At 38.0% G+C, this 72,089-nt stretch overlaps 1 protein-coding gene across 3 annotated transcripts; it reads left to right on the forward strand.

Annotated features, from left to right (window-relative positions):
- Positions 1 to 1,417: 1,417 nt before the first annotated feature.
- Positions 1,418 to 46,746, forward strand: satb2 (SATB homeobox 2). 3 transcript variants are annotated; one of them, XM_060876067.1, is made up of 14 exons: positions 1,423 to 1,506; positions 10,439 to 10,668; positions 19,221 to 19,439; positions 22,148 to 22,330; positions 29,404 to 29,530; positions 31,154 to 31,277; positions 31,623 to 31,725; positions 32,568 to 32,618; positions 32,746 to 33,317; positions 33,746 to 33,958; positions 34,536 to 34,622; positions 35,452 to 35,604; positions 37,105 to 37,299; positions 41,916 to 46,746. In XM_060876067.1, the coding sequence occupies exons 3-14, from the start codon at positions 19,265 to 19,267 to the stop codon at positions 42,534 to 42,536; spliced, it is 2,604 nt and encodes an 867-aa protein (XP_060732050.1). In that variant the 5' UTR covers positions 1,423 to 1,506; positions 10,439 to 10,668; positions 19,221 to 19,264; the 3' UTR covers positions 42,537 to 46,746. The 3 variants fall into 3 exon arrangements, with proteins under 3 accessions (XP_060732051.1, XP_060732050.1, XP_060732049.1); XM_060876068.1 differs by lacking the exon at positions 10,439 to 10,668 and having other exon boundaries at positions 1,418 to 1,506; XM_060876066.1 differs by lacking the exon at positions 1,423 to 1,506 and having other exon boundaries at positions 9,972 to 10,668.
- The last annotated feature ends 25,343 nt before the right edge of the window (positions 46,747 to 72,089 follow it).

The following is a 72,089-nucleotide window of genomic DNA, read 5'->3' on the forward strand; positions in this document are numbered from 1 at the left end:
TGCAGTGAGCAATAACTCACCCTGATGTCCACAATGGCCTCCTGCAGTAGTAGCGAGTGCTTTGGCACATTCCCCTCTCTCAGAGAGGATAACATTTCAGCACTTTATATTAGCGACCCAGGGTCCCGTCAACACCTTTAAGAGGGTCACGCCTCCCTCTTCAGTGTAGGCTGAGGGAGGTTGAGTGGGCCATGCTGTGTTAACCTAACCAAGGGCAAGAAAGCAATAACAAACACAGGATCACAGGACTACCGTGACCTCTGACTCTTACAATCTCTTTTAAGGACAATCAAAACTCCTCAAACATTACTATCGTATATAATCACTTCAAAGCCCACCACCACCACCCCCGCATAGACAAATTTCTTTTCATGCATTGAAAAGGAAATGGCAAAGCTGTTGACTCACAATAATTTATTAAATGTATATATTAGAAAATCTGTTGTTAAGCATTCATTGGTTTTCATATGTCAAATTCAGTGGGTTACTTTTCAATTGATACATAAATGGTTAATTATTATCTCTATAAATTATCTGAGTGAACAGTTAAAACTATTACTAGTATTAATAATAATAATAATAATAATAATATTAATAATATTAATAATAATAATAATTGCTACTATTATTATTGTTGTTGTTGTTGTTGTTGTTTATATTGATACTATTTGTACAAGTTAAAATATGCTATGATATGCTGTGCAGTTGTATTCTGAGGTAATTTTATGATTCATGTTTATGTTGCTGAAACATGTCATCATACATAGAAACAACTTAAAATGAAGTCTGTAGTGGCATCCCGGTGAAGCAGACATATCAAATTCTTCCATCTTGTGCTATGACTGGGGGTTTCTTTAGACCAGAGCTCTCAGACATGATTGGAGTTTTAATAAGGACATAATAGACCTGGCTCCAGCTCCCCCTCCTTTCTCTGTCTCTCTGGCCACAGAAATCTAGTCCACTGCTCTGGAAAACTTCACAGTGCCAACAGAGATTTAGAATGTAAAGGCTAGGCTCAGTAATGTTTAATAGTAGATGCAGCTCACTGATTGTGACCTTCCCTACTTAAACAAATACGGCCTCCTCCTTCTCCGTCTCCTCTTTGGATTCCACAGCCACTCCCCCAACAGCCTCCTTTCATCAACCTCAAACCTCAGGTTCATGGACTACCTCACAATATGCCTTAATCAATTTCATCATTAATTTGCATGCAGCAGTGGGTAATCAGGTGCTTTCGCTGGTGTCTGTCTGCTTTGCGACAAGCAAACCTGAGGCATTTACAATGTTGTGACTGTCTTTTTGCGGTGACTGGCAGTAAATGATTGACACTAACAGTCATGGGAAGTTCCGCATTCAGATCTTCAAAGTTGTACACCCATTTTGTTTACCCACAAGGCCATTCTCCTGTCAGTCATGCATTCAGTGAAACGCATGCAAGTCAAGGAAGCCAGCTGGGAAGACAAATCCAATGCATTCTTAACAACCCCTCCATTCTGATGTAACGTGGTAAGTAATAAGCACATAGCCCTTGTTTGGATGTTTTTGAAAATAAACTGGGTGGCTAAAAGTAAAGGTAAAACTAAAGATTTTCAAAAATTTCATATTTACAATTTGAAGTTTATTTGTCTGAACAAAGCAAAATTAGAAGCATCTTTGTTCTAAAAGTTTTATGTCTCTAAGATGTCTACAGTGTCCAAGATTTTTTGACACACTTTTCTAGTGCCTTCAGCCTAGATTTTGCACCAGTGCACATGATGTTTGGGTTCGTGGCCTGTATTGAAAACGTTGTCATTTAATTGCTCACGTGTCTCAGCAATGTGCTTAGTTTTCTGTGCGTTTTCCTGCATGAGAAAGCAGAATACATTTTTTTCCTTGCTGTCCAGGACTGAAGCAATGGACTCTGACCCTTCTGAATTTACTGACTCCATCTATAGCATTAGCATCACTAGCTTTAAACATTTCCTTTCAACCTCTAACCTCACTAACTACCCTCATTAGCTGATAAGGACCTTTACATTCTCACTTGGTCTAGTGCATCTGTCTGTGTCAACGTTGATCCTTTGTCTAGACATGTGAGTTTTCAGCAGTTTTCAGACAGATGAAGACCTTACTGAGAAAAGATAGGAGTACAAAGTGCTAGGAGAAAACTGATTAAACAATAAGTAAGCAGGTGATTTGAGACCTGGATCATGGTCCTATCAGTTCAACATTTTTAAGATGATATTAGAATAAATGAACTTCGGCTAACAAGGCAAGGAAAATGCTATACAAGTGACTGAGTGCATGCATTTAGAACAAAGGGTTCTTCTGAAATGATTTGTTGTTTAACTACTAGTTGAATCATTGAATCATGAATCATTCATATTACTGTAATACTGGATATATATCAAATGTGTGGATATATGTGAATATATGTGATAACACACATGTACTACATGTCTAAATTATAGCCAAGATCTCAGGCAGAGACAAGGAAGTAAACCTGACATTTGCTTCTTGATCACCTTGTGATTTGCATGGTAATATCCAGTAGAGGTAGAGTAGGAGTGGAAAAGAACTTGCAAAATGCTATGAACCCTGTTTGTATAATTATTTATAAACATCGAGGTTACCAGAATAGTGCACACATTATATATTTAACGTGAGCCTAGTCTATTTTATCCACCGATTATGTTAGACGGTGAAACATACAGTAGATGAAAAATAAAGATGAATTCGTTTGCAAATGGATCAGAAACCACTCAAAACAGTAACATATTATAGGCAAATTAAACACTTCTTTTGGGTCCATTTTTCCCTGAATAGCATAATTTACACAATTCATTGGGGAATAATTAAAACAGTTTGGGTCCCTCAAAACACGAGCCAGTTTTGTTTCTAGTCTGTTCTCGTTTGCTATATCTTAGCAGAGGTGTAGGGCATAAGGTAGAACGGCTAACTCATACGTACATTAATGAAGTATTTACAGATAATTTCAGCTGTCAAACACTTGTGGCCGATGACACAGTGCAGAGTATTGGAGCCCCGACCCTCTCTGCTTGTCGCGTTTAGCTCAAGCGGATTTAATTTCAACTCAAAGTCACTTGGAGCGCAGGAAAGTGCAGAGCTTTAGGGTTTTAGAATTCGGTTTTCGTTATGCTTTAATTTGCTCTCACTGATGCTGGAAAAAACGTGAGAAACCCAACCATACTCTTAGTTAAGGTTGAACAGTCTGCGAAGCTGAATTAAATATCTAAATAATTTATTGTTAGGTTTTGTAGACACTCGTTTGCTGATGTCTTCATGGCATAATTTAATTGTGCAAATATGTGCACAATATGTATGAATGATCTAACGATAAGAAATGTAAGTAATAATGAAATTAATAAAATTGCATTAAATAATGCATAATTACAGCGGATTCCTCTGATTTTAATCCACTATGTCTTTAGTTAAGTATTGCCATTACTGCCAAGCTTATAGGATATTCATCGATCTTCTGGTATATTTTGTCTGCTCTATACAATTAATGCATATATTAGTATTTTCCGTATGAGGGCAATTTCTTTTAGAATAATTGTAATGCGATAATAATAATAATAATAATAATAATAATTATTATTATTATTATTATTATTATTATTATTATTATTATAATAACAACAACAACAACAACACTTATTGTTGTTGTTGTTGTTGTTGTTATTATTATTATTATTATTATTATTATTATTATTATTATTATTATTATTATAAGTTGTTAAGTTGTTATCACTATTGTTACTGTCGATGCAGTTTACGGGTCGGGGTTGACCGATTAGTGCGAGTCTAAAGCGTTTGGATGGTGTGAGCCGTGACCTCTTAAAGGAGGTAATTTGTTGAGGTTGGAGGTTCTTCTGCGCCGCTGCCTCTCATATTAATCTCATTTAAAACATAAATGGACCCTAACTATTGAGAAAACATTATTTGGGAAAATATCATTTTAGCCGGTCATTTGTCTAGCCGTCTAATATGTGTACAGACAAGAGCAGGGAGAAACGGAGCACAGACATATAAGATCTGTCTCTAATACTCAAGACATCGGAGGCTATGACTAAGGCCTTATGTGAGTTTATTTAATAAACTGGCCAAAGGCGTAAAAATACATAGAGTGAAAAAGAGTAGAAAACTCGAAGCATTCTTTAAAATTCAGTAAACCATATATAAAACATAAAACAGTATGTCGCATAATAACGATCTAAAGAAAACAAAAGCGACAATAATATATCCTAACTGATTTAAAGACGTTGTTTTCTAGATATCATTTAGATCAGGGTGCTAGGTACAGAGTCTGTATTTAAAGCGCCTCATTTCAGTGGAGGAGGTTACGAGCTCAATCGCTGCCGCTTCTGCTGTCGTTAATCGCTTTCGGTGCTAATTAAAAGTGAGGTAAAGCACGACTCTCTGACACCTCCACTCTCCTTGCTAACCCAGAAAAGATTAACACATTTAACCTCCTCTTCGCCTCCGTTTGTCCACTCTAACTGAGATGTGTACTTTTATCATCTAAATAGGAGAATTATTATTATTATTATTATTATTATTATTATTATTATTATTATTATTATTATTATTATTATCAATGTTTTTCCCTTTATTTCCAAACAATTAGTTTGTTTTCTTTGTTTTCTTTCTCTTTCTTTCAAAACTTTCTACACTTTTTTTCCCATTTTTTTTTTCGTTTTGTAATGATTATGTAAAGTATATTTGTTAGGCGAAACATATGTTATCCTTCTTTTCAAGTTTCGATTTATGTTTGACGGCCATTTCTGCAATCTATACCAATATGTTTAGGAGGGAAAAAAACTATGTAAATAATAAGCATTTAGGATTAATACGATTATTAAAATGGATAATTAAAATACAGTTCAATGTGTGTCCGTGTCCGTGTGTGTGTGTATGTGTGTGTGTGTGTGTGTGTGTCTTTGTGCTGGCAGTCAAAGTTTAGTTCCTACACCGAACACTAGATTGTGCTGTTTTCCGACTTTCCTCTGTCCTAATCAGACTTGGGTATAGCATCACTCACATTTTTCATGTATTTTAATCGGTTGTAATCTGACATGATAACGTCATTATGTGACTGTATAGATTTGTATAGTATAAGTATTATTCAGTAGGCCTACAGGTTGGGAGACTTTATAAATCAGTTTAATTTGATTTAAATAAGGGCATCTGTGTATTTATTTCTTATAGGCGTAGAAATAGAGTCGACATTGCTGTTAACTAAGCTTTTTTCTCAAATGATGTACCTGATGCTCAAAACTGTAGACGTTTTAGGTTTTTCAATGTAGAAGAATATTGTATGTAACATGATTTTTGTGGGTTCCAAAGGCTACAAAAAATGTGTTTTCATTATAATAGTTAGAAAGTTAAAAAAGAAAAAAGTTATTTTTTGTAATTACGGGAAATAGCATTAAATGCACATGATTGTACAAACGTGGCGAAACCATCATGATGTTCTGCTACAAGCTCCTCCCCTGCTGTGGGGTGCATGCTAGTGCATCGTTACACACGTTCAACCGTAAATGTAGTTCTTCATCTGGGTCACCAGCACACAAGGCAAATATGTAGGCTACTTATGACTTTACACGATTATCAGAAACTGAGCCTTGGGTAGTCTATTAAATTTGAGACAGAGCTGGTACTGAAGCCATGTGATTAAAAACATGACTATTGATATAGCAGAAGTGGGACATGGAGTGAAATAGACAGGAAGGTCTCCAGAAAAATGTGTGATGAAGATAATAACATACTTGCATTAAACTTAGGAATCTGTCTGTTTGAGATTAAGATCTCAAATGTAAGAAACTATGATTTAAATAAGGTAAAGGTACTTCTTCCGCTTTTTTATCTTCTTCTTCTTCTTCTTCTTCTTCTTCTTCTTATTATTATTATTATTATTATTATTATTATTATTATTATTATTATTATTATTAAGCCACACTAAAAAAAAGATGTAGCTGCATGGTTCAAGCATTTAAGTTATTTTTATACAGTAAATGTAATTTATATCTTACATATGTAAAATATTTTTACATCGGTAATATTATATTATAGGCCTAACAAACAAAAGCTCTGCTGGATTGTGCTTGGATTAGTTTTATTAACAAATGCACCACAGTCTTTAAAACACAGCCAGTCAAGTATTCCTCAGTGGTTCTGTTTAGAGTTGTGGATTCCTCTCTTCCTCACAGAGTTGTACTTGGAAAGCCTTTCTGAGTTTTTTTGGGTTCACAGAAATTTTCATCAGAGCTTTCTCCAGAGGGACAAAATGTAACCTAAGCATGTACAAGACAGTTTTTGTGTTTGAATATATTTAATTTCAATAATCCATAATTATATATGAAGAGCATCAAACAGTAATGAATTACAAATGATATTCGTTAAAAAAGGGAAGAAAAACATGTATATAGCAACAGTCTCAATTCATAGAGCATCGCTGCCATACAGAGATGTATTGACTCCTCTAACACACACAACCAAAATCAGCACATTTATTACTATCCGTATAAAAATCACTCATTAATAATGAAACTTCAAGTTAGAATGAGGTTTCGTGATGACCTTCGGGACTGGACTCTGACACTTCTTCTATAAAGCATGTAGAGTCAAAATACTGACTATAAAATATGTATTTAAAAATCATCGGTGTTGGCATCGAGAATAAGTAATACAATTTTGGAGTGCATAAAAGTAAAAGGTCTTAAATGTAATACATACGTCTTCACAGACCAGCTAGTATATCAGATAAAAGCAAAGAAAGGAAAGGCAACACTTTCAACGATTAGTCACTGCAAAAAGCGTTACGGGTTGTAATAATATACTGGGCTGATGACAGAATACATTTGAAAAGTAAAAACTTGAGTTTAGCGTGCAGATTTTACCAATAGATTACAAAAAATATATATACTTAGGTTTATTTAATATAAATCTTTCCAGCGACTTTTATAGCCCATGTATGTATGTATGTATGTATGTATGTATGTATGTATGTATGTATGTATGTATGTATGTATGTATGTATGTATGTGTGAATGTATTTGCGCATTTTCAAAAAATGCCTTAGATTATGAGATTGGAAAAAACAGATGTGGTCGTGGAGCAGCATATCGGTGTCATCCAGCTGTTTCATCCAGCTTGGGCCTATTTCACCAGGCTTATGTTCAAGTGTTCATTCTGAGACAGTGGATTTTTGCCCCGCTGTGCTTTAACCACCAGACAATTACTGTCAACAACAACATCAACAAAAAAAAATGACTACTACTACTACTACTACTACTACTACTAATAATAATAATAATAATAATAATAATAATAATAATAATAATAATAATATTTAATCATGTTAATTACACCGATTAACTTTCTCCCGTCAAAAGAGTTTGCTGTTTTGTAAGCAGTCAAATGATCCACAACTTAGACTGTCGAAGGCGTGATATTTTAATGTGATTTTAATTGATATTAAACCCCACTCAATCAGGTAAAACGCCCAAACAACGAAACGCATCTTGCAGAAAATCTATTTATAAATCCTTTTCTAAAACACAAATAACTTAATTACCTTTCTTTTTCTGATATCCTGCTATCTTTTCTGAATTATATGCTCCTTTTCTGATCAATATTACTTACGACCGGATCCACGTTTTATGTCAAATGTTTGTTACCGTTATTGGGAAATATTCCATATTTTAATATAACAATAAAAAATAAAAAATAAGCATTAAAGGTTTGATGCGATATTAAAGCTGCCGTTAAAGGACAGGTTTTTTGAAAACCAGCCAGGTGACACATAGGCATTACTGACAGCGAACTGGATAGAAATTCCATCATATGACTTGTAATATAATATAATATAATATAATATAATATAATATAATATAATATAATATATAAAAAAGTCGCAATTAAATGTAGTAATCGAACGGATGAGTAACCAATTATTAATTAGTAATTCCCTAATTGACTACTACTACTACTACTACTACTACTACTACTACTACTACTACTAATAATAATAATAATAATAATAATAATAATAATAAAATAATAATAATAATAATAATAATAATAAAAATAAAAATAATAATAATAATAATAACAACAACAATAATAATCATTATTATTGTTGTTGTTATTATTATTATTATTATGACAGTCGTTTTTGTGTATTATTATTATTATTATTATTATTATTGTTGTTGTTGTTGTTATTGGTGGTGGTAGTGGAGGTGATTGTGTTGTCGTTGTTCTTCTTTTTTTAACGAAAAATTAATTTTATATACCTTATACGTAATCAAAACCATTTATTTTGTTAGATTCCAGCATGAAGAAGCTATTTTAGCAAAGTATTTCAGAAATCGGCTTTTAATTTTGGTTCAGGTTAACAGCTTGACGATCCGTTTCTAATGCATTAGCATGTTTACGAAAGCTTGAACTGGAATGAACAAGAAAGCTCATTTGTGAAGTTTTTTTTAAGAGACAGAAACCACAGCATGTTGATTTACTGGCTTTGGCATGCATAGATGTGAACTGTGTCAACAGTTCAGTGTTTGATCCTCAGGTTTTATCTTAGAATCATGGTACAGTTTTACGTTGCAAATTTACATACGCTGGACCACCTAAAACATCGCGCTGGGGATTATTTTGTATCTGATAAAGGAGGGGAAAGTCATTTCACACATTTTTGCTGTAGAAATTTCTGCTGTATACGCGCACACTCGCACCCCAACTAACATCGTCCCTCATTTGTGCAAATTCTCCGTCAATAATAGACAGGCATCTAAACTGGAGAGAACCGAGGCGCTTATTATCCTGACATCACTTTGTGCTGGTAAATACTCTGTAGTCTTCATATGGTGGACATATTATTATCGCCTTTTAATAACCTATAATCATCGGATAGCCAATAGTGTGGGATGATGCTGAAGAATCAGACATATTACAGTCCGCTTATTCCACCTCTCAGCACATTCACAGTTGTGTAGCTCAGTGAAATGATCGCGAGCATCTGGAGTCACTTTTAAAGAAGGTAAGGTCTATTTTGCGTGACCGTGGTGGATTGTGTGAATTGATCAGAGAGGCTCTTATTGTATGCTTGGATGCTAAACGGGGTTCGATCTAATTTATTTTGAGCTGGAAATGCTTTGGGTCTCATTTTCAGACAGGTGTGAAGCTATAAGAAATATTTTGAGATGTTTAAAACGTTTTGGATTTAATGGCGATATTTTATTTCAGGTTTCTGCATGATGTTGTTTCAGCCAACTTTCGTCTACGTCCTGATTGCCATATTAACAACAGGACATTATGGTAGACAGAAGAGATGATATTTTAGTAAATTGTTTATAACAATTTAATGGGCTTAACCTGGGCAAAAAGATATGGAGAGAGAGAGAGAGAGAGAGAGAGAGAGAGAGAGAGAGAGAGAGAGAGAGAGAGAGAGAGAGAGAGAGAGAGAGAGAGAATGTTCGACTCTCATTCGAATCCTTTCCAAATGCAAACGAGATTTTTTTTAACCTTACCAGTGTCCTGGGGGAAAATGACGGGTATTATGGTTTTCTATTAACTGGGATGTGAATACGGGGCGACAGAGCGCAACACAAGCAGTTGATCATCCTCTGATTTAAGTCATATTAACAGTCGATTGCATAAGGCCAATTACTTCTTAACCTGCGGGGGGAAAGTATTACTAATGTTTGCACTCAATAACCAGATAACATATTAATCTAAGATAGTGAAAGGCTGTTCAAGTGTTCAGGTCCAGTTATTGTGTGAAGATGAAAAAAAGCAAGCGAAGACCACATAAAATGATCACAGTGTAACTCTATGGAGTTTTATTGCCAAGAGGGCATGTATGGGATTAATAAACTGGATCTGACCCCCTCCCTCTCTCTCTCTCTCTCTCTCTCTCTCTCTCACACACACACACACACACACACACACACACCACACACACACACACACACACACACAGAGTCCCTCCTGCGCTCTGTCAGTCAGCGCTCCGCTGGCACGGGAGAGATTGAAAGTGACACACACTCACACGCGGCCGACCTCGATCTTTTATGTCGAAGAAGAGACTTCTGCTGTTATTTGTCGCCTTTGAGTAGCAACCACCTAATCTTCTTCCTTTCTTTTCGTTTTCGCGCACACTAGAAGGACAGTCGGATTGTCGCGCGCGCGGTCTGTCTCCTCGCACCGCGCTCACGAACTAGTCGCTCGAGCTCGCGGCTGACAAAAACAGACCGCACTTCCGTTAAGGGGAACTTGTGCCGCTTTGCTGCTCGGATCTCTCTCTCTCTCTCTCTCTCTCTCTCTCTCTCTCTCTCTCTCACACACACACACACACACACACACACACACACACACGCACACACCCTCTCTCTCACTCTCTCTCTCTCTTTAAACTGTGCTCTGTCTCCAGTCATCCCTACCGCCTCCTTGCTTTAGACGCTGGCTTCCAGTCCCGCGCTCACACACAGCCTAAGTGTCAAACCGCCGATATCACCGAGCCGATTTCAGCCGACCGATATTTGCACCAAGCCGATTCCCGCCAGCCGCGAACAGCAAGCAGCTCAGCCCTGGATTCACTACTTTTACTCAATGGACAGAGCCCTCTCAACGGCCAGCCCCGATACCAACACGCCGTGAGCAGTAAGTACAGCTCCATACTTATACGCTTTTCTTCATTTCTTCCAGGATGTAGCCACGTGCTCGTTTTCCCTGTTATCAACATCCACAATATCTGAAATGTTAAATTTTAAACTAACTCTGGTTTTGTTGCTGTTGTTGTTGTTGCTGCTGCTGCAGTAGCTTATGCTGTTGAATTAACACATACAATATAGACTCTGATAAAGTTTATTATATCCATCTGATCTGCACTGGATAAGTGTTAATTTACCATTTTAGATTTTGCGCTATAGACTTATATTAACTTTGTGGAAGTTCATTGCGGTGTCCACTTTTAGTTATATAGTAAATGATAGGCATGTATTAGGTTAATTGCATTGTCAGTACGGCAATACTGTACAACTTTATCCAAATGAAAACTAATATAAGATAATTTTAAATGATGACGAGAACGCAGATTTTGTATGCTAGCACATGCATGCAGCTCCTATAGCACCTTTGGACTCAGACAGTTACTGATGTTAATTTTCTAATATTAGTGACCATTAACACACAAGGCGTTACCGGATCTTATAAGCGTTCCAGTTACATTATAATTTAACATCTGTTAACTTAAAATATTAAGGGGAATTTAGGTTTGTAATGTAAAAGCTGATGGATGTCTACAGTACAAGCTTAAGTTTAATGTTCCCTCATGTTCTATCACCCAAACTAATGTGGGCTTTTTACAGTAAAAATCAAAACACCCCCAGATTGCCCGGAGTATTCAAATCTATTAAAATATCAATTATATTTAGATTTTCTTTTTAATGTATAATTAATCTGATAGATGAAGGTGCAATTCCTGGTTAGATAAACAAATAGAAAAAAAGGGAAAATAAAAGCGAAATATAGACTGGATAATTAAGCATTTATTTCTATTATATTTTTATTTAAACGTATTCATTATATAATTTGTATATTAATGATTAGACTTATAACAAAACTACTACTACTACTACTACTACTAATAATAATAATAATAATAATAATAATAATAATAATCTAAGCCAATAATAATGAATTGCAGTGCAGTTTTAGCAGACTCCCTACAAAATTCTATTACTCTATTACTACTACTACTACTATTAATAATAGTAATAATAATAATAATAATAATAATAATAATAATAATAATAATAATAGTACTACTACTACTACTACTACTACTACTACTAATAATAATAATAATAATAATAATAATAATAATAATAATAATAACTATGTGCGCTATTAATGTTATTAAAAGCTCATTTAAATTTCATAGACATTCGTGGTTCCCATTCATTTGCAGCTTATTTGAATTATCAATTTGTATGATATAACAGAATAGTGTCCTTTAGGTTTTCTATTCGGAAAGCGCTTGAGTTACAGGTTATTAAATCTGTACACAAGTGTGTAACATATGAGTTGAAGTCGGGAGCACGTCGCGCTTTAGAACCGTCGGGTGTTATGGGTTAGTTATTCAATTAGACTATGTTCAACAATATTAGTCGCACGAATCACAAAAATGAAAGCTAATGTTTATCATCTCACCTTTTTTTTTATTTTGAAAAGAGACAAATGTCCAATAGAAATAAAAAACATTTTGGCTTTCAGCGCTTACAGCCACCACTGACCTTCTGCCCCTTAGACAATAACCGCACAGCGCACAGCCAAACTACATACCATCCAAACCAATCTCTCTCTCTCTCTCTCTCTCTCTCTCTCTCTCTCTCTCTCTCTCTCTCTCTCTCTCTCTCTCTCTCGCTTCCTCTGTGTGTGTGTGTGTGTGTGTGTGTGTGTGTGTGTGTGACAGACAGCCGGACAAACATACACAGAGAGAAAGTTAGTGGGTGTCTGTACATTTTATCCATACATATATATATATCAGAAAGAGACGACTTAAATGATCGTATATGTTTTTTTTAATCCTGCTTCTTTTTCTTATTTTTCTTTTTTCTTATTATTTTACTATTTTAATCTAAGAGAGTATACAATAATCACAATCTAACTTAATTTCTGCTCTTTTTTTGTATACTCCATCATAGTTCGTATTGTATTTTATATGAGCGTTCTGAAACTTATTAAATGAAAATAATTAATGTATCTACAAACCCAGTAGTATTTTTTTTTTACAGCTCTTTTCTACAGCTTATTATTTTTGGTCACGTTCACAATCAAATTTATTTCAGTACATGCAAAACGAGAAAAATTAATGTCACTTTGTTTTATGTTATGAAAATAATATAGTGCTTGTTAATTTATTATTCATATGATTCTCCAATAAGACTTTATGTTAGACATATTTATCTTAAGCTTATATCTGTACTTATTTATACACAGATTTTATTATTGGTAAAATGTACAAACTTTCACAGAGACACAGAGATCCATTTGAAAGATCACTTTCTCTTGAAGTCGGAAGAAGTGGTAAACGAAATAGCCTTAAACCAAAACAAAAAGTCACTGAAAACCTTATGAAAACTCTATCTATACTCCCAGAGTCGAACGGAATACTTCTAAAATGCCAAAATGCAATAGACAGTTTGACTCTTATTAGTGCCACAAACTCTGGAGTAAACACGCAAATGAAAAAAGCAGAAGCATATGGCCAGTGCGCAGGATTCAGTATCGGATTGCATGTGAATTTCGTCTCTCCATTCAGGCCTTGGTTTGTGCATACAATAAATGTTTATGAAATATGAATTATATTTTAGAAGGCACTTATGCGTTTCCCATGCTTGTGAAAGAGAGGGATGTTTAGTATAGAGTTGCCCTGAAGCAGCTGTGGCGTTAAGGATTTTATCGTTGTCCATTTTAAAGTGGCACTGGTGCGTCCAATATTCATTTGTATAAACCTTTCTCTTTGACTTTTTTCCTTTGCTGAATGGGGGGTATGTCCCAGGAGTTCCTCTGCTTGGCTTGTCTGACATGCAGACAGCTTTTTATAATTCTTTACTATGCACTACGTCTGAACTAGTGTGTCAGAATAGTTCGTCCACACAGTGAGGATTTTTTGTCATACTATTTGGCAGAATACTGTACTGTTTATTTACTATGACTTCACTTATCAGTTGTAACTCTGTCTGTGTGTGTGTGTGTGTGTGTGTGTGTGTGTGGTCACCTAAGAGATTATTCAGGTGGTTAGCAACAGATTTGCAAAATCTTTTGTTATTTGAATAGCATACTGTACCTAACGCCAACTATATATAACCTGGTGCACTAGCGGTCCAGTAGGGAGCCAATTGTTATGCAGGTTACGGCGCAAGACCCGAGAGTCCCACTATTGCATATCGATTTTTATTTCAAGACCACAAGGGTTACTGCATTACTGTCCAGGCTATTCACTTATTGCAAATTTTCTCTCACTTCATTTTAATTTTAGATCAACACTAGAAACTCCCTTCATTGATTTGGTTTCACTTATTTCCTGCATGTTGTTTTATAAGCTTTTATGTTTTATTTGATATCTCAGACAAGTGGTTCATATCATTCTCATCTTTCATTACTTTATTATTTATGCTATTATTTAGACTGACAAAAAAAAATAGTAACTCCACTTCCCAAGCCTTAAATGTGAAGGTAAGCTGGTGTTAAGTATAAACAGGTTAATTCTTATTTCAGTGATACACTTAATCTTTCTTAGTTTTGTGGATTTTCCTGAGGTTGTTGGCCAACTCCTGTTTATATAGCACCAGCATTTAGCCAGGTCCACACTATTGATGCTGCATTCTACATTCTATGAGAAATATCTAAGCATGAGTATTTTACAGCCCTGCTCCATGTACTTGTCTGCCTTGTCTACCATATGTGACAACTGTGAGACTTACTGCTGTGAGGCAGTGTGTGGTCCCTGGAAGTGTCAGAGCAGCAAGCCTGTTCTGTGGTTAGTGTATAGGTGTGTGGGTGTCACATATGTTTTTGCCTATATTTGCCTGTGTGTGTACACACGCTTGCAATTGATGAGGGAGAATAATAAAGTCCTACCTCCAACTCTTTTTCTTTTACTACCAAATGAGATGTTTATGAGCAAGCCGAATGAGGTCTAGCGAAGGTCTGTTGTACTCCCACCATTGCTTAGCCACCGAATTCTGCTTCCTCACCACATGACACACTTAAACATGTCACCAAATCTAGGCTTTCAAGTTTCTCTATTTTACCTTAAGGTGTTTATTTATTTCTCTTTGTCATACTGATCGGATCAGAAGCACATATTAATTGTCACCGACAAAAGAAACAAAACAAAAAACTTATACATACATCCCTATTTTTATGTGCACATATTACTCTATATGTTCTGTTTTCAATTAGTTTTAGTCTCCACATTGCTTGCCTTGTAATGTGTAAACCATGTTTAATTATCTCTGCTGGTTATGCTGTGATCTGCTATTAAATGCATAGCTGATAAGTTGTTATCTGTGTTTCCCCTCCTTCCTAACACACACAAACAGAAGAGACTCTGTAGGGGCCTTCATACTCGTCCCTCTGACCCTCCACTCATCCTTTATCAGTACTCCAACTGGGCCCATATTTTAATAACCCTGCAATAAATGACTATCACTCAGCTATTCTCTGGCCAGTAAGGTTAACGCCTTAGCACATTGTCACCACATAGATATGAGCTAATAGTACAACACGGACGAACCTGGATCTACTTTCATTTATTAGGTTCATTATTAAGAACCAGAGAAGAAATGGGTTTATCAATACTCTCATGTCACTTGTTTATTTTAGTAGTTGAGAAATCATAATGGGTATTCACTAGTGTTGCTTGCTTTAAATATGTTCAATTTTCATCATTTTTATCATGCTTTTAAGTACTGTTTACCTCAGACACAGATGCCATCTCCCCCTTGTTTACACAGACAGTATTTATGTACAATGAGTTCAATAATGTGTTGTTTTAAATATCCTGCATTTTCTGTGTGTGTCAGAGGCCATTCTCTGTGGCAGAGGAAGTGAAAAAGAATAGAGTACAGCAAGAGCATGTGAGAGAAGGAGCCATAAAAAGACAGTGAGAGGTGTAAGCAACCAAACTCTGCGGTGTGTTCACTGAAGTTTGGAAATCATGGTCAATCAGGACATGAGCCCTGTTTCACTTATTAAACATGCCAGAGGCTTGTAGCTTGGATTGAGTCTGAAGTGGATATTCAAACTGTAAGTTAGTGTGATCTGTTGTATTTAAACAAGCAGCATTGATTTCATTTTTCACCTTCCACACACATTTGAACACTAATCAAAAAAGATCACATTACTCAGAAATTCTCCCTCCTTTAGATATGAGCTTATTCTGGTTTTAACATATTGAGAGAATCTTTTTATCTGTCTATGAATTTAACAATCTACAAGGTTGTCTTGATGCTCAATATATTTGCTGATTTCAAAAAGTTATGTGCTTTTAGCATGGCCAGCAAATTTGCATAATTATTATATTACAATGACAATAGCACAAATTTACCATGTTTTGTTTTGTTTTGTTTTTTGTTCAATTGAGGTGCAATTTTAATCTAATATATGGCAGACACAAACCAGAATACACATGTATATCTTTTTTACTTACATTTAAACCATATGATTTTAATTTTATACAATCCAATCTGATTTAAAGAACGGCTTATGATACCTTTTTTTTCAATATTAAAGAAAACATTGCGGCACTAAACAGTAAATTCAAATGGACTTATTCTCTAGTATAATGTTGGATCCACCTTATCTCCTCTGTCAAATATTTGTAGGCTCAGGAAGAGGGAGTTGGAGGACAAGTAAAGCATGATAGCAAGAGAGAGAGAGAGAGAGAGAGAGAGAGAGAGAAATAGGCACACAGATGGAAACTGAGATGCAGACTATTTCTTGATTGTGATCGTTGGTAGCGTCATTAGACTCAAGCATGTCAGGACCTGTGCTGTACTGCAAAGGTACATAAAAATCAACGGGATCAGCACCTCAAATCAGCTGAAAGACACTAGATGAAAGACACTGAGACACCAAGGAGGGCAATGGGCAGAAGGATTTTGAGATGTCTAGAGTGATGTGATGATAAGAAGAAGATGAAAAAAAGAGATATGAGATATTCAGAAGGGGACCTTTTATCAAAATAAATCTTCCATGCAACATGTGCTGCACAACGCCCCGATTCTTCGCACCAATGCCTTGTTGTCATACATAGTACTGCTTTTTTATTTCCTCTCATAGATTAACTAAAGCCTGTTAAATATTTCAGGCTTTGTTTATTAAGTGTTTATTAAGGGTTTTATGGCCCCTGTGGGATCCGTAGTCTAATAAGTATGGAGGCAAACATGCATAGGTGCACTGTTTATTAGGAGCAGATCTATGACTTTCCTTAATGTTAGTGAAGGTTTTCCTTTAACACTAAATTGAGGCCAGTTTTGTAACACTTAAACTGGGTGACAGATTTTAGTAATATGAGTGGATCTGCAATAGGTTTCAGAGTAACTTGTGGATATTAATAGGATGTCTTCATATTGACAAAAAGTGATTGGCACATAGTATAGTATTTCCAGTGTAGAACCAACTACAGTGCTGATTTAAGAAGTACAGTGTTCTTTGCTGTCCAGCTGGACTATAAACACCGCCGCTGTTAATTCAACAGCTTGACTCTTGCTTATACTTAAGACAGTTTCGTCTGTTTCGTTTGGTTTGCGTTTGACACATTTTCATCTGTTCCCCATTTAATTCTTTTATTTCTCCCATTTTAGGTTCTTGCAATGGAAATGGTGTGTAGTTCTTCTAATGTGGCTACAGTCCTTAGTCCACTTTAATTGCTTTGCTTTTTTTTTTCTCTTTCTTTTTTTTGTTAAGAACAGCAGTGTTAGATTAAATAACTAATTCCTCAAATGTTGTTTAATGTGTTTATATAAATCCATGTGTTAAACAAAAAATATGTATATATAAATAGACTCTAAATATATATAAATGTGCCATTTCAGACAAGTTTGTGAAAGTCCTGTAAAATCCATTAGTCTTTCAGCAGTCACTAGAATCATTTATTTCCATTCAAACAGCATTGGCGCATTGTGTTCCTCCTTTTTTCTGCACTCATTAAACCACATTGAATTTAGCCCCTTGCTTTGTAGCCATAGTTGTCGTTTTAATCACTCTGAGGTTAATGGTTTTAATTTATTATTCATTTTGAACATTTATTCCCAGCTCGTAATCCTACTACGATTTCATTTGCACTGCATTCGTGGGTTTTGTTCTTGTTTAGGCTGCAAGAACAAGGAAGTGATGAGGAGGAGGAACAGAGCAGGCGGCCACACACACAAATTAAAGCACAGAAACAAAACAAAATCACTTGTCCTGGCATGTTTAAACTTTACTGTTAAAGTACATATAAGTAACTGCTTTTAAAATATAGCTATTTCGAATAGGCTCCTACATACAGTAAGTGAATAACACAAGTCTCTTCTGTCAAAATGATTTCACTAGTAGAAATAGGACCAGACTGAAGTTAATAATCTTGCAAAATTGTATTTTCCACCAGCCATATCTGTTCATTTTTGTAAATAATACACACAGGACTGTCACTGGTGTCGGTGGTCATTTGTTACACATTATGGTATCATGCAACTATATTTCTGTAAATAATTTCCCCTCTTTTCTGCAACATTTTGGACTTTTCTTAGAAATTCACTTTTCTACCTGCTTCATATGAGCTCATATTTGACCGTAGCCTTTGCTCTGTAGAGGGAGTGAAATATAAATGTGCTCCTCCTCCTCCACTTGGCTAGTAGTGAGTGAGTACTCATTCTTTCACATTTGGCAGGTGAGCTGCCCTGCCTGGCATTCATCCTGATGGACATTACCAATATTAAAGGTTTGGCTCAAAAACAAAACCCTTTGGAAGCTAGCCCAATGGAGCACACATGTGTGCATGAATATGTAATCACTAGAATTTGTAATCTGTAAGAATATTATTGATAGAAAGTAATAGAAACCAAAAGATCAAACCACACAAAGGAAAAATATAATTCTCTTGTTGAATTTTATTAAATTATAAATAGTTCTTGCGGAGCCATAGAAAAACATTTCCATTACCAGAAACACACTCACAGAGTGTAGTTTACATTCCCTGTAGATACTGGTGCAGAACTAGATGCATAGATGTGTATTACTTGATTGCAGTGATAAGCTCCTATAGAGAAGCCTTATGGTTTTATTGGACATAGCTATCAGCTTTAGCTCAGCCACCTGGATGTTATTCCTTATAAACCCACCCAAGGATAAATTCTGGTTCCTGAAGATTTTGCAGAGTTTGCGTTAGCAGACTATGTTACGATGTATGTAAATCTTTGCTGAGGTCAGTTGCTCAGACGTTTAACAATTTGACACCTAAAATTAATAATAAGCAGCCGGACTTGCCTCAGCACCAATTCAAGTGACTTCACTTGTTTGATGTCACTTTCATATGCTTTGATGAATACATGAAAGTCTGAAAATACACTTAGCTTGGATACCTTCAGCGCACTGTATATTATATGTATCTTTCTGATTTTCTCTCCATCCATCTATTTGTCTATCTCTTTCCCTTGCATCAGGTCCATACTCCCTGGCTGGTGTTCCCCCTGCAGTGTGGAGGGGGATGGAGCGTGGAGGAGGAGAGAGCCCACGTCCGCGGGAGAGCCCAGAGCGCCGCACTGCTACCAGCCCCGATCTGAGTGGCCCCCCTCCGGGGAAGATAAGCCGTCTAGAGTTGAATGGCAGTCCTACCGGGCCACGCAGTCGCCACAATGGAGCTCCGCAGAGACCTCTTGGAGGTATGACTCCAAAAGTTTAGACAGTAAAGTTTCACATTTCCCCATTTGCCACCTGTGGTATAAATAAGCTAGGTATAAATATGTGTGTGCATAGTGCACTGTGATGGACTGGCATCTTATCCATGAACTCACATCCAATGTTCCTGGGATTGGCTCCGGATCCTCTACAGCCATATCCAGGATAAAAAAAATTCTACAAAGATTATTGGTATTCAGTTATTTCAAGGGGTATTTTAGATTCAGTTATTTAAGACACCATTATTTATCTAGTATAACTTTACAGTTTTAAAATAGATGAAATATTCAGACATGTGAATGCCTTGAACAGAAGTATATAATGCTAAACCTGCCTCAACTAAATTCTATTCGAGTCTGTTGCATCTTATATCTCCCTGTGTTGTTTCTTCTACAGTCAGTCTGAGCTTTTTATTAGGCTAGATTAAAAGGCTAACCCGCTGCCTACAATATGAATCAATTCCATCCTATACATTATGTGGCCTGCGGAGTGTCATGGGGACAATATAACACCAAGTATACTTAATAAAGTAACACTGCCAGGGCCTGATTTATTTACCAAGATCATTCATTGATCATAATTTCTCAGATACAGGCATGCACACAGACACATGCAGACACATATGCACCGCATGGCCACAGAAAAAAACACTGGGTATCATGGAAGAATTAGCAGAATATATTTCATAGTATTTTTTCACACAAAAAGACAGTTACACATTGCCAAGTCATATCTGTGCATATCTGTTTAATTCAGTCATTTTTTAAATTGAATGCACTTGATATTTATTGAGTCAACCGGCAATCAATATCAATTAGCTAGTTGGCTTGACAGTAAGTATGGTAACCATAAAAAGTGGCATGAGTCTACACAAGGTGTGTGCATGTTTGTGAATCTGTGCATTTATAAAGAAAAACATAATACTGTTGAGGGTAAAAAAAAAAAGGTGTGTGTGTGTGTATATGTGTGTGTGTGTGTGTGTCTGTGTGTCTGTGTGTGTGTGTGTGTGTGTGTGTGTGTGTGTGTGTGTGTGTGTGAGTGTGTGTGTGTGTGTGTGTGTGTGTGTGTGTGTGTGTGTGTGTGTGTGTGTGTGTGTGTGTGTGTGTGTGTGTGTTTTAAAGAAGTGTGGGAGCTCAAACATGTAGAAAGCCTATCCACTGTCTCTGAGCTGAAAGCTGGGGTTGATTGTTAATCCTAATGAGGGTTTTGTCTTTGAACATAGGAAACTTGTGTGTTTTGGTGTTTTGTGTAAACCACAATAGAGCAGTAAGGAGAAGGCCACACACACACACACACACACACACACACACACACACACAGAGTATACAATGTATATACAGTAAATCAAAGGTGGGGTTCATTTCTTCACCTGAATATTTATCACAGTACTGTACCACTAATTAGAATCAGAGGATATATATTAATTCATATATCTACACACAGACATAACAATTGAACTGAATATTGTCACAGGATCTATTCCTGCACACATACTGCACATGGATGCTCACACAGAATTAAGATCAATGTAAAGCTGATAGGTGAAACCTTGGGTGCTAAACAGAGACAGTCGATAGTGTGTGTGTGAGAGAGAGAGAGGTGGGGGAGAAAGAGAGAGAGAGAGGGAGAGTGAGAGAGAGAGAGAGAGAGAGAGAGAGAGAGAGAGAGAGAGAGAGAGCACGCCTGGGAGCTGGTGTGTGTTGACAGTTATATTTCCCTGTTGGGGGAAATTCACTTACTTGATTTGGCTCAGGCCCATAGTGTAACTCACTCCATAAGAGCATTTGTGATTGTGAATTGGGAGCTGGTTTGATTAATGGGGAGGAAATAGAAATATAGGCGCTGATTGATTAAAACAAGAGGCTTGGATAGGAGCTATATATACAGTATATATAATATTATACATAAACATATACAGTATAATCTAAATGCGTTATTACTATACAAAGGAACATAACACCAGAGGTCTTTTCAGTCAGTTTCTAAATACAGTGAAAAATTTATCAAAGTGATAGAAAATGAATCAAAGCTGTAACTTTGAACTCATGTTGATTTGTTTCATTGTAAAGAGAAAATAGTCTTTATACATTAAGCACCACAGCAAACCACACCACTCCAAGCCGCTATATATTTTTGTAGTGTTTGTGTGTGAAACAGAATGACAGAGAAGGGGGGCATCTGTGTATTTCACCCAAGTTGGCTGTTATTATTAGCGGTCTGGTTTGCCTGACGCTTTCAAACCCTCATTTCTTTAATAAATTTAAGCCACCAGAAGTCTGTAGAACAAAGCACAGCAGGGAAAATGCTTTAAATGGGACCAGGTTTTTCAGGGAGGAAAAAAGTTTATATTCACCCAAGTCATCTTGTCATCCACAAGAAAGAATGAAGTTTGCATATCTGTTGCAATGTCTAACTAATTAAATGAACAGCATAACCTTTTACAATTATCCCTGTAACCTAAAGTGTTATCAGTTTAGCTTGTAAAACACAGAGCACAGTGACAGACCAATGCTTGATAATTTGTCCGGGAATGGTTTGATAAAGAATTGATTATTTGTATGGCTTTTAGCCAACCCTGATCATCACTAAAAATGTTATGATTAACCTATTAATCATTAAGCATTTATGAATAACTGACCTACGGAAAGTTGTCAGACACAGTCAGAAATTATTTTTCTGTTTCTCCCAACAGGTCTTATGATTCCAGTGTTCTGCGTCGTCGAGCAAGTAGATGGTGGGATGGTGGTGGAGGGGGAGGGCAGAGAGGAGCATGCAGAGTTTGTTTTGGTCAGGAAGGACATTCTCTTCACTCAGCTGGTGGAGACGGCGCTGCTGGCCCTCGGCTACTCACACAGCTCAGCAGCCCAGGCACAGGGTGAGTCCACCAGTGGAAGTCACACTTTTTCATATCGTTCTAAGCACAGCTTGCACCGATTATGTTTCATTGTGTTTCATTGTTCATCGGGGGATGTGGAAGCTCAGTGGTTAAGGCGTTCGACTACTGATCTGAATGTCATTGGTTCGAATCCCAGGTCCGCCAAGTTGCCACTGCAGGGCCCCTGAGCAAGGCCCTTAACCCTCAATTGCTCAGGTGTATAAACTGAAATAAAAATGTAAGTCACTCTGGATAAGAGTGTCTGCTAAATGCTGTAAATGTAAAATGTAAATTGTGGATAAGTGAAGCCGACATTACATGTGTACTGTGAACAAGTTATGGCATATATAAGTTATGGTCTTTGGTCCACCTGAAAGTTTCATCTGACTTCGGAAATTAATTTGTCTAAAGATTAATTGAGCCACAAACAATTGGATGATACAAGGTTATTCATATTAGAATACTTAATCACATCTTATATACGGCCTCATCCACTGTATAAAAAAACATCTTAATGGTTCGTATTTGACAGCCGGAAAGGGAGAGATGTAGTTATTAAGGTAATGAGCTCATACAGAGTTCTTATAAATGGAGTCTGAATCATACAATCCAAAAGTTTTGACCTTGTGAGGACATTTGTCTGATCCCCACAATGAAAACTGTTATTGTTGTTGTCGATGACATTTATGTGGTTGTTGTTTAGCTTTATTTGAAAAGCTATATGTTATAGAGGTTAAGGTAAGTATTAGATTCAAGTGTAGGCATAGAATTAATAGCCTGCATTAATAATAATGTCAGTGAAATTCTTCGCAAGAACAGTAAGACAAACATTGTTGCATGCTCGTGATTCTGAGTTTGTGAACAAATATGTTGGGATATGTTTGTGAGTACATGATGCCTCCTGTACATGCATAGCATGTGTACATTGCATTCATTGTGTGTGTGTATGTATATGAAATACTTACATTTTTACATATATTAAAATGTTTATAAGTGTGCAAGCAAAAAAAGGATTATAATGATGCTTTATCATAACAGATATAGCTGGCATCTCCAGGAAGAGTGAACGGTTTATATGTGTACTCTAAAAAGAATGCAGAGAATTTAAGAAAGCCATTTATTCACAGTAACAAAGACATTATTTTCAAGAATGAGCCTAAATCAAAACATTTCTAAACACATTCTGATCTCAATCTGTTCTCAAAGGTACAGCATTAAGTTTAGATAATTTTGTTTAACAGTAAGAACCGACTTCTTAAACTGGGAACACATGTAGGACCATTTAAATCTCTTTGTTTTCAATATAAAATGGTTTTAACTTATTTTTATTTGTTTTGTTAGCTTGATTTAAATATGGCAGTCATTTGAAATCCCTACAAAATATTCAAGATGTTTCAAAAGACATTTGATCTGTGTCTTTGCAAAATTAATCTGCAAGTCAGTGCCTTAACAGTTATTTAGTAAACTTTAAAAAGACCTCTGATAATAATTTAAAAAGTTAAAAGTTGTGGTAATTAAGAGCCATTTTGCCACATCACATAGATTCAAATATCATTGATTTCAGCAAGCAAGACAAATAAGTTATTTTTATGTATCTCTACCCATATGCACATTAATTCTCAGTAGCAACTGTTGTAGTTTGAAGCAGCTTATTTGGAAAGTATGTACAAATCTGTTTGGAAGTCAATGTATAACATATAGAATTTTGGGAAATGTTTTACAAAACATTATATATGTTTTATGTATTCAGGATAAATGGGAGCAGAACAATGGTAGTTTAACAAAATTTGGCTATAAATGACAAGAACCAAATTAGAATTACAGCTATAATATACAACTACTGTACACTAAAGACTGTACAATGCAATGGAGCAGTCAATAAGTGACAAAAGAGAAGAGATGGTGAGAAAAACATTAGTGCTTGTTTTTTCTGAAATGTGGAGGTGGTTCTGTCATGGTCTGGTGGTACAAATTTTAACCAGTCATGTAGCAGATCTGTTCAAATATAGTAAAATAATGAATACTGAGGATTATAAACAGATTTTGTCTCGTCATCGGTGGGTAAACAACTGAGTTGTAAAACTCTGAATACTCCTTTCAACATAACAACAATAACACAATTAAGAAATATGTGCAGAGTAAGTTTGTAATTTACATGAATTTATTAGCTATTTTAGACTCTTGGCTTTGACATCACTGAAGCTGTGTGAGATTTATACAGCCAAGTCTTTTAATATGCATACAATATTTTACCAAAAACCTAATGAAATACTCATATATATATATATATAAAAGTGACGTGTGAATACATATGTGTTCCAGTGCAATAAAATGTAAGCAAACTGCTAAGCAAACATATCAAAAATTGACTTTAAAAAACATGTATTTTTCTTTAACAAAACAATTTAACACACACATGCACGCACGCACACATTTATATACACATTTGTAATCATGCTATATTTATCAAGAGCCATAATTGAGTTTTTCCATCTTTTCTAGTCTTCCCATAATGAATTACTGATGTGCTGAGTTTACAGCCAACTATTTATTTCCATTTAAATGTAGAAATGTCAAAATTAATGAACAGTTATTGCATTTTTAAAAGTATGATAACTACTAAACATCTGGCATCAGTAAACCAAAAAGTGGCCAAGAGGTCATCTCCACACAATGGTATAGTCTCTTCTAAACTAACATAAAAACAGGAGGAGGGAAAGACTAAATGAAATAGCACACCACGAGAAAACAAACAGTGTGGAGACAGCGCAGTTTACTCCACACCCTCGAGTTAACGGCTCAAGCCAAATAAGATGAGATTAGTCAATTACTGTTCTATCTATCTATCTATCTATCTATCTATCTATCTATCTATCTATCTATCTATCTATCTATCTATCTATCTATCTATCTGTCTGTCTGTCTGTGTGTCTGTCTGTCTGTCTGTCTACCTTCCTCAGTAACTACCTACCCATCTCACACTCACACAGACACAGTCTTTGCAAAGCAAGGAATCACCCTCTTTTACCTTTCCAAATTCTCCAGAGAGCGAGAAAGAGACAGAGAGAGAGAGAGAGAGAGAGAGAGAGAGAGAGAGAGAGAAAGAGAGAGACCTCATGTTAAATGAATACTTTTTGTTTTTTAAAATAAGCATTTATGTTAAATGAATAATTTCTGGCTTAAATTATACATTTTTTCCCGTGTGGTTTGAGACCAAAATTACACAGAGTCCCGGCTATTTTCTCCCTGTTTGAATTGTGTCCTGCATAGCTCTCTTCCAGCGGTGTATTTAAGCTCCTCTCCCAGCACCACGGCCTTTCTTTAATTAGCCTGGCCAGCAATTAACTGGGAGATATTGTTTATTTCAATTATAAGGGTCGGAGTATTTTTATAGAAGCATATAGACAGACCTGTAGTTTAAGGCTTCAGACAATTAACAGTGGTGATGGCTTACATAAGTGCATTGTTGCCCTGCCACGTTTGACATGTGGCTCCTGAGGGTCAAACCACCATCTGGGTCAGTTGAATGGAAAATATGTTCTATTGCTTGATATGGTACATGCGGGCATTTTGGATGCTTTGAACTGTACCAGCTGTTTTTTTTACGGTTGACAGGGTTTTATTTCTGCTGTACGCGGGCTGCTGTATGAGCCAGTATAGTACCATTCCAACAGAAGGGATCCATAGGGAATCTAAAAAAAAACTGAATTACTCCTATTAATATCTCAGAAATTCTAAATTAGTCTTGAAAACACTTTTATAAAAGAAAAGAAATAATAACAGCTGTCTAAAAGTAGAATTCCATGAAAATGAACATCTTGTGTTAATGTTCAGTCGTTAAGGCTATACTCACATCTTATAAATATACTCGTTTATTCCAACAAATGATCTCTGTGGCAGCATTTCAACTGACACACAATCAGATTTATCATAGTCTTAAGTCAGTTAAATTTACCCATTACACTGAAATAGATATGTACTCTTATTATGGGCAGCTAATCCTCTCTTGTGCTAATCATGATTGTATGGAGCTCTGTGGTTGTCCTGACTCGCACACATCAGGGGATTCCCCTCAGTTAAACCATGCCACTTAAACAAAGTCAAGTGTGAGCATACGGGAGCATCTATCACAATTCACTGCATTTTTCTACTGAAGATACAAAGAGCAGGAGAGAGATAGAATGTGCAAAGGGATTCTGTTTGTATATATGAGCGTATATGGATCAGTACACTTAAGCTTAAGCCAAGCCACCAGCTTCCCACAAGAAAGACCATCACAGAGAACAGGAATTTTAATGTGGCAATTGGAACAATGGTTTGAAGAGGGGAAGAGAATGCCAGAGAACTTAAGCTTTCTTAGTTAAATATGATTCATTAATGCCCTTACCACAAGGTCCAGTGTCCAAGGTCCATTTTTGCACTGTCTGTTTTGTGTGAATGAAAGTACATCTGTGAAATTCTTTGTCAAGCTTTTAATCTTTAAGGTTCTCCTCTCAATAAAGTTACAATTTGTCCATGAATATGACATTTTTTGTGAACTTATTTGGTCAGATCATCATAAGGCTAACTTTTGGACATGAGCTGGTTGATTACTCAGCACTGTAGTGAAGCTATATGTGGAGAAAGTGTGTGTGTGTAAATTGGATGCCAACTTTAGTAAGCATGGTTGTGTGGCTTGTATAGACTGTCAGACTGTGGCCAGCATACATGCAGCATTGCACAGCGAGACAATGAGCTAAACAGGCTCGTCCCACAGAAATCAAAGCTAGCCAGTAATATAAACATGGTCTGAAGACAAAAAGAGAGGGAGAGGAGATCTGAAGGGGGAGTGGCACCACACAAATTGTCTTCATCTGTTTCACTTAGTCCTCAAATTCTGTATCTGGGGAATACATTTGTACAGATAACTTTGGAGAACAAATGCAAGACTCCCCAAAGGCCTATACGTATGTAAGTGAGAATGGAGAGTCTCAGAGGTGGTCAGGCGTGTCGTGTTAGTTTTTCTCTAGCAGTCAAAACACAAACTCACTCACAAACGTGAGAGACACAAATGAGCGGACCGTCTGGCTTTTAAATAAAAGAGTTAGTTGTCCGAAGCTAACTGGTGTTGGCAGTGGTATATTGGCTGGGGATAGGTTAGTGTGTGTCTGCTATTGAGACTCTTCTACAGCTGGAGCTCTTCAACTTACAGAAACAGCCTGAAGCACCAGAAAGAGAGACACAAGAAGCTATGCCATACCATGTCTGTCTCTCATTTAGTGGACAGTAATGCGATTTGCATTGTTTAGCTTTCATGACTTCAGCCTGTCCTTAATAAGTCCTGGGGAAGTTCACATCCACCTTTCCAGCTGGGTATTTCATTTACGTGTTAACGCTAATCTTGCATTTATTGTACATGCCTACAGTGTGTGTGTGTGTGTGTGTGTGTGTGTGTGTGTGTGTGTGTGTGTGTGTGTGTCTAAAGAAGAACTTTGCTCATGTGCAGTGGTGACGACAGTGTGGGCCTCTTTAAAAAATAGGTAAATAATGCGATAAGCAAAGAACCCAGTTTCCATGAGTAGCACATCCAAACAATCCTTGTGACATCTGGAAATAAATAGAGCAAAGTTAATGATCAGGCCAGCTCATCCTTTATTAATGACTCAACAAAGTGTGCAGCTCATCAAAAACCTGCAGCTCTGGCATTTAGTGCTGCTAGAGCTGTAAGAGATTATTCAAGCAGAAAAATCAGGACAATTGTATCTATGTGTATATTCTAATGCTGAATATTATTGTGTAAAGTAACTTATCACCAAAAGAAAAGATTGTAAACGAGATATGACACTAATTATGTGAATAACATCCATAATGTTGAGGAGATAGCATCTAATCTAGCTGGACATTTAAAGGATTAATTAATGGCACAGTTGAGGTTTGAGGGGTTAAGTACATTTATTATAATAAATATGATAGCAAACAGATTTTTTCCAAGCATTGTTTACCTTACTCATTAGTGCAAATAATATATTATGACAGATGCAGTGGCCTGTTGCATTTATAGAATCTTTATTTATGTGACATCTTGTCGTCCCATAAATCCTCAAGGTTAAAGGTGACTCAAAGAGCAAAACTAACTGTCTCCTCCCTTAAGGTTGCTTAGAGACAGCCTGATTATGTGTTTTATTTGTGAGACAACAAAATGACACTTGGACGACTAACATGGCAGCTATTTCTCTTATGGAGAACATCCCCCCTAGTAATCACATCTTTATGGACTACTCTTCGGTCATAAATGGCCATCCCATCCTTTGCATAGTGAGAGGCATTTATAACGGTCAATTTGGGTTAATCAAACAATCATTGACTGGTGTTTATGACGGGGCCATTAATGGAGGGGCAGACATGGGTGTCCGAAGCATAGCCTCTCCTCTACGTCTTTGCAGGCTGTAAAAAGAGCAGTGGCGTCCTAGCAAGCTGCACTTTAATGGGACAGCCACCAGTGTGCGTGTCAGGTGCTTCTTCCCTGCCTGATAAGAGTTTAATAGATAAGGCCTTATCATTACAGCTATTGTTCCCTGCTGTCTGCGTTTATAGCCTGGGATGAACTGCTCCATAGGGAGAGACAGAGAGTGAGTGAGTGAGGCTGAAAGAGAAAGTCCCCAGTACACTTCCCCACATCCATGATGCAATACACATTCATATTGACTCATCTTCAAGTATATGTGCATGTATCATTCTAAAACCATACATGTAGTGTTTACATCCAAATAGACACTGAAGTTCAAAGTCAAGTGGTGCTTTTTCTGTCTGTCTTTCCACTTTCCATTTTCCACTGAGATATCTAATATCTGAAGAGTAATCATTTACTAATAACTGGCCTGCTCTGGTGATGTAATCTGCCCTTGTCAGCTTTTGGTGTTTTGGCAGAATTGCCGGGTGACAGTTCTTTCCTTTCCAACCAACTCTGACAGTGGGGGTGGGACTGACCATCTTAATCGTGTAATGGAAATGGATTTATGTTGTGGAAATTGGTACAAATTAGATCAAACAGGGTTAATGAATTCTCTGTGTGTGTGTCACTCTCTTGCTCACAGGCATCATTAAGGTGGGTCGTTGGAAACCGTTGCCTATCCACTGCCTGACGGACGCTCCTGATGCCACAGTGGCTGACATGCTGCTGGACGTTTACCACATGGTTACACTCCGCATACAACTGCAGAGGTCAGACCCAATACCAGCAGCAGTGTGGAGGTTTCGCAGTGTTAACCATTATAATAATGTTACAACAGATTATTTTAGAGATATTTTAGTTTGGCTATGAGCTGAGTATATTTTATTAAATCATTGAACTCTCAGAACAAGTCAGCGAGTACAGATTTCATTCCTCCATCCATTAACTTCACACCTTGTGACGTTCATAGTTCATGGTTGTTACTGAATAATATGCTTAAAAATGAATAACTGAATAATAAGCTAAAGGTTTAAAGGTGTCCTTCCACACAAAACTGTTTTTACTTGAATTTTTTGATGTGTTAGGTCCATATGTGTTTGTGTTGTGTCGTGAATTTGAAAACGAACTGCTACCTCCACGGTCAGTTCTAGCCACTTAAAAGAAATAAGGGTAGAAATCAGGTCAGTTGGAAAAGCTGGTCACTCTGACATCAGAGTGACTGAGCTCATTACTATTCATGAGCTCTCCCACTTGAGATCGCGTCCCCAGAATTCGTGTAGCTCAGTGAGTTTCCTATACAGCAAAGATGGCTGAACGTCAACGGGCTTGTGAAGAAGCCATTCTGCCGCAATTCAAGGTGATTGTAAACAAATTTCCTCTAGCCTAGGCTACTTATTGCGCTGGGTGAATGAATAGTCATGCTCTCATATCCTAGCGGTTAGCCAATCGGAGCCAAGCAGCATAGCTTATTTGAATATTCATGAGAACTGGCGCAAATCTAGCTGAGTCTTCCTGCAGGCTTTCTATGCCACACTAGAATGACTTGAAACAAGGTAACCAAGGCATTTTTTCCACAAAAAAATGTTACAGAGTCCATGGTAAACTTCAGACATTACCACAAAAGTAATGAAATACGTGTGGCAGGGCACCTTTAAGGAATTTATATATTGAATAGCTACCTGGATTGCCTACAGTAGTGGCAAAAATTATTTTCCAAACTAAAAATATTATGATAGTTGTGGTGACCTGCTGATCCTCAGAAACAGTCCATTTTTTAGACACTGTCATTTATAGCCTTAATGGTCACTTGCAGTTTATTCCTGTGTTTACTGATAAAATAGGCTCCATATAACAAATAATGCTTTAATACTGACTAGCAGTTTAATTACATGTTCATGGATGGTGTTTGTTTGTTGGTGTTTGTTGTTCTCTGTAGCAGTGCCAAAATAATTTGTTGAACAGTCACTATACTGTACGTTCATTAACTACTTTATTAGAACAAATGTAAACCTGCTCTTGTAATACTACATTCATGTATTATCTAATCAGCACCAATGAAGTGGAGGCAGCATGATGCATAAAATCCTACACTTACGGATTAAAAGCCTGTTGCACAACAGTCTATAGTCAGAGATGCTGTGAAAAACAAAAAACATCATGTGAGGGGACGTGCTGTGGGAAAAATGCCCTATTTTTCTCACATAATCTGGACAGTTGAAGATTTGAAAATCTTGATTTGGATCTGCATGATTTCATGCATTGTGTTGCTGCTACATGATTGGATATTTGTATTGTTTCATGCATGAACAATTGTATAGGTGAGCCTAATATACAATTTGGTGTACATCCTGAATATATAGAAGAATAGGTGTTGATGAATCTTATGCTTACAGCTTTGCCAAACTGGAGGACCTTCCATCAGAGCAGTGGAATCATGCAACAGTGCGCAATGCACTTAAAGAGCTGCTGAAAGAGATGAACCAGAGCACACTGGCAAAGGAATGCCCACTCTCCCAGGTACAGACTTGACCTTTTTCCATGAAAATCTTCCTAAACTTCATGAAAAGTCATATTATTGATCACAGATTAGAGCTCCATTAATAGTGGTGCAAAGTAAAGTTTGTGAGCATCAATAATGTGTGTATTTGCAAGACTTGTGCTTCACTTGTATGCAAAAATGAGGCAGTTCATGAGATTTGTGTATCTGTGTATGATGTGTTTCAGTGGAGAGGCTCTGTGTGGGTGTTGATCCTTATATCAATTGCTAGCATATGTTTGTGGCTTTCAGTCTCCATTGCTGTTTGCCACCAGTTATTTCTCAGCAGTCATCTCTGTCCCTGTCCCTCTTCTGACCTTTCCCAGAGTATGATCTCCTCCATCGTGAACAGTTCCTACTATGCGAATGTGTCCACTCTTAAGTGTCAAGAGTTTGGCCGCTGGTATAAGAAGTATAAAAAGATTAAAGGTGAGATAAGAGCTACTGTGTTACACTGTTCTGTTTTATATTTGGGGATCTGATTCACTAATTAGATCTAGGAAGAACTAAAAATCAATTTGTCTTCTAGTCAATATGCCTCAAATCATTTTGAAAGAGTACAGAGCTGAACTCGCTGAAGTAATGCACCAGATATGCACCAGATATGAAGCTCATAAAGTGTGGGATAAAGTAACACTATTTTAATAAATCTCTTAACGGGCCCTGTGGTACACATCATGGATTGTTCATTACTTCACATTTTGTATTGCACATTGCTCTGTGACTGGACAGGGGAACCCCAGTCTATCTCTCAGCTTAATGGAAACCACAGATCCCTCACCACTCTACAGGAGGTCTCCAGCACCAGACTCAGCAGATGAGCATGCCCGCTGCTAGGCTGTTTAAGCCTCTTAGCATCTAAATGCCTGTGACAATTTTTCTCCTTCCCTTACCCCATTAAAAGGCAACATAATTACACAGCAGGACAGATCAAAGTGTCGAGAAAACCCCAAGCACTGCTTTAGAGAGAGAAAAGCCAGCAGAGAATAAGGAGGTCCTTGGTGACAGAGCAAGCAGTGTTGGGTTACATAAAGCCTGCTTTCAGTTTTGTTCACTGCCTCCCAAAGCCAAACACACAGCCACAAGCCACCAGATGTGACAAATATTATTGATTGACAGTCGTAGTCATAAACTTCAGTAAAAGAGGCTAAAACACTGATAACATGTTTTTTTTTAATTAGAAAGTACCTGTGTGCTTACTTGCTCTTATGAATGTACATTGCTAACATTTGGGATACACAGTCACCATGATTCACTTTGTTCTATTATAGGTGATTACTTTGAGAAGATGTGGCCAATACGGGAGAATTCTGAAATTAAAGGTGACTAATTGTTTTTCAAATTAAGTTACTTAAGAAATGATTGGTGCTTTTGTTTACTTGTGATCTTTAATAAGAACCTTAAAGACGTTTTTTATTATTTAAGCCTATTCATCTCATCTCTTCACAGTGGAGAGGGACACTCTGGTCGACTTCTGTGTGTTAGGACAGCGTCCTCCCACTCACCTAGCTGGCCTGGCTCAATTAGGATCTTTGGGAACTGGTAATTCTCTTGTGAAAAGTGGCTCTGGAGAACCTCAGACACCTCAGTCACAGCCCCCATCCCAAGGACAGCCACAGCCACCCTCATCTCATAGTGGCCAGCTCCACCACAGTCCACCATTACGGTCACAGGTGGCTCCTCCAACAGCCCTTCAGCCTCTTCTGGGCCCAAGAGGCCTCCTGTCACCTCAGCTCAGTCCACAGATAGTGCAGCAGCAAATAGCTATGGCTCACCTCATCAACCAGCAACTGGCAGTTAGTCGCCTATTAGCCCACCAGCACCCACAAGCCATCAACCAACAGTTCCTTAACCACCCACCTATCCCAAGGCCCAGTAAGTCTGGAGGCCCTGGAGAGCCAGGAACCAATCCTTCAGCAGCTGAGGTCTCATCAGACATCTATCAACAGGTCCGAGATGAGCTCAAGAGAGCCAGTGTATCACAAGCTGTGTTTGCCAGGGTGGCATTCAACCGCACACAGGTAAAAATAAAATCTAAAAATGAACACAGATGTTAAAAAGTTCTTAGGGTATACACAGTTAGTGTAATGTCTAGATTATATTTCTTCTAATTCAGACAGCAGAGATTCAAGTCTTTAGTTGAGGTCTCTGGGTAGAAAGTTAGATCAGATCAGATTTTCCAATCTGCAGGTCACTGCACCAAGGCCCAGCATGCTTGTTCCAGTCCCTGGGCCATATCAGTCTCCTTTCCCGCCCTCTCAGCAGCTTACACACCTGGTGCATTGAACCTCTGCAGGCCTGAATTACGCCCCATTAGAGCTATAGAGTGGGTGGGAGATGATGTGGTGCAGGTGAAGACCTGGTGGGATTTGCATATGTATACTTGCAAGACCTGGACCTTTCTCATTTTGCTTTCATGTCCTTGTGTGTGCATGTTCGTGAACACCAGGGTCTGTTATCAGAAATTTTGCGGAAAGAGGAAGACCCTCGCACAGCCTCCCAATCTCTTCTGGTCAACCTCAAGGCCATGCAGAATTTCCTTAACCTTCCTGAGGCTGAGCGAGACAGGATTTACCAGGAGGAGCGTGAACGCAGCATGAACCCTCCTGTAGGGCTGCCCCCAAACTCAAACTCCAGTCCTGGGGGTAACCGCCTATCTCAGGTACCCATTATCCTGCTGTCACTAAAACCCTTCAGGCCTTACACACTTTTCCTACAGAGCTGTCTTTTTGCCAGGCCCAGTATGAGAGTACCTGCATTGCAAATTTGTGTGTCTGACTCTCCATTTTTATACACGTGCTTCAGAGATTGTTGTGATTTCTGTCTAGGTCGGTCTTATCTGAGTAGTTGTTTTGTTTGGGTTATACATATTTGTGGCTTTTGTGAGCAAAAACACGTTTTTTTAACGTAGGATTGCTGTAGCATAACACAGGTTTAAAGAAATGTTTAGAAATTTACCCAAAAACAGTGGTGTTTTATACAGTACAGCTTTTTGATGCTTTTGATATTTATCTGTGTATAAACAATCTAGCTTTCAGTATTGATGCATTTTTTAACAGATTCATTTTGATGTACATGAAGAAAAAATGCATGACTTTTATGATTTTGTTCAACATTACCTTCAGTGACAATTTTTATCCAATTTTAAGTATTATGACACCAGATGTTAATTAAAAATTAAATGTTCACCTGTTATGGAGTGAAACATTTGTGAATTGTTTCATGTTCCATTCACACAGAAAGTATGGGAGCGCAACATGGACGAACAGTTAACGCCTGATGCCTGGGCATCTATTTGGAAAAATAAGAACAAAATTATCAACTCGGTGAGGCTCACATCACTTCTCTTTCACTCATTAACATACAGTTGTTGAACATACAGTGAGCTACTATTTCATGCTTGTGTAGCAAATAGAATTTCTTGATTTCTTGAAGAAAATCTATATTCGGGATTTTTTTTTTACAGGTAGAATGAGCTGAGCTAATCTCATAAGGTTTTATCATTTTTGTCATAATGTCTCGTGACATTTTGTCGTAATGTCTTAAGACATTTTTGTGACCACATTTATTATATCTGCATTCGTATACTCTGTGTCCTGCATTTTATACAGCATCTGTCATTGCATAGAGACAAAATATTTGGTAACTGTCTCTAAACATAAGTTTGGCTTTTGTATCTCGATATGTTAAGTAAATGGTTCGGAACTTTCTCTGAACAAACCACAGGGTCACTTGAGCAGGACTATTTTTCAAGAGCATCTGTGAAAGAGTCCAGATAGCAACAATCTCTGTGATATAAGGACAGAGTGCTGATCCTTTGGTCTCAGGGAATGCAGTTGTGAACTATTATTATTATGTCTGTATACTGTTATCTTACCATCTTTTGTGTTGGGGAATGTGAGATTACTTGCTTGTGCCTGCAGAATGACTTCAAACACTGCACTGATTTAAACATGAACTACAAAGTAGATGCAAGAGAATACCTTTAACTACTCTCCTACAGAATGCATCCTTCTCTGTGCTCCGCTAATACAAACACAGGCTACTTTTAACCTTTTATTTGAGTATCAATTGTTTAAAACTTACTTTGTTTGTCTTAATAACATTTGCTTTACTCCCGTCTATGCTGAACCTGATCTCCATGGTGTCCTGTAGTCTAAGCCCTCTGGTCCAAATACTGACCTTCCCCTGAAACTGGAACCACTGGTGAACATCACATCGTCCATTTATGATGAGATCCAGCAGGAGATGAAGCGAGCCAAGGTGTCTCAGGCTCTGTTTGCCAAGGTGGCAGCCAACAAGAGCCAAGTAAGCCCTTATGTTTGCTTACTCAAATAACTGCTTTCAGTATGCTAATGATACACTTCAAAGCCTTCAAAGCCTACAGAAACAAAACTTTCTCTTTTTCTACTGTTTGATTTTATGCATTTAAGGTGATGATTCAAAAAACATTGGGGTAAATGGAGGGATTTGACTGGTAATTATTTGTTTCATCTTAAGGATGCATTTATGTTACACACATGCATGATTATCAAAGTCACACACTGGGCAATTCTGTTCCACATGAAAGGAAAATAAAGCTGAAAATAACAAATGATGTTAAGCTGTGCTCAATCTACCATAAGCAAGAGTCTCCTCCTGTGCAGGCACTGGTATCTGATCTGAGCACGTCTGTACCGGTAAACAACAATACCGGCAGTTAGATATGCTTTACATTGCAGATGTCCATCAGAATGGTTTCCATTCACCCAACCATGACCCACCATCTTAACATCCCAAGGATCTCATCCTCCATGACTCAATCACTTCATTGGAGGCATATTTAATTGCACTACTCAGATAATCCTGATTACTGGCTCCTTTTCACACTGACCGGTGGAGAGACAGTAATATTCTGATTCAAGGTAGACTGCTGCAGCAATATGAACACGTAGGACTGGTAGGGAAGAGTTAATCGCACAGTCATGTGGTTAGAGATAAATCACCAATATGTGGTTAATTACACACAAAGAAATAAATAAAGAGATCAGTATAAGCATGCATATGCAAGCTTTCCTGATGAAAACTCTGTTATTGGTTAGATTAAAACACTTGAAAATGATGCTGTAATAATAGTGTGGTGCATGCTATCAACTCCAACTAAAAAGCATGGAATTAATCCATGAGTGTTGATTAAGGAATATTTTGGAAAACCTGCTGGACCATTTGTAGGTCCCTTTCCCATTTGAGAGCAAAGAGAGATAATTGATTTAGTCAAATCTGATCCCGCACCCAGCTGCGCCTAATTCTTGCCATGAAATTGTGTGAGTGACGACAGTGCTGTACCGACCCATTCAGACAAGGACCGTTAGCACACTGTTTGTGAGTTTGCAGGTGTGACCACCCCAATCCTAAAATTTGTGTAGAGCGTGTGTAAAGCAGTGTTGTGCTGGTGTATGTGTGTATGTGTGTGCATGCATGTGACAGATGCGGTTGGGTCCCACAGGTCTGGGGTCGGTTGGGGGGTCACGGCTGAACGCACCCATCTGCTGCAGCTGGCCAAGAGGGCCTGCAGAGAGAGAGAGAGAAAGGGACAGAGAGAGAGAGAAAGAGAGAGAGAGTGCACTGATCAGGTTATTAACACAGGGTGCTGGTAGAGGTTGGCTTCCCACAACAGCTGGTATCAAAGACTGGCCTAGTCTAGCAGAGATAATCATATCTCTCTCCATTTCACACTCTATTTCACATATTCTCATCTCTCTCTTGCTTTTCCTTTCCCCCTTTGTCTCTATCTGACTACCTGCCATCCTACCACTGTTTTTATGTCAGGGTTGGCTATGTGAGTTGCTCCGTTGGAAGGAGAGTCCAAGCCCAGAGAACCGCACACTGTGGGAGAACCTGTGTACAATCCGCCGTTTCCTCACCCTCCCCCAAACAGACCGTGACCTCGTATACGAGGAGGAGTCGCGTCACCACCACAGTGAACGTCTGCACACTGTCCTCCATCTGCCCTCTGACCCTCAGGTGAGTCTGGATCAACAATCAGATTGCATTCATAATGCTGAATCTGAGTTCACATTATGTTCAGTGCTAAAGTTGATAGACACATGGGATTATTAATATCTAGGATTTTTTCTGCAAATTTCCCCTAAATGGTTTGTGATTTATGATATTTTCCATATTTTTATTGCTGCTGTGGAAGGGAAAAGGGGTCATTGTGATTGTGTTTCATTGTGTGGTTGTGCACACATCTTTGGAGCTTTTGTTTTTATATCAAGGCCTCTGATGCAGGGTCCTTGCCAATCTCTAATAACCTAATACATCCAGCCCCCTTTAATCATAGACACACACACACACACACACACACACACACACACACACACAGACACACACACACACACACACACACACAAATAGCTCCAAATGCAGCACTGATTAAATGGACTTCTCCATCCTCCAGCCAGTGTCATTACAATGTACACCAAGCGCACTCAAAATTCACACATATACACATGCACACTCATTTCTATACAGAACCTCATACCTTTTGAAATGGTACACACCTAAATCTATTTTCCTCCAGCTTTATATTTCCTGTATCTTCGCAGCATTCTATAGCCTACAAAAATATTCTTTTTGTTTTTGTTCTCTCTTTCCTCTTCTTGCTCCAGTTTGGTTTCTTTATATGGTAGCAGTTTAAGCAGAGTATATTTGTGTGTGTGTGTGTGTGTGTGTGTGTGTGTGTGTGTGTGTGTGTGTGTGTGGTTGTACTTATTTATGTGTTTTGGGCGCAGTAGGAAATGCCCCATTAAGACACACCCTGACAGACAGTACCACCACAGCCCTGATATTATTAATGGCGGGAAGAGACAGAACACACACACACACACACACACACACACACACACACACACACACGTACGTATACACACTTATACACACTTCTACATGTTAGGTGACTCATGGGAATTCACAGTAACGGGTGACTAAGGTTACTGTACAGTGGCTTTGACCATAAGCTATTACAGAATACTGACCATAAAGGGACTGACACTTTTGGCATAGGAAGCCTGCACCCTGTACCTCAATGCAAAACCATATTATTGTTTTTATTCTTTGGTTTTCCTTTTGTACAGACTGCATAATACCTTTCCTAACCTTCATATTCAACAATACAATGCAATGCATTCTTGTGCTGCACTTCCAGCAAGTTATTCTGGAGAATGGAACAACTAGCCCAGTATGTGTTACACTGTTATTGTACAGTTAAGGTAGTTGTGTTTCAGCAGTCTTTGCTGACAGTTTCTTCCATTAATTTTAGGTTTAAACATTAGCTTTCCTATTTTCCTTGAAGTCCCTTAAAATTCGCTCAGTGTTCCACTTAAAACTCCTTATGTTTTTTCTGTGTTATTAAATGCTCATCACAGGAAGGAAACTGTGGTCACTCTATTAACACATTCCAGGTCTCCTCTGACACAGAGCCCAGACAAGCCACCGCACAGAGGACAGAGACAGCTAAAAATACAGCTCACAGGAATCAAACAGCTGTATCCAGAACAGTTGTGTTCTTTCTTTTGCATGGTTTGTTCCATGTGCAAAGGTTGTGCTTTTAGATCTGATTCAGCTCTTTTAAAGAAAGGAATCAGTGACCACAATGAGTTAAGATAAATTAGGTTTTGTTTTTTTTTTTATTTTGTTTTTTTTATTTGCTGTCAGCACAAATTTAAAAGGATGTGTAGCCAATGCACATAACAAACATTGACCATGTGTGTGTGTCTGTCTATCTCTCTGTCTGACTGTTAGTGTGTATACGTGTGTTTGTGGTTGTCTCTTCTGCTGTTGTTTTCTTGACACAGTAATGAGGGTCCCTTCCCAGTTCAAAATACCCAGCATCCCCTTGGCTCCAGCCAGCCTGCCACCACAGAGCACACATGTGTCCCAGCTGCTTAAACACTCAAATAATTTCACATACTGTACATATACACAATATAGTGTATGTTAACCAACAAGAATACAAAAAAAAGGTTTTACTCAATTTGCAATGGTTTGAAACATTAGTCCATGAGTCCACGTAGTTCATGCTTTTTGTTTAACATGTCTAATATCCAACATACCACTGCTATGAACATACACTTTTGCACCTGTCCTTACTGTACATGCAATGTTTTGGATCCCAGACTAATTCATGGCTTCACTGTAGTGCATACTGTGTCCTCCGTGTGACTTATGCTAACATCCACAAGCTGCACACACCTGCTAAGTGCCCTAGCCTCCTCAGCACTATTCCTTCCATGTGTACACAGTGCTCATGGGCATAAGCCCCACCCCCCGCTGCTCATTTGGCAAGTCTCTCCTTATGAATTATTTCTCTTTTGTTTTTGCTAAATTGGATGCTACACCCCCTGTTCTGATACTCCGACAGGAGCAGAGCATTACAGCTCAAACAATGTATCCTATTCACAAAAAAATTGCTTATTTCTGATTGTATCAGTTGTATTGTCATTAAAAATTTAATCAATGTTTTTTTCTGTACATATAATAATGTGTACACATATCTGCTTATATACTGACTTGTATAGGCAAGCACAAAATGCATGCTTTCTTTTTGGCTCTTTATCTCTCTCTCCCTCACACACACATACACACACAAACACACACACACACTCATGTACACTCAGAACTCAAAAACTCACCCACTCTGAAAGCATTGCAATATGAAAAAAACTGAAACAGAAATTATCATGCATGTCTGTAAATGAGGTAGGTGAAGTCATGCAAAAGGATACTAACAGTAAAATGTCTTCATCATTACATATTTAATGTATTGATGTCTTAGCAGTGTCTCTGATGGCAAGACAAATCCCCCACCACCCCATTCCTCATTAAGAGTCAGCTAAATCTTTCATATTATACCCTAATTCGTTCATACCTCCGTGCTGTAATTTGGATCTGATTTGGAAAAAATAAAAAAAAATTCTTAATGTAGTGAACTCATAGAGCAGTCCCTGGTTGCAATTAAAAAACACAGAAAATGGATGAGGTTCAATATTGAATTATGCCTTAAGTGCATAAGGGAAGAAAGTGTGTGTCCAAAGTAGACTGTGGTCGAGGAGTCGTAGTGGGAGCAGTAAATGAAGTGGACGGAGGGAAAGTAAAGAAATGGAGGGGACTGACTTCATGGCTTTAACGGTGTTAGGGTTGATTTGAGGATGGAGTCATTCTTCTGGTTTGGCTTCAGCTCTCTTCATTAGTGTCCTACTCCATTAGAGGAATTGAGCAGCCTCTTGGATCAGTGGTGTAAAAGGGGTAGAGCATTTTTGATTGAAGCCTCCTAATACAAACAGGGTTGGGAATTGAACTTGTGGGGTTGAACATTTCAGGGCTTAGCAATAGCTGCTGCCACAGTTCACAACAGTCATAAACACAAGTGAACAAAAGTGTTGTGTGTGCGTGTTGGTGAGTGTGTGTGTGTGTGTGTATGTAGAGTTTGAGGGGAAAAAAATCATAAGAAATACACTTCAAATGCAGAATCCAGGAAAAGTGTATGTATATTAGTGTGTGGTTGAGTGGGCAGGGGGGTCTATGTTTGTGTGTTGCAATTGAGTGCCATATTATGTGCGTGTGGTCTCTGTAGGTAGGCCTACACACTGATAGCAGTGTTATATCATGTGGCCAGTTTTAAGGTTCATGTGTCTCAGCCCCACTCCCATCACAGTGTCTTAACTCTTTTTGTGGTCTCAGTTTGTTTCTAAGAGACATCAAAAATAATATAACATAGAGCAAACGAACTGAAAGAAAAAAGACAAACATACACACTTCCTGTAAAACACTATCCCCAGAAAGCCCCCACAAGTGAAATCAGAGCAATTCTGTGGTCTGGCCTGCCCTCAGTATTATTTAAAAAAAAATGCCCTGTTATTATTGAGTGGAGAGAGCAAGCAGGCAAGCTAGAGAGAGAGAGAGAGAGAGAGAGAGAGAGAGAGAGAGAGAGAGGGAGAGAGAGAGAGAGAGAGTGACTGACTATTATCTTTATGTAGGTCCTTTAATTTTAATGCACCGCAGATTTATAGCTTAGCATTCCAGCGCAGAGGCAGTGGGCACCCCACCCTGGTCATAAACTCAGCAGGACAGCGCCATAGTTTTCGATAGTTTTGCTGTGACATGCTACACCTTCCAGAGTTTCAGAGACATTAGTTGCCATCCACTTCCATCATTTTACTGTTTACACCAACAACACTATTTACTACACCCTTACCACACCCTTTCTTTCTTTGTTCCTTTCCTGTTATTTTCACTCCTCTAAACTATTTAAAAAACAATATCAGAAAAATATTTCCATCCCTTTGCTCATATCATCATATAACCCACATGTTTGAAATTACAGACCTGATAATGGTAATGGTGTGGGCGACAACATTCCCATGTTATTTGTGTAATACACTTGGTTAAACAGTCATAACACAAGATGGTGTGGTTGGATATTTACTAGAGGTGACTGGACAGTCTGGTCAAGAGCCCCATGGACACTGGATGAATATTCATTGATGAAAACCTTTGTACTCTGTGGCACTACTTTACTTATTATTCATTTCCCTTCTTTTAATGATCTCACTAACCTGATCTTTGCTCTTTCTTATCAGGTTCTCCATAGACAGCCTGTGCCACAATTAAAGGACCACTCTCCCATGCGTGAGGACTCAATGCCCAACTCTGTAATGGAGGAAAACTCTCAGGCTAGTGCTGGTAGTGGCAACACAGGAGGAAGTAGTAGTGTTGTTAAAAAACCCCGCTCCCGCACCAAGATCTCACTGGAAGCCCTGGGCATTCTGCAAAGTTTCATCCAAGATGTGGGCCTCTACCCTGACCAGGAAGCCATCCACACCCTCTCAGCCCAGTTGGACCTGCCCAAGCACACCATTGTCAAGTTCTTCCAGAACCAGCGCTACCATGTTAAGCACCATGGCCGACTGAAGGAGCTGGGAGCTGAGGGTAGTGGAGTTGATGTTGCTGAGTATCGAGATGAGGAGCTACTCTCTGGCTCAGAGGATGCAGAGTCTAGTGAAGATGGCCATGAGGAAATCTACAGTGGACAAGAAGGTGCCCCAGCAGGAGCAGTCACTTCTTCCTCAACACCCTCTTCCACCTCAGGCCAAGAAGAGAGCAAGGACAAGGCTTTATCTCTAGGGTCAATCCGGCCCAGCTCCCTGCCTTCCTCCAGTTCATCCCCCAGTCCACGAGACCAGGCCGAGTATCAGAGATAAAGCATTCTCCCCTGGGAAAAAAAGGGACACTTTGGGAAGAGGATAAGTGGAAGGTGGAACAAATGGAACAGTAAAAGCAGACTAAAAGAATCCGGCACAGGGTCAAATGAAGATTGAATAAAAACGGGACAAGAGTATGCTTGAATATTGATTATAGAAAGAAAATGTGTTACAACAAAAATAGCTAAGATAAGGATTAGTAGATGAATCAAAAGATCATTTGGCACCAGATACTGTAAGGTCTGTAAACATGATGAAGGAACATTTAGGTTAGTGGCCCAAAATTGTTGTTTATTTGTTTAAAAAAGGTGCCTGATATCTGATGACACTGAAAGTGGATTTTGTTATCCTAAACTGACAAGTGGTCACTTTTACTCATGGTTTCACAAATTAAGGTGTGGGTAATTAATAGTATGAATATCCTAAATCAGTGTAGTTTCTCCCAAAAGTCACTTACACATTAATTAAAAGAACTTACTTCTTAATTCCTAACCTACAATCCGGGGATCATTAGAAACCATTGTCCCCTTCCCACCTCTTTGGCATTCAGAGTAATAACAGTGATTGAGCTTTAGATAAGTTTTAGATGAGCCATGGACATCTACAGGGACACTCGTGTCTCATCAAGGAGCCTGGTGGGTGTCTGCGGCTTCTCTCTTCTTCCTCCCATCTGTGATGGGGAATTCTTTATGTTTCCAAGAGGTGGCTATGTTTGGCCATTTAAGTGGTTGGATGGATGGGTGGGTGGGTTAGAGGTAGTGATGAGGGCTGTGGTGTATACATCAGCCTTACTGACTGATTCCATTGTAAATACATGTGGTCTACTGAAATGTCCAGAGTTAGCTTTTCCTCCCCTTTGAAGATAGAGCCATGTCTCCCACAAACAACCACATCATTCCATATAGTCCAATGTGGTGGGACAAACCACCAGCCTGGTACCCATGCACCCATGCATGGACTTCCCTCAACACCTCTGTCAGTCTAAATTTAGTGAATGGTTGTTTCATATAAATACATTTACACAAGACATCTTGTCACTATGTCTCTTTGTACTCTCTTTGCACTTAAAATGGCTAGAAAATATCAAGAATAAAAAAGATACGTAGGTGTCTATTGACTGCTTAAGACAATTTAGTGACAGGCGAGAGTGCAGTCTGACTGCCTTGTCCTGTTTTTGGCCAAGTTGAGGAGAGTAAAGTATTTGTCCAACAACAGTCAGCAATCAGTCATTTTCTGTGTGCGACTACATCCCTTTCTCTCATGATTTCTGTCCTGTGACTCTTTCTCTTAATGGAACACAAAGTGTACCAATTTCAAACCACCTACCCCACACTCCACATCTCTATTTATTGCTATCTATATCCACATTTATTATTACTGTTGTTGTTGTTATTATTATTGTTATTATGGTTGTTCTTTCTGTCATTGATGTTATTTTTGATTCGGGTTTTTCATAGTCTAATAGCAGCTTTTGTCTCAAAGCTGTTGTTTTGGTAATGAATGACTTTATGAAAGAGGGGAACACTGCCAAAACATTGAGAATTAGAAGCAGTTACTGAAGAAATTGAGTGAACCCTGTGATATTGTGTACTACCATTTCAATCTACACTCCCCACTTTTTCCAAAGAAAATGGCAGTAGGTGAGTCAAACCCAAAAATAAGACAAAGCATATGAAAATATGAAAATATACTTTTTTTTAAAGAAATATTGACAATCCATTTATTGAGCCAGTTAAAACTCTGAACCATTAATGAAAATGTGTTAATGTGTCACATCTCGGGAAATGGACTTAGCTACAAAGCTCTGTGGTAAAGCCTCTGTGGATACTATAGCAAAACGGATCCAGGGTCCTGATTTGCTTTTGAGAATCAGCTGCTACCTGCTCATTTCTGGATACGAGAATAATCGTCATTGTTAACTTTACACTGACCTTTAATCTGTTTTTTGTTCATAAGGTGATGTTTATGTAGATGTTTTATCTATTACAAATGACAGCCTTTTCTTTATATGTCTTTGATGTGCAAATCCTTACAAATGTCTTCACTGCAAAACGTTCACTCGCATTAGCATATCTTAAAAACATCAGAACGGTTTTGTTTTTTGAGTTATCACCGACATGCAGATCATGAATTTAAATCAACTTTAAACATTAAACACTACACTATGTTGTTTCTCATTTGCTTATGCATTATGGCTCATTGCTTTTTAGAGATCTACACTAGGTCCCTGGGTATGCAGTGCTATGTGACAATGTCTGGCTTATGTTTCTTAGTGCTATTCAATTAAAGGTATAGTGAGGCCAGGGATGTTTAATAAGACACATGCAGGAGTGACAATAATTCACATGGAAGTATGAGGACACACGGCACAGCCATGCCATACCTCAGGGAGCCTGATGTCATTTCACACTGAGCAAAAATGTGACACAAAGAGGATACGGTGTAAAGTATGTTGATTTAAACCACTGTTGTCCTTTTTGTTTACTTCACAGTGTGAAGTATCTCCTAGTCAGTGATATTTAACCACTAACCCACACACCTTTAAGACCCTTTATAGTTTCATTTTGATGGTTTTGACTTGGTTTAGCACCTCTATAATATGCTGGTGAAACTGTGTAAAAGATTTAAGAGCCATTTATTGAGCCTTTGTTTCAGAGCAAGGCTGGTCTTACTGATCCTAGTTTAATTTTTTCTTCGAATATCAAGAGCACCCAACATGCAGTGATCATGTGATCAAGTAAAATTAGTAAGTAAGTAAGACATTTATTTCAAAGCTGCTTTCTGGTTTATTACTTTGCTGCTCGTGGATACGATAACACACTTTTGTTTCTCAACTTTGTTGCCTAAATCACTGTGGAAAAGATCTTTTTACAGATTGTATTCCCTTTAATGTGCTAAACATATCCTGTCAATATGTTATACTGATATTTTATATTGTATTAGACTTTTAATGAAATCTCCTAAATATTCACAGTTTTTAAATAATTGCTAACAGTTGCTTGTTTGGTGACACCCAGAGGCATGTTAAATTTCACAGCAGTCCTGGAATGGTGAGAGAAAGACTTATTTTGAATCTCTTCCTTAAAATGTCAGATATTTGGAGGCTCTGATAAGGGTGTCTAATAATAGAGTACTGATTGTCAGGTGGATCTAAACCTTAATTAAGCTTGTCAATCAGCTATAACCGTAGGAGTCCAAAGCCCACCCCTACCATTATTATCCCTCACCCGCTCGTGGCCCCGCCCCCTGCAGTGCCCAGAGAAGTCTGAAACAAGCAGCTTTGATGAGTCTGTCTCTGCCCTGCTCCTAAATTATCCACAGTCCTGGTGAGACAAGCGTGTGCATGCTAGACTGGTGTTTAACCTGCTGCAGGGGTGGCCTCCTACCCACTCAGCTCCTTCATCACCTCCTCCTCCTCAATGTCCTATACAGAGTTTGTGCTAAGTAGGAAAACAAAGAGAATACTCAGAGTCCCTGATGAGCGATAGGTCAGGGTCACTCACCAATTATCCGTCTCTTCCGTGACAGGAGTCTCGTCTTTGCCTTTTCAATTTCAGGCACTTTGTCTCATTTTCTCCTCCACTCTCACTCATGCTGTGCTTTCGGGGTTAATTGGAAGTGATCATGTCCCCGTGTAGGGAAACAAGTGGTTCCTGGATAGCATAAACTCTCTCACCGTAAAGAAATTATTTTAAATAATAGAATAGAACAAATGGGACAGAAATTGGAAAGGACAGGAATCAAAATTAATCTAGTGATAAGAACACAGATCACAGTTACAGATATCATTATCAGCCACACACAGGTGCCACAGACATTTTGTAAACTGTTGTAACCCTTCTTCTGTAATGTAGCACTTAAAGATTCATTTCCTGCAACATTTTTCTCTCTGCTTCCTGACATTTCTCTGACTAACAGATAAATTACAGAATGAAGTGGGTTTTTCACTTCCTTGTACTCTTTCTGTGCGCCTTAACTAAGCACAAGGCTCTGTCTGCTTACTATGGAGACTAACTGTTTATCCTCATTAACTACAATGTGAATCAGGTTTGCCACTCCAGGATTGGTACTTTTCCTCAAATGGATCATTCATTATCACTAAGTGATAATAAATTATGTGCATTATTTGGGCTCTTTGGCTTGTGTGTCTTAATGTTTCGTTTTGTTTTTAAATTGCTGTCATTTAAATAAAGTGCATCAGTGGATCAGTCATGTGTTTCTGGATCTCCTACTTCATGCTCTGAGTCAGTTCCTATTTGATCACAAATGCAAATGCAATTGGTTATGGATGAAGCAAACCGTAACAACTGACATTTTACCAAGTATATTTTAAAAGTTCAAAAAGCACAGAGGTTGTCTCTAGAACAATGCAATGTTGTCTTTTGCAAAAAGACTAAGTCTTGGGGAAAACGAGTGGTGTGGCCACAAGAACCAAACACGCTTTCATAAAAAGCAACCAAAACAAACCATAATAGGAAAAAAAATGTCCATTTTGAACTATGTTACTGGAAATGATCAGTAATGATACAACTTTTTGTAATCATTTGCTGAAGAAGATCTTTAAATAAACCATCAAAATTGTGTGGGCTAACCATCATTGGTGACCCCAAAAAAAGCTTTTTATCACGTGTTTTTGGATTTCACAAAACCACATGAACATAAAAGGAAACATTTGAAATCTGCAATATATAAAATTTACAGACTTCCCAGAAAAAGCAAAATACTAATTTGGGTTAGTCAGCCATTGATATCCCTTTTTATGGTGAGCTCAGTATTCATTATGCTTTGCCGTCTTTATTATAATTATTTCAATGTACATAGTTTAACTATTACTTTTGGATTGAAAAGGTGGTTAATATGTTTAGCAAAGTGCAGGATCACATGACTGCCTGCATTTTAGTCCCCATAGCCCCACACAGACTCCATATATCCACACAGCCTTTACATAATGTCTCCCCTCATTCCAAATCCCTGGACACCTGCCAGTCCTCCCGCCCTGCCACTGCTTCCTTCTTTTCAAAAAGCAGCTTGCAGGGGTGTCCTCTGGTTTTCATTCAGTGCCAGTCCCCCAATCTCCTAATTGAACTTATTATTCGCTCAATTGGCTTGTTTTAACCCTTTCTCCCCTCCAGGTTTGAAGCTGGATGTCGTTAAGCCGGGGATCCAGCAAGGGTATTAAGAGAGCTGTAAGGGTTTTGATTTAAAACCATAGTACTGGCAAGAACGGCTGCTGCGTCTGTTAGCTGCTAGCTGCAAGTGAAGCCTTGTTATGGTGCCGTGGCCATGCCAGACCACCCAGAGAGAGGCCCACGCAGTTTGTTTTATGGATGATGAATTCTCATCTCAGTCGACATATCAATTGACCTAACATCAGTCGTTCTCTCACTCTTTTGTCTCCACACTGTAGATAGAGGCAGGGTGACACTATATCCTACAAACCATCTGTGTGCAGTTGACTCACACTTAGTTGGAAGTGTTCATTCATGTCCTGTGATACCATGTGTATATCATGCACAACAAGGCAACAGGGACGGAAACTGACACGTCCTCTGATCTCGTCTACTTTTATTCTTCTCAGAAGTATGCATAATCTGCACAGTGTACAGTATCTTTGTACTGTAGTATATATACTGCACGTTTCCACAATGCATATACAAAATTACTGCTACTTTCATGGACTTTATTCATTGCTACTGTAGGTGCCAGAATTATTATATAGATATACACATAACATACCTTTCACCTCTGTATTTTATGTTGCCTTTTATTCTTGCTCTTGTTCTTATCATGTAATATGTGGTGTGATGTCACAATACATTTCTATCCAAAGCTAATCCCGAAAATAAATTAGTTACTAAAGATGAATGAAATGTATTTTTGTAGCAATATAGTGCTAATAACATGCTTGTTTCATATAAAGTGGCTTTCAGATACATTGAAAAAAAAAATAAATCTGCATCTGTGTTGTCTGTTAATAATTATAGACCACAAAAAAGTGCATGTAAGGAAGCTCAAGGGGCCCTTGTGGCTAAAGTCTTTAAGGGGACACAATAAAAGGCATTATTGTTGCAGCAGCAAGGCTTCAGATGTTGCATTGAGTGTAATAAAGAGTTATTTGGGTGGCATGGTTAACTGTTCACTGTCCTGTGCTCCTTTATGTTTTTTTATATCTGTGTGTGTGTCTTTTCTTTTTTTATATACTTAAAACCATGAATTCCTTTCCCATTTATATCTGTCTTTCACCAATGAGCATATGGAGTTTTTATGAATAAATGTTTTCTAAAAATATACGTATAAAATCTAAACTTGTCTTAATACTAAGCAATCTATAGGAGGTCTATGTGTAGTAAATGGTTATTCTTCTGATGTATTTGGTGCAATCGTGATGGATGGTGAGCAGAAAGGGAGATTGACAGCTCTCTGGCGGGGGAGTAGGGGCAGCTGCCAGGGCACTGCTGCTGGGGTATTAAGGCCTGATGGCAGCATGATTAGGGGCCATTAGAGGTGAGAGCAAGGGGGCGGCAAGGGACGCAGGTGCACCAATGCCAGCTATTACCCAGAATTCAGTGGGGTGGAGCGCAAAAACACACCTGTGGTCTCCCGTTGGCACACTGTCACACTGCACACTTCCTCATCTTTCTCTCACACATTAATACACACACTGATAAACAAACTAATACCCAGAGCTCTCTCTCTCTCTCTCTCTCTCTCTCTCTGTCTCTCTCTCTCTTTCCAACATGTGCTCTTTCCTTTTTTCCCGTTTACCTCCTTGTCAATCCAATGTGATATTTTCATATTTCACTTTTCCAAATGACCCATTTAAAATGATTTGATCATGCTTACCATACAAGATCATATTTAGAGCACGTACAATGAACCAACTGTGGATATTAACTGGCTAATGCAGTTTAGTTATCTGCTTCCTACACACTGAACATTTCTGAATATGAACCGTGGCAACGATTGAGCATTATGAATCCCTGTTCTCAGATAAGTAGCTCAGCTAGTGCACTCAATTAAGGTCGTAAACCTGACAGACTGAGATGGAGAGAAATGTGAGCTGCGGTGATGGCCTCCCTGGAGACACCATGCTAAAGCAGGGCATCTGTCACTGGCCTGTATCAGAGTGTCGTACGCCGACATTAATGCACTAAACAGTAACACTCACATGAACACACACAAACACACACACACCAAATAAGCATTCATGAGCAAACATTCAATTACCCAAACCAAGCAAAAACATTATAGCTGTCTCCATTTGATTGGTGTTCTCAATTAGCATCACAACCATACGAGAAATCGCTTTTGGCATATACAAAAAGACTTTTATTCTATGTTCACAAAACAAGAAGATGTATTAAAGAAACAAACATAATATTACAGTGTAAACAAATGGCAAGTATAATGTAATCTCAAATATACTGTATATCTGATAGGGTCCTTGTTAGTGGTTCAGGTATTTAATGAACAAATTATTTATGCAGAAAAGAGAGCACAACTTTGTGTATTGTGCTTGATTTGTCTAATTCAATCTGTATCAAGCATTGAGCACAATATTCAATAAGAAACCAAACAGATGCTGTGATTAAAAATATATTACTCTCAGCATTTCATGAAATCCCAGAATAACTCATCACATTCTTACGTGAAATATGCATGAGTGGAAATGCAGCAATTTTGTCCATCAAACAAAATTAACAAACTTTACGATTAAGAACCAGAAATGTTTTATTCACCTGTGTTGGTCTTTCACTTGAGTATATCTCAGTAAGGTTTAATGGTTCAAACTACAGGTATTCACTTCAGAGAAGAGTAATTCTACAAGTAATAATATACAGTAGATTTTAGATGAAAAATAGGAATACTTTAATGTATCCGTTCAGCAATGTGTAACACAGACAACTCAATCTTTCTCGTGTGAATAACAAATTTACCGAATCTGACCTTTATAGATGCAGTATAAAGTTTACACTTATTTACACCTTGTATATAGTATACACTTGTAATGTTAACAGGGTATAATTGCTTTCAGTTGAATCTGTCTGTTTATAAAGGTTTAGTAAGTTAACTAGTATAGCAACTCCAATCACAGGACACCACTGAATGCCATCACTGCCTCCCCCTTCGGCATGCGTGGGCATGGTGACAGGTGTGTGGCGCTGGGGTGCCTGAGGGAGTCCCAAGGCACCCACACCACTCTGCCCACGACTGATGCTTTCTGACAACACATACTGCTATGAAGAAAAATCTGCAAAATTCATTCAGGTCAGAGACACTTTCTAGAGACACATTAATAAGCACACACACACACACACACACACACACAGACAACAAAGAAAGAGTTGAGGAATTCAGATGTTGTGATGTTATACAAAGCCTTTTACTTTAATCATATGTTTAATTTGATTGTTCTTTTCTTTTCAAAATCAATGACATATGTACCAACAGAGAAGTTATTTTATTATCCTCTACAAATATCAATCAGTCCTAATTCTCATTCTTAAATGCACTGACACGCGGTCCATGAATGATTGACCCTCTGAGATGAGACAGTTTCTGAGCCTGGCCCCTCTCTAGGTATTAACTGCTGGACGTGACTGAGAGGACTTAAGTGGTGTCACTTATTGGCTCCACACTGGTGGACTTATTAAAGAATCACTGGTCATGACACTCTCTAACTCATCAGATTCTCTCTTTCTCTATCAGATATTAAACTGAAAGCATACTTTGTCAGCCAAAGTAAACACAGACTTTTAAAGATTTACTTTACTGAATTGCCATGTACATTAATAAACACTTAAGAAATACTCAAGTATCACAAATCTCATGCCTTGTGTGCTGGGAGATAGATTTGTGTAGGTTGTACACCAGGCCCTGGGCAACACAGAGAGTGATCTTTACGTTGTTCATGTACAAAAATCATTTAAATCATCTTTACAGAACAATGAAAAAAACATCCACACAACTTCTGTACACCCTCACACAAATATCTCTACACACAATATTAAATATTCAATAACAAGCTGTCATATAATATGTCTCTTCCTACAGCCTTCTTATGTCCCATGCTGATGACGCAGCCCCAAAACTCTAAACAGCTTCCCTCCATAACCCACCAAGCCACTGTGGAATGAAGGTTTCGGGGGCTTTCAGGTTTCTCATCTATGTATAGCAGCCGAACATCGCCTGCAAGGCCACGTTTATGCGGACAGTTGCGGCCGATTGTGCCTTTTACAAACTGTGGGACCCAGTGATTGTTGGTCACTAGCGACTATACAAAAATAGAGAATAATGATGGCCTTGGGGTTCATTGTGCCTCTTCATGGTATTAAAGGTTTGAGTTGCACACAGGGCAAGAGACAGAGAACTCGTAAAAAAAAAGACCAGGAATAACCCCAGCTTTTCTGGTCAGCTCAATAATGCTTGCCCTGTTATAAAGCATGGTCTTTTACACAAACTGGGTGTAAGTTTTAGCTCTATAAAGTTAGAATTGTGTAAATCAGAGTTAACAAACAAATCATGATTAAACAGTCTTAATATAGAGATTTTTAAAACAGCTTTTTTTGTACTCAATCACAGTATCATAACTGGAATGAAGACTGGAACCAGTGCAACATGCACTTAACTCATTCATTGCCATAAGACATCAGGGAAATGGGGGGTCTTTGTTTATCATCTCCCTGTTTATCTTTTTGTCTTTTCAGACGGGATTAATGTGTGACAAATAGTGGTCAGCTCCCAGGGCTGTGTGTGCTTTAAATACCTCCGATCTCCGACCCTATAGTGGTTAATGGCTGAGTGTCAGTCATTAGGACAGTTAGAGCCATCAGTATTAACTTTCACCATTCAGCCGAGGGAAGGGGCTTTGAATAAGGTCAGAGGCAAGGACGAATAATATCACAGATTGGACAAATACTCAAATTTGAGTCAAAAGTACACTGATAATATATAAAAACAACTTTATAAAACAATAAAAACAACAAAATTATAGCTCTGTGTGTGTGTGTGTGTGTGTGTGTGTGTGTGTGTGTGTGTGTGTGTGTGTGTGTGTGTGTGTTTTTACATAACCATGTGTGGGTGGCAGAGCTGTATTAGCTCACCTGTGCACCACTCAGTGCCTCCCATCCCCTCTGTCACGCTCAATTAGCCTCCACTGAGCGCGTGCAGAGCTGCTTCTTCTCCTGGCTCCCATTGGCCGATAGCCTCTGGAGATAGGATTGAGCCGCTGTCTCCTCTGCAGCCCCAGCATGCAGCTCTCTGTCTGAAGATGGCTGGACTGATAGCATTCACAGCTACTGCAGCAGTCTTTCATCTGCTGCATCTCTCAGTCCCACACCAACTACGGGCAAGAGGGAACAAGTACTGGACTGTGCCACCTCTTACAAGGCTATCAACAGGCACATGAAGTGTCGGCCTGGGCATACATTTACGTTTATGGCATTTGGCACACACCCTTATGCAGAGCGACAAACAAAAGTGTGTACAATGTGTACAATGTAGGCATACAATACGATGTCATCCTGACCCTTAAATAAATATCATATTTTAATAAATGGTATAGTTAATACAATATGACAAATAAAATTTCAGAAAGTTATGTGTAATTATTAATCACAATGTCAGTTATATAAGGCTGAAGGCTTTATGGCTCTCTTCACTTCAGACCAATTTTTGTGAAAGTCTGAAGCTTATCACATTTAGCTGTTTATTATTATTATTATTATTTTTTATTTTTTATTTTTTATTTTTTTATTTATTTATTTTTTTATATATATATATAACTCTGTGTTTGCTTCTTGACTACACTCTGTAACTAATACTTTTTTATTTCCCCATGTGGAATCTCTCTATGTTTTTTGTATTCGTGTGTTAATGATGAATCAGTTTCCACACTTCAGAAGCAGTGGCCCAGGACAGGTTTAAGACTGTTAACCTTCTCCCTAATACATGACCACTGAAACAGACTGTTCACTCAACACACACCATTATCTGTGAATGAATCATTTGCTTGTGAGTTCATTGCACTTTTACAAGGGAAGTTTTGGAAACTAGTGATGGTTTTTTGGTAGACGAAGGGGGTGGGTAGGGAGCATCTTTTCACATCCTCCAAGGTCAGACTGCTGCAATTTTTAATTACTAAATATTTGCAGTGCTTGATGATTGGTTAATGCTAAACCCTTTCCCTAACCCTAACCCTGCTATTCCTTTTCTGTATGTCTATAAACTTCACCACTGTTAAGAAGCTGATAACTCCTTAACTTGAACATCAGCACTTATCAGAATAGGGATAAATGTGGGATGCCCACCCTCCAGGGCAGAGTTCTCTCTCTCCTCATTCCCCAGAGGCCCGCTCCCTGTCCAAATCTATAATTGTGGTCTAATGGCAGTGTTTGAAGCTGATCTGGTGCATAAACAGGCGGAGGAAGTCTTTAGAGCCATAATCACTCTATTCCTCCTCTCTTCTTCGCTCTCCCTTGCTCTGCATCCCTCCCTCCACCTCTCTTATTCGGCCCGATTAGGCCCCTGCCTCCCAGACAACTGCAAACAATTAGGCAAATTAGTGGCTCCACCATCACCATCAAGAGGCCTGCTTGTTTATAATTTAATCGAAGCGAATGTCAAAACAGTCAAGGCTTGAGAGAAACAAGATGTGTCCGTGAGATGAAATTTAAACTGCCAGGCAGTCCAAAATATTAAGAGAGTTTGTTTAATAGAGAGACAGGAAAATAGAAAAAGAGAGAATAAAGGGGGTAAGAGGTGGAGAACAAGCTAAAAAAAAAAAACACTCAGCATATTTTACATTTGTATAAAGATGCAGTTGGGTTCCTCTCAGTTCAGTTTTTTCTCACACTCACTCATACACAAGCATGTATTTGTGCTCGCTTTCCTCATTTTTCTCAGAGATTTAAGGGCGCCAGAGCTTTAGTCGCTCCAACTAAGTCAAATTTCCCAAACAACAAGAAAATGCAATGTTTACCAGGATCTTTCCACACCAGTCATAAAAGAACAGGAATGACCTGAAGTTGGAGTGAAAAGGACAAATCTTTAAAAGACGTTAATAAAACTGATGGATTCAAATTCAACACAACCGACTTTCCCAACAAAATGACAGATTAAACAAAGAGACGCAGAAGCTACTGGGTGAGGGTTTGGGCATCCGGCATAGTGAATCAGTAGTAGTGAATGCCATAAAGTGACATTAATTTCTATTTAAAAGTTATATTTCTGATATTAATTGTAAAGAAATAATGCTTATAATGTAGGGCCAAATCACACCACCCTGTCATTGATCATTTTCGTATAACAGCATGTCCTTCCATGTTTTATTCCTTGTGTGCAGCATGCACTGTCGGTTAATTCTAACCGGCCTGTCTTTATGGAGTTTCTATGTTTGAAGTAGACATGGATACCTATCAGAGCAGAAGAACCTTTTTAGAAAGCTTTGGAATACAGAGCTGACTATGTTACAGATACTAAGGAAGGAAGGAAGGAAGGAAGGAAGGAAGGAAGGAAGGAAGAAAGAAAGAAAGAAAGAAAGAAAGAAAGAAAGAAAGAAAGAAAGAAAGAAAGAAAGAAAGAAAGAAAGAAAGAAAGAAAGAAAGAAAGAAAGAAAGAAAGAAAGAAAGAAAGAAAGAAAGAAAGAAAGAAATGATAGTCCAATAGAGGAAATGATTATTTAAAGAACAAATTCCCTGTGAGTGGTCCTGATGGTATAGCTATAGCAATAGAGCAGTGTTTAATAGGTAGATAGATGGGCATGGGGCAGGTGAGCTGAGAGCTTGGCTCCAGCACTAATGGCCCAGACAGACACACAGGCTCTACCTATCAGCCTCCAGTCTGCTTACAGCCCACGAATATCAGCCCTCTAATTAGATCAGTGGCACGAATGTGATTACCGGCAGCGTATTTATTTACATAATAATTATTACTGCCAGCCCTGTGGTGCTATAGTAGAGAGGGGGCCTAAAGAGATGGTCAAACTGGGAACATGTTTTGTGTGTTGGTGTGTATGTGGGCGCGGGTGGGTGTTTGATTGTGTGGGTGTATTTGGGTGGGTGGGTGTGGGTGTATGTATGTGTGTGAGGGACATGCCTCCGCCCTCAGCACAGAGCTGATCTGATGGTATTATTCTATTAGTGCTGCAGTGTGAAGTTTGAAATGAGCTCTGATTAGATTAGTTAACAGCAAGGACTAGATAGTGCAGAATGAGGTTAGCGCTCGCACGTGCAAGCAGGCGGCCCAAACACAGGCAATCGTAATTAGGCATCTGTCCAGGATAGCAAGACTGGACAGGTGCCAGCATACAACAATAACGCCTACTAGCACACATATATAGGCACTCACTATAAACACTCACTTTCTATTACTCTATTGTTCGACTTGTTCTAAAGCACTTAAAACCAACATATATCACCGCCAACTGATATGTATCTCATTAGATGACTTAGCCCCCTAGTCACCCCCTTCTTCCACCAAAAAAACCAAAACGCCCCCCCAATCCCCTCGTCACTGACAGGGAACTGATACTCTCTAAGGCTCGACTTTGGTAGGAGTGAAATGGTGCTTAATCACTGCATGCCTAAAACAGACCATTAAGGAGCACTGAGCTCTGGCATTACATGGTGCCTGCAGGGCCAGAACAACCTGCCTTTTGTTATTATCCCTCCATTAATCAATCATTATGGAAGCCACAAGACCAGAGATTCAGGCAACTTGATAAATCCCCTCCAAACAAAAACAATTTACTCACCTAGTCTAAACCAACATCCCCTGGGTGTTTGTGTGCGTTCTTTTACATTTGTTTGCTATCTCTGGATATCTACGAATGCATAAACACATAGTTAACTTCACAGTAATGTGTGTGTGTGTATGGCTAGCAGAGGGTGGAACAGGAACTACACTCTATGGCTAAAATGACCCAAAGGAGCAGTTGAGTTGTGTCTATGGGCCATCAAGGCTTTAGACAGGGCTGTGTGTTATTCAGTGATGTGTGTGTCCTTATATTTGTCAATACTACAGCTATGTAACACTAAACACAATCCATACACTGCCTTAGAACCCAATCAAATAGCTATCTAGTACCAGTGCTGTACTTGTGGGATTTAATGATATAAACTATGTAAACATCTCAACCTGGGCATTGCAATATGACCACTGATTAGTAAACACATTTATGTGCAAGATAGCTTGGGTGTTTCATATAATTTTAGCATTCATTGGTCAGGGACTCAACTGTGGGAGAATTCAACACAGTTGGGATGAATGTCCACACACACAACCACACATACATCTATGGCAATTTGGGATAGCCAGTTCACCTGGATTAAACCCACAAGAACTAATGGAAAAACATGCTAAACTTGACACAGATAACTTAGGCTCAGGAATATCCTCGAGCTGCAAGGTAGCAGTGCTATCCACTGCACCACCATGCCATCTAATCAAAGTATTAAAAAGTAATACTCGTATGAAGATAAACTTACAGTGTTTAAGATTCATTTTTCTGACATCTATTTGTCCTCTTGGTTTTCTAACTTCATTTTTGTCCTTCTTACCTTGATACAGTCTAATGTTTCTGTCATCTTCATTTTTGTCCAGCCGTTTGCTCATTAGTAGCATTCTGTTCACTTTGTAATACCCCCCTCCCCCAAAGCCCACAACCCTCCCACTCCATCCTCATACCACATTTCTCTCTTTCTCCTCTATCTTCAAAGTGCCTCATACTAGTGGTGGGATCTTTACAACAGATAACAGCACTAATTTCATTAATTATAAACCAATATGTTACTGCAATGCTCCTGAGAATCTGAGCCCAACACTGGCATCTGTGCACATATTTAGGAGGGAGGGATAACAAAACTGAGGGGTTCAGTCGCAGTTAGAAATGAGAGGAGGATGGGTGTAAACTTCGATGCCTGTCCTTGGCATTAGCAGATACGAGTGCGACAATAATGACTCTGAAGTGTAGGTTATATGATATATTAAACCCTCTTTTCTGGGGTAAGACAAGGACCACCTAAGTCACCCTCAGTATTCAACTTTAAATATACATAAAATCTCTAGATTACATGTCATACACCTTATTATGTTTAGCAAAAAAATCCAATTTCATAACATGGGAAGCTCAGTGTTCCCTTTCACCGGTAGATCTCACCAATCTCCCATCTGTATGTTAGTCAATACACATTCAGAAAGAAAAAAATTATCAGAATAACGCGAACTAATGCTGTGTTCACACATACAGAGACACAGAGCCACAAAGAAACCAGAGATCATTGGTGATTATTGATGACTAGATGTGAACGTGTCCACATCAGCAACATGACAAAGTGAAGAAAAGATTAACTTCATGCAAATATGGAGCCTCTTGGTGCAGTGACTAACAATGGAAGTGAAGACAAAACAAAGCACATGATCTGTGGCAAAGAGCAACAATCCTTCATCTCATATGAAAGGAAACAGATATACACTGCTGAATTTTATACACAAATGTCTCCATCCAGAATTGATTTTAGCAGCACTGATTTTGAATTTTAGTTGCCCCACCCCACGACTTTACATGGAACGTGACTGCCTGTTCTACAAGGCCATGGTGTAACCAATAACATTGTGTAACTGTGCCCATTCTATGGAATCATAAATATCAGATAAACAATGAAGAATGAACAAGTCACCTAATGCTAGCCATACTATAACTAACTATAAATTTAAAATATAATCAAAATATAATCTAATCTCACAGCCCCAGACCACAAGTGAATTTATTTATTTTCTCAAGAGATCCATGCAGGTATGAAGCTGTTGATTGTGAGCTATAGACATAAATCTAACTAGCTAAATACAGACTATATAATAAATCACAGTGGTCACTTCCAATGTTTGTACTTTTATTAACTAATCTGTGTTCTCTGTTCATTTTAACTGATCTATGCATTTTGCAATCCACTTTGTTTTCTCCAGCTTTTCATAAAGGGACTTTTTATTGGTCTGGAGCTGAAAACATTTTGTAAGGCAAGGCAAGGCAAGGCAAGTTTATTTGATAGCACATTTCATACACAGAGGTCATTCAAAGTGCTTTACATAGAAATTAGAAAACAGTTTATAAGAGTGAAAAAAATATATGTAAAGATAAGCGACACATGATAAAATCATAATAAAAACAAAGAACAATTAAAAAAAATTTGATTTTGATAAAAACAGTTTAAAATATGTTAAAAAGAATAAAACAGGAGTAAAAGTGATTTGGATAAAAAGTGCAGTCATTGTAAAGCAGCACAGTGCTCATTTAGTAAATGCAGAGTTAAACAGATGTGTTTTTAATCTTGATTTAAAAGTGTCTACTGTTGAAGCACATCTGATCTCTTCTGGAAGCTGATTCCAGCTATAGGTGGCATAATAACTAAATGCTGACGCACCTTGTTTTGAGTGAACCCTTGGTATCTCTAACTGACCTGATCCTAATGATCTGAGTAGTCTGCTTGGTTTATATTCAATTAGCATATCTGTAATGTATTTCGGGTCCTAAGCCATGAAGTGATTTATAAACGAGTAACAATACTTTAAAATCTATTCTAAATGTAACTGGAAGTCAGTGTAAGGACCAGAGGAGCTGCAGCTGTCTAATGGTCTTTTAGGGGATCCCAGTAAGGAGTCCATTGCAATAATCCACCCTGCTGGTGATGAAAGCATGAACAAGTTTCTCTAAGTCCTGTCTTGAGATCATCATGTTCATCCTTCACTTTTGTTTTAATGTCTGCACTGGACAGAGTTAGCCCTCTAACACACTAAATAGAAACTAAACAACACATCTGTGGATAAAATGCACACCAATGGAATTATCACATAGTTTGAAGAATAAAAATATATAAAAACTCACTCACTAGGTATATCTAAGTTGGTATATAAGCTTAATGCATCAATGCTTAATTTTATATACAATAGAGATTTCCAAATTTTAGACTTAAACGTTCATAGAATTCATTACAAGTGTTGAATAAAAACTAATAGTTGCTATATTGAATAACACAGACTAGTTTTTCAAAGTGTGAATTCTAGTCATTTTTTTTTTTAGCATTTTTTCAACCACAGAAAATGTTTCACAAATATGAATAGGCTGCTTGTTATTTTTTATTATACCATAATTAACATCGACTAAGGAGCCTTTTTTCAGGAGAGTTTAGTCTTTGTTATATAATAATTTTCACATTTGCTATTTACTGTCAAACAACCCTGATGTGACCATTACTGAACATTTTTCAGAGCTCATAAAGTACTCAATAGCATTCTGTTATGCATTAAAAACCTTTTCAAAGCTTGTTTTTACATTCAAATGCAGCAGGGTTTTCAAATATATTTTACATTCAAATGGAGTCAGCCATTCTGTGGCCAGAAGAAAACACATGGAAAAAAATACAAAGGTAATTTATATATATATATATATATATATATATATATATATATATATATATATATATATATATATATATATAAATAAAGTGACCAAAAGTATATGAACAATTAGCTAATCCTTATGTGTTATTCCTACATTATTTTAGAATAAAGTGTGCTCAAAAAAGATGTAGAGTTGATTTTAAGTGTTTGCATTTGTTATCAGTTGCTGTTAACTCTCAATAAAGTCTAAAGGGCTGTCACTCCCAGTGAATCAACCCATCATGAAGCTGAAAAACCCAAAACAAACTCATCAAAAATAAAAAAAAAAACATTAGTTTTGGCCAAATCAACTATTCCTAAAAAAAAGAAAGAATAGACTGGTAAGCTCAGGAACGCCAAAAGACCCAGAGAACCACAGAAAACAATTGTGGTGGATGATTGAGCTCTCCAGGATGTAGGTTTATCTGTGTTAAAGACATCAATCAAGAGGAATCTTCACCTTAGTAAATACAGAGGGTTCACTACAAGGTGTTTAATATTTGTTAGCCTAGGAAACAGAAAGATCAGATTAGAGTTTGCCCAAAATACCTTTAAAAAAGGCCATAAAATTCTGAAACAGCATTCTATGGACAGAGGAGACAAAATCATCTTGAACAGAATGATAGAAAAAGAAGAGTATGAAGAAGGGAAGGAATCACTCATACCATGTTATCTTATGGCATGTATGTCTCTAATTGAAACAGATCTTTATTCTTTTTAAATTATTTGTAGTCAAGGTATAAAACATTACTTGACTAATTAGTTACGATTTATTATGTAATTCAGCTAAGACAGCTAGCAGGTGAATAATGTTTAAAGACTTGAAATCATACCTAATGTGGAACGAAAGAATGGCAAAAGGTTCAATACAGGTGGGAATTTGTAAAGTTGTTGGAGTAAAACCTTTGGCGAAGTCTGGGACCAGATTCTGACTATCACTATAACTGTCTTACCTTTATAGCATTTGGTAGACTTCCTTACCCAAAGTGACTTACATTTATTTCGTAGACAAACCTTGATTGTTCAGGGCCTTGCTTAAGGGTTCAGCGATGGCACCTTGACAGTGCTGGGATTTGAACTCACAACTTCCCAAAATGGTAATTTAATGTATCACTTGTGCCACATTATGGTGGGTAAATATTTTTGATACTGTATGGTGTCTGGTTTATATTAATTCGATCTATATTTTTAGTGAGTCTTGAATGAAACATGACAGGTAATTCCAAACATGGTAATAAGTGGTAACGTATATGTGTTAGCCACCTCACTACATAAAAGACATGGAAGCATCATACTAGGATTTTGGGTAAGGCTAACAGGTGTGTCCCTCACGCTATGTTGCCTCCCAGTGCACACAACAACACCCAATCAGTCATGCTTCACATCCACACAACAGCATTGTGGGAGATAAATAAATAAAGGAGGCCCCTGTTTCTCAGGCATTAATAGTAATTGTGTGTGTAAACTGTTTCACATCGTCCTCTTCACTCACAGCTGCCCCTTAATCGCTACTATGCCAAGCAGATGATTAGATGTGTGTGTGTGTGTGTGCGTGTTTGTGTGTAAGAGAGAGAGTGAGAGAGAGAGAGAGAGAGAGAGAGAGAGAGAGAGAGAGAGAGAGAGAGAGAGAGAGAGAGAGAGAGAGAGAGAGAGAGAGGCAGACATTCAGACAGATCAAATGAATATGGTCTCTCGTCAGTTGGTGAAGTTGAAGAACGCTCAAAAACTGATCTCAATTCACACATCATGAGAGCATCACATCTGGCCCACTTGCAGCTAAATGATTTTCCCACCTGCTTTCAGTTAGGCAAATTATGAACATTGAAAAAGAGGGTGAAAGAGGGACAAGTGAAACACTACATAAACCAAGAAATAATAAATAACAATAAAAGAGACAAATGATTTGAAGTGGAAAAGTGCAGATATTAAAACAAGTGTGAAGGATGGAGATGATGATACAGAATGCTTCCTGCACCAAGCCAATAAAAAGTTCTATAGAAAAAGTAAATAAATGACTCACAGAATACAAACTAGAATGACAAAATGACAAAGCAAAACAGTGAATGCCTCACAGTTTTCAGGTGTTTAAATATTCTCAGACCTGTGCCAGTGTTGCTTATTTTGTATAATTTTGTTGATATGCTGAAAACAAGTGTTTCTATATTCAAAAGTTTTTTGCTTGTTCATGTGTTTGTTTTTGTATTTATTAAATTATCTGCCTATCCAGTGTCATAAAATATTTAAACGTATTAGTGGTTGATAACACCATTGTTTTACACATTCTTGTGACTTTATTTCATAGTGTTGTGCTAAGCATTAACAATCCAGATCTAAGTGTGATTTTGTGATGTATTGCGATCTATGATTGTGGCACATATGTATGTAGCTATGATCAATACTCATCACTGTATGTCAATAAGGTCAATAATCAGCAATAGTCAGTCCAAAGTTCATACAAGTTAAGTTTCACAGCACACTGTAATCAGTGCTACTTTTAGGTCACAGCCTCAAAATAGCGGTAAATCTCGTCAGTGGAATACAGATGTTGACCTCCTCACACATGCATATACAGTCAAACTAATTTATCCTAGATTTAATCAGTGATTAGTTAATAAATTGGGTTTATTCACATATGGGCTTCCTCTCTCCATCAAATTTCCTGATTTATCTGTCAGCAGAGTCTCTCCTGCACTCCCCTGACTTTTGCTCTTCATCGTTACTGCTTTATTTTTATGTTTGTCCTCTTACCCTACCTCTATGTCAAAATTAAAATAATGAAATGAAATTAAAGTTGTAAGTTTTTGCTCTCTCTCTCTCTCTCTCTCTCTCTCTCTCTCTCTCTCTCTCTCTCTCTCTCTCTCTCCCTGTGTGTATATACAAGCCAGTTACACTGCTGCAGTTCCCCTTCATCCTAAAGATGTGCAGTTGGCTACAAGTTCTCTGTGCAGACCGATCAAATTCTTATTCATTGACCGTGAAAAACCATGTTGTCATGGAGTTTGCTTTGTATACAGTGACACTGTCATGCTGGAATTGGTTTGAGACTATTAGTTTCACTGAAAGGGAATTGTAATGCAACAGTATATAAAGCCATCATATACAATTGTGTGCTTCAAAATCTGAGGCAACAATTTGCAAAAGATCCTTATATATGTGTGTAATGGTCAGGTTTCTGAAGACTTTTGACCATATACATAGTGTACCTCTTTTAATTTTAATACGCTCTTCATGCTTGAAAGCTTTTATCACTGACTATCAAACACCAAACCTGGATAAACAAACAACATAGTTTCCGTGTCCATTAGAGTCTGTGCTGTCGCACCATTTATCTTCACTGGCTTAGAATGCAGACATGGGATAAGGGTACACATTTTTTAAATGTTTATCAAAGACAATCTTTGGGTAAAATTCCTGGTTTAACACTGAACTGTAATTCTAACATCAATTGTTGCATTTTTCCAAGTTTTAAGCACCAGTTTTCAATGATAAAATAGGTTTGAATATACCATTGTACAGAAAATGTTTTCCTCTGAATTAGTATTAGTAAGACAAATAACAAATATAAAACTTAATACTTAATCAAGAAAATGTATTTATTGAATGCACAAATACAGTAAATGGTGCCTTTAGATATGGACTTGACTTGGCAGTTTCATTTTTTTTGTGCTTTTCTTCAAAGTAAAATATAAATATAGTTAATCCATTACACTGTATTTATATTTTTATTTAAATTAATGACCAAGCATGCTTTCTACATGCATAGAAGCAAAGTCCTATCAATATGTATAACCTTTGTGTTAACTCTCACCATGAATGAATTTTAATGTTTTTTATTGCAGTGTTTTTACTGAAGAGCCATAACAATACCATGACACTGGAACAAGACAGGGGGCTTTGTAGTGGTTGTCGGTGGTTGAATGTAAATGTGTAAATTATGCAAAAGAGTGGTAGCTCATGTGTAGCCATGCTGCCCCTTGTGCTGAGTGAAAATAATAAGTCGTTTGCAAACAAGATTGTTCAGTACAACAGAGGATAATCTCTGTAAGACATTAATCTGAGTGATAATTTCCCTAAACATAAGTAAATCTAAAGCAATCTTTCAGATTTAACTGTGCTTTTGGATGAAGTGAGGAACATAAAAACAAAGGGAGAAGAAAACGTGCCCTTTGGACTTAAGGATAATCTCTTGTCATAAACATACCCATCTCCTCCATAACCATGGAAAGACACACCCCCACCCACCCACATACACACTCATCAGCACACTTTCACAATTGTAATGTAAATGTGCATCAAAACACAGAAGTTACAAAGGCTAAGGGAAATAGCATGTAATTGGATAATCTACTCCTTAATCAAGCTTAGAAATGTGGATGTACACAGTTTATAGAAAACCAAAATTAGACAAGAGCAGTGAGAACGCATAAGTGTATTGAAGGAGACAAAAAGAACATGCCTCTTTAGTAATGAATGACTGGGAGCAGAGAACAGGACTGACAGGCTAGTTTAGTGTTTCATGGGCTACCATAGCTTTCCACATTGTTTGTGTAAGCCAGGCTCTGTGATGTTTCCAAAGGTATCACATGTCCCTAGGTTCTCGGCAAGTGTATGTGTGTGTGTGTGTTGATTACCACTGGAAAAGCATTTCTCTGTAATCAGACAGGGCAGGAAAGTCTTGTTTTAAAATCTTGCACTGTGTTTTTGCTATATATATATATATATATATATATATATATATATATATATATATATATATATTGTACAGGGGTGTAGCAAAAACACAGTGCAAGCTTTTAAAAGAGAGAGAGAGAGAGAGAGAGAGAGAGATAGATATACAGAAATAAAGTTTCCTTTAAACCTTTAGACAAACACTAGTGTAGGTTATGTGAGCAGAGTAGCCTGTTTCCTAACAAGGTAGAAGAGCTGAAATGCAGTTGTGTAACTACAGTGAAAATTGGGTGCGTATGGGGAGGGGGGCATAAAAGACGTAACAAGTGACCAATTCATAAACAGACTTTTAGTAGAACAATATGTTCATTCTGTCAATTTTAATTTCAAAACTGGTGATTTGCTAAACTCAGCCCAGGTGGCCCCTGGAGTTTTACCCTTTTGCTCGTTTCCTAGCCAAATACTAATACTTCAAATCCTGACTTCATGGTTAAAGACTACATAAGATTCCCACTACTATATCACTGTCATCATCCTTCCTGTATTCGTATTGGAAAGAAGCAGTAGAATGCTAAAAAGCACCTTAAAAACTTGGTAATAGTCAACAAAGACAGTGTGTTGATGTTCCCCTTCTGTGAAATTAAATTGATCAGTTTATTGTATTCTCCAGGGACACAGAGATAAGGCATGTTGCATGTCGTATATGTTGCCATGCAGCAGCATAATCAACTGAACATAAAGTAATTAAAACATAATATTAATTTCTCTACTATACAGTAGCACTTTATACTGTCAGGGTTACAGAGATTTTAACTTTATAACTTGTGAATTTTTGGACTGTTTTTTGACATGCACCAATCTCTTAATCACTTGAGTGATTTGACAATGATTTAATCACTTGACAATGAAGAGTTTGTACGGTCAAACCAAATTGCTTGGGACATGCACTTATACAGGCTTTGACCAAACTCTGTTAATGCCTATTCAACTTCTTCTCCCTGACACTGTACTAGTGCCATGGGAAGTTAAGTGGGCATCAGATGTGACTGCCAGAGCCGTTAGAAAAAGGAAGCTGAGCTCCTCTGTGGCATAAAGAACAGTAGTTAACAGAGGGTTTGGCTGCGTAGTGCTGTGGAGAGGAGAGAACGAGAGGCCTTTACTGCACTGGAACACAGAGTAAAGGATCTGGCAGAGGGCATGAGCCAAATCAAGAGCTGTTAGCAGAAATACAAAAGCTAGTTGATTAAATGCAAAGATGCAAAGCTTGGTACAGCTTAATACAGCATTATTACATGTAGAAATCTTATTTCATTCATTAATCTTGGATGAGAGTGTTAATAGACCACCAGTGAAGCATTCTGATGGCCTGTGTAACAGAGGAACATGCACTGCAAGATGGAATCAAGGTCTCCATGGCAAAACTAAAGCTCCACATAATGCAAGGGATCAAATCTCATGACTCATAATGTGCTATATTCTGAAGCTGCAGGAACTTGGGCAGGTCTCTGGAGCCTAGGATTTAGAAGACATGTGATGATCACTTGTTCTTGGTTCAATATCAGGCAAACGCAAAAAAAATTGAAAGATGCATATTTACACATTTCAGTATTCCCAAACAGTTTCTCAGCTTGCCCATAAGTAGCGGGATATACAATTGGTTAGATCACATCAAATGTATAGAAAAGATCCTGCCAGTATTAGGTTTACTGGGACCCGTCCTTGGAGCCGAGCCTAGGGGAAGTGTCTGTAGACGAGCATCTGAGAAACATCTGAAGGACATCTACAGAACATCAGCTGGGCAGGCCAAGTGTTGAAATGGCAAAACTGGAAAGGGAACTGTGAGCAGAACTGAGAAGCACCTTAGAGACAGATTATCTCACAGCTGCCTTTAAAAGCTTTGAGACAAGGGATACTGAAGTCCAGGCCGATCTTCTCAGTCTTTTGGCACAGTGATCCCAACAAGGAACAAAACAGTACTATTCTTGTTATTGTTTCTTTTGAAATACAGTATCATAGCAGTAACCAGCATTGTATCCTGTAATCTTGTAAATGGATGAAAAACACATATTTCCACTCCATAGTTTATACACTTATGTAGAATGTGGCAAGTACATTTAACACATCTATTGTAGAATGACCAAAATACACCTTACTAGATGTAGTAATGCATCGCTGACAGCTTTATTTCTCTAACTGGGTGAAAAAACATTGATCTTTCTGGGAGTGTATTCTCAACCACTACATCTTACAGTAGGCATGTAACAATTTGAACAATTACAACACAACTACAAGCTGTCAACATGTTGTTCAGTTGAAATGTTTTCTGTTGGCTGGGATCTTCTGCACCAAATCCAGACCAAATGTTAACTTAAAGAAAAAGCTGTCAAACACACAAGCATTAAGATTCATTCTTAGTAGAACTTTTTTTAGACCTAGTGGTCTTGTTGTCCTCAGAATTCTTTTAACATGCTATGGTTCAACATGCACACACACCTTTTTGTTTTGTTTTTTTAATTAGAAGCTGCCTAGTTTTCTCATGTGGACCAGCAAGATCTAAACTCTCTCTCTCTCTCTCTCTCTCTCTCTCTCTCTCTCTCTCTCCACACAAACACACATTTTTTTTTTCTGTGTAGTGATTTTTTTTTCTTACCATATTTTGGGTTTATGCTTTGTTTGTGTGTCTCTGTGCAGAAATATTTAGCTGATCATGTGTGATTGTAATGTAGGGCAGCAACACCCAATTATTACCCTAAGAGGAGCCTTCTATTTAGGCTTATTCTATGGCTGCTATATTTACCCAGACATGCCTTGATGCCGCCGCACTGAAGGCCTGACTCTAGCATTCGGAGAACCTGCACCCTGCCACATTCCTCTCTGCCCATAATGGAGGACTCAGTCTGGCCGAGAGATCCACCGACTCCCAAAAACAGAGTCACAGAGTGGAGCAGTGGTGTGCAATCCTTGTAGCATAATATGCAGAACTTGATCTGAAAAGCATCTGGTTTATTACAAGGTAATGTTGTTTGATCAGTTGAACTGCGACATCTACAGTAAACATAATCAGCTGAAATGAAAAAAGGGACATTTCAAATGCACAGCTTAGCACACACAACTCACTCAAGATCACAATTTTAGAGTCTGCTGATAGCTAAGAAGATTGTGTTGCTTGCATGCGAATGGAGATGAAAGAAAATTCACCCCATACAAAAAATAAAGTCCTATATTAGTGATGTTTGAAAATGCCTTTAATAATGCAGTGGATTTTCACTGTAAGATTCATAGTTGAAGGATTGAGCAAGGAACATCAGCACAAATTTAAAAAAAAAAAAAAAAAAAAAAAGCAGAGGAGGAAGGTGAATCGAGCAATTCAACACTGGGCTTAAAAAGCACTCATTCTCAGGTCATGAATAATTTGGCAACACAACACTAATTTTGCATTAGACTAACGATTCACAGCCCAGGAATACTTTCCAGCTCTCATGGGCTGTTTAGCCTGGTGTAATTTTTTTCCATTTAGTAATGTTTTTCCTTTTTTCCCATGGAACGTGGTTCATAGTGAATATAGGTCACATGGAGGAGCTTGGAGAAGCTGAGCAGTGAGTCCACAAGCAGCAGGGCTTCACGCCACGGCGCTATTAATTCGGGCCTCGGCAGCTTTAATATTTGATTTAGCTGATGGACTGCATCTGTGCTGCTCTGCGATGCAAACATTATTATACGTACTAAGTGGCTTAATTGTAATTAGAGCTGAAAATTTAATTAAACCCAACAATAAAGCAGATCGCTGGGAGTTTTTCCATCCACCTCTCCTCCCTAATGTGCTCTGTTAACTCTTTGTCCTCTTTGACTATCACATATCCCGTTAAGATATTTTTAAAGTATACAGGATATTTCAAAATTAATTAGAAAACATTTCCATATGTTAGAAATATTTAGATTAAAACAAATCTCAATATGAATACTGAATCAAAAACGAAATCAATTTCTGGTTTGTGTCTTTTAAAACACTCTACTTATAAGCATTGTATGTGTAAAAAATTCTATGGATAACTAATTTAATTGAATTTTATCTAATGGATAATGACAGTTTTATCCAACCTCACAATATTAGGCCCTGTTCTAGTATTTGAATATAGCTATCTTATTTACACACATACACAGCCTCACAAACAGTGAAACACACTGATCGCTTCTCCAGACCGTCTGTTGCTCTATATTATTTATTAGATGTGAGGCCCTTTAGTGAGGCTGCTTCTGGGCTGCACTGTAAACAGCATGGTGTTGGGCCGACATGCTTTTGCACTCTGCTTACAGGCCCTGTGAAGCTGATCAGGGCCGAGGTGAGGTGACAGGCTGCCAAATACCGCCTCCCCAAACCCCTTTCCTTTGCTGACAGCTACAAATAAAATAAAGGCCACTACATTAAATGTGTACCCAAGCGCTGGTTTGAAGGAGAGAACGAAACATTCATTCCAATGTGTACAATGTATTAATAAGCAAATTAATCTTTAGTTTTATTTCTCTATGTGTATAAATATGAAATATCTGTGTAGAGGAAAATAAAAAATACATTTCCCCACTCCAGGATAACCACATGTAACTTTCCAGACATGTCATAGCTGTCCCCTTGTATTTCATTTCTTTTTTTGACTCCACCTGGCTGCACCTGACTGCTGCATAAACAACAGGACAACAAGCCAACACCTAAGAAATAAACAATGAATTATTCTGTAGATAGAAAAAACATGTCCAGACATTTCCTTGTCTTGGTTGTAAAAGCGAATAAAGTTATTTAGGCAAAAGCAAAATGGGCCACATTCGCAGTCAACGGAGACCGCATTTTTCAGCAGTTTCCTTTTACCTTACTTCATCAAACATTTTGAGATTTCTTATACATCATGGTAATAGCAGTCCAGTATCAGTATGTCTTCCTGAATGATAGTGTCATTAAGAAATAATAGGTAATACATTGGGAGTACAATGGTAACTCTATAGTCACCTACAGTAGCAGCAGCACTGCACCAATTCGTTCCCTTATGCTACACGATTTATCAATTATGTGTTGTTTAAATTCCTGATGCACTGATTGAACTCCCACACACCACACGCTATACAGCATATCTTCACTCCCCAGGAGCATAGGTTCCAGCTATACCTTAATAAGATTTTTTTTCTTTTTTTCCATCCATTGCATGAGACTTTTGCTTAACAAAGAACAAAGGAATATTCCTGCACTGATCCACATCACATAGACTTCATAATGGGCACTGGCATTGTACTATCATAGACTCACATAGCTATGCAAAGCTACACATAGCTCCACTTCTATCCTTAAGCATTTAAAAGGAGGCAGACTATGTGGTGTGGCATGGCATGGTATTGCTACCAGGCTGAAAAGAGAGCTATTTTTACCCTGTCAAGTGTTGTTTTTTTATTACTTAGCATTGTTTAGAAATGTAGGTAGATGCGGACTAGGTCCTGAGCAAAGCTCATGCTAACAGTAAACAACAGAAACACCAATAAAAGTGGTCAAGCTTCAAGTTAAGGCATATTACACTAAGGAAGTGTTTGTCTAATAGAAATAGGAATTTTCATTTCATTTCATTTTCAGCAATACTAATATGTTTTCCAAAATGGTGATGATCTGACTTGAGTGAGACAATGCTGTGATTGTGTTTGACAAATAAATGATCCCTTTTATCCTGACAAAAACTGTTAACAAATTCAGCACAATAATTAATCACACTAGCAGGTATTTGACAATGCCAATTATGTCAAAATGGTGTTTGAGATTTTTTTTCCCCTACCATGCTGTGCCACGCTTGTCCAGAATAAACATGCTGAAAGTCATTGGTGCCCATGTGGGCAGTTCTAGAGTCAGTATACTTCTATTTCAACTGTAATAACAGTGTTACTGAAATGAGCCACTGATTTTTTTTGTCTGTAACAGCACCAGTATTAGACTGCTGTGAGGATAGTAAAGCTAGAGGCAGTGCCAGGAGGGAAAGTGAATTGAATGTGACCTGGCAGCACTGTGTGTGTGTGTTTGCAGGAAGCTGTGGGAAGCGCTGCATGTGGCTGGGGTTGGCACAGGGCAATGGGGCATAGGCCTGCACATCTGCTGGCAAGCTGGAGCAGCATCAACCACCGCTGACTGCTTTTACCCCACTGAGTTTCCCACAGCCAACCAGGTCCAATGTAGCATACGGTGTGTGTGTGTGTGTGTGTGTGTGTGTGTGTGTATGTGTGTGCTGACAGTCAAAAGTGTGAGACAGCAACCTTGATTCAACAATGTTGGTTAGGTCAAGCTAACTAGTGATGATCGCTCTCATTCTTGTTTAATCATGCCATCTATTTTATGTTTGTCACTTCATGTTTGTGAAGTACTAAGGTTTGGTGTTTGTAATTACCAGCAGGTATTGTTCTTCTTAACCCTCAACAACGCAGACAGCAGACAACTGAAGAACAGGCTGTGAAAAATATGGAGGGTCTCGCTGTCTGGCACACCCATAGTGGATGAGAGGGTGAGGGCATGCGGTTGTGTGTCACTGGGTTGTCATTAGTTCAGCATCTGCTCCCATCATACATTCCATTATTCGAGTGAGTGCTGGATTTCACATTTATTGGATCGTTAACTCAACCAGGCAGGCAATCAGTGAGGATGGCCTCCATGCCAGGATCCCCAGCTACTCACCCTGAAGACCTTTTTTGCTAAACATAATGATTCTACAACTGTTTAATACTCCCTAATTCACCATCAACTGCTTTTGATATTACAATTATCTTTGAATTAGTTCAATTATATATCAATATATGAATATATTAATGTCCTCCACTGCAATAAATTTGATGTCAGCCCCAGAGCTTTAGCTTTATACTGAATTGAAATAGGAACAATTCAAAAACAGTTTTGCCAAAAGATTGGCTACAAAGTATCACCATAAATGCTATTTTCCAATTGTCTGTGGTTTTGTTTTTTTACTGCAGTCTATTTTACTCCAGTTGGAGAAAACCTACTGATTGCTTCCCATTAATTTAAAGTGACTGTAATGAACAGCTGTGAGTAGTATGAAGTTCCTGATGTGGTCACTAATTAACAATCACACGAATGAAAATAGGTAGTTAGTAATACAATGACACTTTTTTGGAAAACAGACTTTCAACATTGACATCTTAAAGGGCTAAAAACAGTCAAACAGCCTGAACAGATGAGCAGCACACCAGACTATGACACACCTGCCGTAATTACAATATTGTGTTACGTAATCTTTACAACAAGGAAGAGTACACACATTCACACTGACACTATCTATAATCCTGCATGACTTGTGATCATGACCTGAATGCTGTGTGCAAAATAGCTTGTAACCTCAATATTGGCAGTATACATAAATGAGCTTTTTTTATTCTGAATATACTTAAGTATAACTTATTGATCGTGTGGGACTATTT

This window comes from Tachysurus vachellii, chromosome 8, assembly GCF_030014155.1.
Source record: "Tachysurus vachellii isolate PV-2020 chromosome 8, HZAU_Pvac_v1, whole genome shotgun sequence".
NCBI classification, from domain to species: Eukaryota; Metazoa; Chordata; class Actinopteri; order Siluriformes; family Bagridae; genus Tachysurus; species Tachysurus vachellii.

Coding starts and splice junctions, on each gene's coding strand:
- satb2 (XM_060876068.1), top strand. CDS start 19,265: ATGGAGCGTGGAGGAGGAGAGAGCCCACGTCCGCGGGAGAGCCCAGAG. Junction 19,440..22,147: donor TCCGCAGAGACCTCTTGGAG/GTATGACTCCAA, acceptor TTCTCCCAACAG/GTCTTATGATTCCAGTGTTC. Junction 33,959..34,535: donor GGGGTAACCGCCTATCTCAG/GTACCCATTATC, acceptor CCATTCACACAG/AAAGTATGGGAGCGCAACAT.